Below are 72089 nucleotides of genomic sequence, written 5' to 3' on the forward strand. Positions count from 1 at the left end.
ATTAGATCAAAGTGCAGTAGTGTTTTGATAATCATTAAATTGCCAGTGTGTCGAATCAAGCGAACAACCAATTGACCCTAAAGCGCAGTACAACATATTAGTGAGAATAATGAAGGAGTATTGAAAAGGAACTTTGAGCTTTGCGATTAAACTAATTTCCTTGTTGATTTTGACCCATATTTATTATGATAGTAAGTATTTTAAAAAATCTAATAAAAAACTATTAAAAAAGTGTTTTTACCTAGTCTGTGGACCACTTACAGAAAGAGAAAAGAGGAATCTGGGAGGCTTTTGAATAAGTTGAATTATTTATATTGAAAAAAATAAAACGGAAGTTTCATCTGCGCAATGCTTTTCTACACCCGTGCACTTTTACCATTACGACTGCGTTGAATTCCACAACGCAGACATCGATGTCAACTAATATCGTCACACAAACGGTTGCGCTCGACGTAAGTGCGTAAATTTCCAATGGTCAAATTAATTTTGATTTCAGTCTTATTTTTTCACTTCGCATTAAGTTTTCATGACTGTCTAATTGTTGCAACTTCACTAGCTTTAAATGATATTCTACTTGGAGTATTTCTTATGCCTATTGGGAATTTTTCCTTGTTAGCAACAAATGTCCATGAATTAACTGTTAAAGTCAGTTCAGGTACCACTGACGGCGAATCCCTTCCTTAGCTTAGTAATCCTAAATGTACAAATGGTTTAAAAAACAAACCGCTTCATAACAACCAATCATTCTAATTTATAAAACAACTAGGGAGGCAAGTGTGGTCTTTGATATCCGTAGTTAGACAATGGGTCAAAGCCATTTCAATAAAAGCTTGTTCTTAAAATAATCGGCATGACAATCAAAAATCCTATTCCACAAACATACCAGCTAGCTACAAATTCCGTCTATGTCTCACATAAACTCTCCGATCATCTATTCTACCACAAGTCATTGTCTAATCACTGCTTGCATGGAGTAGAATACGGCTATGAGAGCAGTTTTCTTCCAACCCACCCCAAGGCGCAAATCTCCGCATGGACAAGTCATGCATTAGGAAGTATTAGAAAATATGGCGTCTTTAAGAAAAAGGAACAGACTAAATAGTGGAATGGCTTTGGTGGGAAGTAGAGAGACTGATGACAACCGGTGATATGCTTATTTGTTAAACAGGGCCTAGGACAGAAATACCTTTTCTTATCAGAGGTCGATCAGCCAGCCAGTCAGTCAGCAAAAACACTGACATTGGTGTCCTTTTGATCTACGAAAGGAATAGAAGGGCAAATAGGCTAATGCTTATACTTCTCACCATCCATTAATACACGACACGTAAATCTAATCCGTATGCTTGATAGCTCTTGCAATCGTGGAGTAAGTGTGGGCGTAATCCATTTGTTTCATCCCTCACATAAAATATGAGCAGAAGCCATCCCACACACGTGCAACTCATACTAAATCACCTGATATTTTACGCATTTACCCATTTTAAGAGGGAAGAGTTCCTCTTTCCTAACTTAAAGCATCGATCTTTGAGTAATCCATCACTGGAATTACGCTACTTACTTAAACCATTTGTGAGGCAAACTGGATGGTCCACCTCCTCCAAATTCTATGCCACAGATGTCTGGTCAATCAAGAAGGAGCAGCTGGAATCCCACGAGATGCAAACGACTTTGAATGATGTAAAAGGCTGGAATAACACGAGAGATAATAGAAGGTACAGTATGGAAAAGTGGCGGGTTTCCGTCATTTAAACAGATTAATAAAATTTATAAACGTCTAAAAATTAATGAGTTGGTACCTAACAGTGAAGGTAATATAAGGAAAGCACCCACAATAATCATACAAGTGATGTTATGAAAAGTTTGTTCCGTTGCCAGAAAACTAATTTAAATTTATCACGAATCGTTCCAAGTAAGCTTAAGGTGACTCCATTACCACAGGCAGTTATGTTTTGGTACCACTACAGGGTACTACAGGGTGCTATTTATAAGAGTAAGCCTCTTTGATTTTTTGAAATGATTGTTTTACATTGTAAATGAAGTGCAATTCCGATTTACCACCACCGTGAAAGAAATTAAATAGAGATGGTTGATGGCACGATGAAATCTTTTACTGTTTGGTATCCATCCTCAGTTGAGTTGGCGTACTACCCTTAAATAAGTCGGTTTAATAGAAGAGGAACTTTTTAAATGAGTAGTTACTAAGAGTTAATTTTTAATGTTCATATCCGGCAGCGAATGTTAATTTTCACTGAATGAAAGGAGTGCCATTCACCATAAAGTGGAATTGGCAGTTGGATTTTCTAAGATTGAGTCGCCTGTAAAGAAAGTAGCACAATACTCATGGTGGACATTCAATTGCGTCATTCCTCAGGCAGATTTTAAACCCATCTGCCACTTTATTTCATTCATTCCTTTTTGAACTCTCCCAATTTGGGTGAGAAAGTACGCTATAATAAAATATTTGACTCCCTTTTATAAGTGAACCAGTCGTACTTTCAACGGATTTTTTTCTTCAGGGGAACAAGTAGTCTCGGAGCGCTCACAGGAATAATTGTACTCACAAAAGTATAAATATAGGCCAAAGGTGTTTTGTCAACCCTAAAAGCATTTAAAGTTCGCTACAAATGAGAATTTTAGGGACAAGATACCAGTTCCTCCTCCTAGAATAAGATGGGTACTTTTCAGACAGCTACTAGTGCGTTTTATAGACAGTCTCAATAATGACGCATCAAAATATAAAGTCCTACTTCCAAATGTTGAACAAGCCAGGTGGAAGGCGTCATTGGATAGACAAACACTTGAGGTAGCATCTAGTCGCACTGCATTTGTATCCTCACAATTGGCTTCACTTAAACGTGGCGCCTCAAATCATTCATTTAATCCCTTTTTTATGAATGTGTAACAATTGAATGGATCTGGTCTTTAAGAAGTCGTTGAATTGATCATTGCGGTGGTGGTGCTGTTAGTAAAAACAGGATAATAAACCACCTGGGGTGTGTTGTCAACCTCTGTTCTGAGTCAGATTTTGACACCAAGCCTGTTTAAATAGAATGTTTGACATCCACACTAACGCATGCGAGACAGACGTCTACAAAATTCTTTGTGCCTTTGAGAATTGGATGCTGAATGCTTTAGACACTGTTATTATTTTCTGGTCCCTAACAGGGTTCACAAATATAGCATTTGCTATTCTATCAAGACCTTCAATATTTCCTATAACCTCGTCTAAACTAACGCTATTTGTTGCACAATCTTACAAAAAATTACTCAGAGATACTAATGATGAAGTTGCACAACTAATACGCACCGTAGTATGCAAAAAACCGCTCAGATACTTGAAGTTTGCACAAATTATGATGGGATTTTAAGGGTTAAGTAAAAAAAGAGCTCAAAAGTTAAAAAGCGAAACTGTTTTGAATGAATATTTTCATCATCTACAAACGTACTCCCATCTTTTGGCAGGTGATTGACAACGGAGCATCGGAGGCTTTGCTTTGCTTCATCTCAAATTTATCCCCAACCGCCAGCTGACTTGAGACATTTGAGCAAGAAGAGTTGTCTCATTGCTAAGAGTATAGAGTTGAGAAAAAAGAAACACTGATTTATTTGCATTCTGGTTGTCATGACCTTATTATGATAACCATGTAATGAGTATTGCGAAGCATAATTGGACTTGGTTGAGAAGTGAGATTACGGGTACACGTCCCCGACAGAACACAGGCACGCAGTTAATACAATTTGTAGGTCCTATTTCAACCACAAAATCGAGCTAAATTGTGGACAGTGTTTTACTGTTTGAAAAAATCAACCAGTTAAGGTTAGATATCACATGCACACACATCATAAAGCTTTTCCAAACCCACCATAATGGTAAATTAAGTCGCCGCATTGTAATTTTATGTGGAATTAAGTAAGATGATAGCTTTCCAAGAACCGGTGGTACGCTGAGTTCTTAACTACTCCAAATGCAATTGGGATAGATCTATAATCATAATTGAGATTCAGACTCATTAATGTACCGCATCATAAACTAGTTCCCCCACTTACTGTTTTCCCGTTTTCATCTAGACAAGAAAACTTTCAACAGACTAGACATCGTCTTTGATTCGTTGATGGAGCGCGTCATGTTTGCGACAAGACTAAACGGAATTTTAAGATGAATTAAGGCACAACCTATGTAAAATCCACCACCCTCATAGCTCCAGTACCATTAGCAAGGTAATTTAAACAGACAGTAAGATTAATACGACTTTGGCTTTTACTGCACTCAAATCCTTCAGCCCCAACCAAATTGGATCTGCATCCTTCTCCAGAACCTGACCCACAGACAAGCCCAGTCTGCGTATTTTTCGAACAAGGTCCTCAAGGTCGTCTGCAAAACTGGTTAAGTTTTGTAGTGGCAATCGGATTGGCGAAAGCTCATCGATGGAGGACTGGAAGTAGATAAGTTGACATCTGTAAGCACATTCAAAAGGAGACAGTGGGTTGTAGGTAGTCCTACCTGATAGTTAATGTTGTCGAAGTACTGGGTCAGATTCTGCGCCGTGATCACGATTTTATCCAAGTCCTTTGGAATGAGACTAGCCAAATTCAGTTTGATGATCTCATTTTTAATTGTGCTGAAATAGATGCGGTACTTATTACTGCAAGTACCATATCAGCTATCGCAGATAAATCACTCATTGCCAACTGTTTTCATAAGTTTAGCTTATCGTATGTAAGAGTTTGTGAAAATTCTTCGTAGACATCTGTGCTTTAGCAAAAGTTGTAGCATCCCGAGACTCCCTGAAGACGAAAGAAGACACAATACTCGGGCAGAATATATATATAGTGCAGAGGTGTTTGGGCTATTGGCATGGTCCAAAAGGCCAGCCCGCCCAGCGAGGTATAAGGGGGCCAATTCATAGTACAAAAGTGGCGCCTCACCAATACCGAGGGATAAACCACTATCGTATCACAAAGTTGCATGTTTCTGACAAAGAATAATTTACTGGAACATATAGTTGATAGTAATTTCACATTAACATGTCGAGTAATGCGCTATCTTAAACAAACCCTGGTTTTTTTGGTTATATTTTTATTTTAACTTAGTAGACACGCCTGAGGGCTGGTGGATAGTCCTGGCACTTCTATCCCAAAGTCGATTGTGCACACGTTCATGAGCCTAGAAGCAACAAAATCATGAATGACCTTGAACTGACTAACCACAGCTAGAATATCATCACTGACCTTTGATTGATCGAATAATCTTCATGTTGGCCTTGACGTTGTAACTTGTTTCCAATCTGCACAAGCGGTTGAATAGCAAATCGTCTACCGCAATTGCTACACAACGTTTAGGAACGGTCTGGGACACGAAAATTTTATTTATTTCGTGGATTGGCTTGTGGATGTGATGCAAAGGCGCTTAGCAGCATTGGCACCATGGAGTCATTTCCGAATTGACGGCTCATAGATACTATTTGAATACGAGGTAGATGTCAAGGCATAAGAAATAAATTGTTCTAACCAGATTTATGGAGCGTCTGGACGGCAATTTCAGGCACTGATTGCTTAAATACAACTGAGGAGAGTCGGGTAGGTATCCACGATAGAATGGTAATTTGTGCCTTTTCCGAAGGTAAAAGGCTTGCTTGAGTGTAAACCTACAACCAAAATGCGACCACCTATTATGAATGGCAGGACTGAGAGAAATCGCGGAACTGCGAGCCCTCTAACTGTTAAACAACTGTTGAGAGAGCCAACAGTAAAACAATTTTTTCAGACATATGCACCGGAAGTCGAGTTGGCTCGAGACAGGAAATCAGCACTAGAGGCGTTGCCAGAGGCAAAACTGGAAAATCGAGTCTGGACAGGTGCATAGCTTACACAACTGAGTTAGTCAAAGTTGTTAGCATCGAAGGTGACAGGAGTGGGTGTGGTTTGATCCTCTGCCAGAATATCAATGACGAGGTCGCGAATGTCAAAGAGGATGTTAGTCATTATCACGAGAACGAGGAGAAGTGCAAAAGTCCTGACGAAGACTGCCACATGGTAGATACGGCGTTCTTTTCAGTGGCTTTCATCGACTCGAGAGCCTGAGTATTGAATTTCGCCAGGATATTGAGATCTTCGTAGATCTCTTTGTTTTGAGGTGCCGTTAAAGTAAATGTGAAAAGAGCAATTTGTTAAAACCATTCCAGCGTAAACAGGTCTTGTCGCCTTCTTAATTTGACAAATGAAACAGTCAACCGCGTGGGCAATAAGTCTATCAGCCATGTCAGCATCTTAGGTATTGTGGCAAACAGCAACTTATTTGTCAGAGCAGAAAAAGGTCGACTTGGGTAACAGATCGTCTGCGCTTGTACCGCTCCTGGATCCACTGCATAGGGCATACTTTGTACCGAAATCAGTCATTTTTATGCTCTTAGCCAAGGTCAAAGGCTTTGAATCATGTATAGAGCTTTATGATCGAGTCGGTTATGAAACCTCCTGTATTATCAAGCATTGATGGTATTCAAATTGCATGACGAAGGGAAATAAACGGATTTGTTGGCCGAAAGTAATTTTTGTAAAACTCTGTACTGTACGTGCTTAGCAAGTGAGGTCTACTAGATGTAAGGCTTGTCATATCACCCTTAAATTTGGCACTTAAGGCTCCGCCATTATACTTCTCCTTGGCGGAATTGCCTTATGCCCATTCCAGTAGACTCTCGACCCTCCTAAAAGACTCAGGTCACTACAGCAACTTTTGCCTTAAATTACAAGAGATGGGCACTTTTCACGTAACGAAAGAAGGAAAACTCACCTCCTAGGCACTCAGATTAATGCCTAGCCATGGGACCAATCAACTCGGAGAGGCGTTCTAAAGGTCCTCATTAATAATGGGCTTAAAAAACAGGGCTAAACGTGAGTGGACTTCATCACCACACCATTCGGGCTGTAAATTAATACCAAGGAAGAGAGCTTTGGCCCATTAAAAAAGGTTGAGTATTCTTGGGAAATTCTTTAAGATGAATAAGAGAAAATGGCTTTAACAAATTAATTAATTGAAAGATGGAATTGAGGAGATTGAGTCGTTTGAATAGATGTCCCTGACCTTGTCTAGTCTAAATGACCTTGACGCTATCTCCCTTCTTGATGAGGAGGTTGGGTTCAATAAACACCTTAAACAAAGTGGCGTTATGAAATATGTTTAGGAACGTCTTTCCCACTTTTGTTTATACAAGTCCGCTAAAAATAATTGCAATTAGTAAACGCATTTTACCTAAAATAGCGTGTCAACTGACAATCCGACTGAATGAGTTCGTGGACCGGAAAGACAAACTAAGAAAACCTTCTTTGTAAAGGAATGGGGATTGAGTTCATGGATTATGTGGCAGTATAGGTAAGCATAATTATTTCTGCCTTTCAAGCAATCCGTGCTTCCAAATAACAAGTTTAGCTGATTAGCCCTTAAATATGACCTTTGAAGATGGAAGCTCAGACAAATGTATTTCATCTTTTCCATCCCGACATTTTGAAAGCAACAAACAATCCAAGTTACTGGACCTCGCTACCAACATTTCACGAGCATAAATGGTGAGGGATGTTGAGCCTTCAAGCCTATAGAAATCCCGGTGTGCCTTCATTGACCTCTATTTTTCCACCTTTGACGGTTTTTTACTTAAATAACAAAAAGTGTAGGTCAAACAAAGCAGGTTTCAGCTATTTAGCAAACGGGTCTCAACTATGGAACGCTTGAGCCAAAACTTAAACATTGCCCCTATTTGCCTTATGCAAGTAACTGAAAGCTACTGATCAACTTTATTTGAAGGCGTACATAAAATCTTCAATTTTCAATTTTGTACAATTCTGACTGGGCTATCATGATGTCGATAGTAAAAATGTTGGTTTATGAACGACATCAATGCAGCGTCCAACAAATCCGAATGAACGATAACTCGAAAGCATTAAAAATCATGGAGATTGAAGGGAAACAAAACCCCTTACCTTTTTCTGACCTGAAATCAAAGTGGATACCCTTAGCGATTGGCGAACTCTTAGCTCCAGCCTCGTTCCCTCCCCTCAAATATTACTATTTCCTGCAACAGTGCTTCATAATCGTGTTCTAGAGCTAAAACCTTTAGGTCTTTTTATTTTCGAAATTTATCTTGGCACTCAATAAGACATAAACTCATTTCACACCAAGCGCCTTCAGAATCTAATGTGTGGACTGCATCAATTAGGGAAAAAATTTGTTCCTGAGCCATTCTAAAAATGTTAGCACTGGGTTCTATCCCAAACCTGAACTAGTTATTAATGCATTTTTGAAACTAGCTGGAAGCTATTTCCCAAACAGTAAAATAATTCCTAAACTTATCTAAGGTACTTAAAAATCTGACTATTGTATCGGTCTATCAGAATTGGTTATCCTAATTTGACTCTTTTTCTCCCATAGAAGTCTGAAATTAAGAATACATATTAAAAGGAGCCCACTTTAAATTCACTGATCCAATTGCAAATGAAAAAATGGCCATCTCTGTCAAATACCTTTAAAATGCCCTTATCAACTAGTAGGCTTTAAGCTCCTCCCTCGGTCGGTGTGAGGAGAGGGCCTGTGGAGGGCATAAGGACATGGTTATGCAATGTGCGATTAAGAGAATGCGGAGACGAGTAACCTTAGCCCTAGCCCCCAATACTTCATCCTCACCCACATCATAGTGTAATACGATGGTGGTTTATCTCTTGGTACTGGTGAGGCGCCACTTTTGACTTTTGAATTTGCCTTCTTGTACTTCACTGGGTGAGCTGGCCTTCGGGCCATGCCAGTGGCCCAAGCACCTTCTCCATGCTAAATATATATTCTGCTCCAGTATTGTGTCTGCTTTCGTCTTCAGAGAAGTCTCAGAACACCACAATGGGCGCACTTCGTCTGCCCCTTTGCTCACCTTCCTATTTGCCTTAATTTGATTTACTCCACATCACCCATCCCTTCCGTCCCATATTGTTTTCCTTCCCAAATTGTTATCTTTAAAGGTTCTATAAATTGGTGCCAGCAGTCAAATCCTGATTCTTTGAATTACTTTAAAAGTTATAATAGAAATGGACTTTATTTCTACTACTTTGGCTACCATTAGGGTTTTCCTGTGGTGTTCAACAGAATTGAGAATCATAAAGTAGAAAGTATTCAAATAGGCACATTTTGACGTGGCGATTTTGGTCACAAGGTCTCAACAGAATGTAGAAAGATACTGTGCTACTTCATCATGTTGTGTTTCATCATTATTGCACTTATAGGCTACAGTGCGTCCAGTAACCACAATCCGCAACCATCGATAACGTTTATCCTTCCGGCACCAAAAGCATACTGTGAGGTAAAAGAGAGTATTTGCTTATCAAACTGACAAGGTCCTTTATAATTTTCTTAAGAAGAAGTAGCGGTTGAAGCAAACCATTTCATCATACCTTGTATTTTATTTAATTATAACCAACCGCTTAATTCATCATGATTGCTTTAAATGCACGTAAGCAAGTGCAAAAATTTTTGCAAACTTTGAAAGCGATTAAATATTAACAAATACAAAACTTGATGCTAAAAAGATACTTATTTACACCACCCCTGAAGCATTTAATATGTCCCTTAAGTAAGTCATATTTCAAAATCATCGTTCCAGCAAAAATTTTAAATATTTAAACTTAAACCTAGTTATATTTTTAAAAAAGCTGGCTAATTTTACCAAAATTTAATGAGGCAATTTAGTTTAAATGTGTTGCTTTACCAAAAGCTACGCGATGGGGCATTGGGCCGTCATCTACCGGTCGTTTAGAATTGTCTTCACTGGTGAGCTGGTTGGCGGTTTGCGCTAACTTTATCTATAATTTTATTCAGATCTTAATAAGCCATTGCCTTACCCACTTAGGTAAAAATGACGCAGAGATTGCTATCGCCATTCAAAAAGTTGCCACAGCAAATTCAGAACCTGTCAATTTTCCAGAAATTTCAGGATTTGGCAACTGGAAGGCAAACAGGAACTTTGGCCCGTCATTGCGTTTGTATAGCATCTTTTTAATTGTTGTATAGGCTTCTGTTTACGGAATAATGGAGCAACCTATTGCTTTGGCTTACGATCAAGATCTGTGTCTTTTTGCTGTAGCTTACACTCATGGTTACATTGAAGTGTATGCTTTTTCATTGCTAGAAATAATTTTCTTTAGATACGGAATGCCAGGACTTTCCTTTCCAGTCGACCATGTGGTTAAAGGCATAAAGTTTATGGAGTTCCTCCAAAATGAGGGGCGTCTTCTTTTGGTTACCTCATCCAGTCTTACCAGTCTTGAATTGAATGTAACTTCGGGTCACTGGGAAAAGAAGCATTCTGTCTTCCTCCCTCTCGCGTGAGTCATGCGTCCCTTATGCCAACAGTAATTATTTACACTAACTTATGCAAATCTGACTTGTTCTTTTCTATTCAGACCTGATGAAAGCATCACAGCTTTTGCAATCGGAAAGGGCGTCGTTTATGTTGGATCAAGCGCTGGGACCCTGCGACAGGTAGCCATCGAAAATGGGACCATGACAGTTGGGGATGATGATTTGACTTCCTTACCGTGTCTTCTCATCTTGAACAAGTAAGATCCCTTTGTTTATAACCTAATGCGCATTGATTAATTGAAAAATCTTTGGCTGATTTTGTAGTTGATTATGGTGAGTGATCTGCCCTTTGCGTCCCCTTATTTTGGTTATTGTTTGAAAGCTATTGAGGTTGGCTTTTACTTAAGCAATTAACGATTCCAGGCTGCCGGAAGACAAGCGCGAGGTTCTCAAACTGAACACACCCATAGTTTCAATCGAACTGCATCCGAATGGCGAGGGACTGCTTTTGGGGTACGCAGGCGGCACAGCCATCGTAGCTCAGCCGCAAGCCATCCCACTCACTCTACCTGTGCCATCAATCTCCACTGTGGAGAACCCCCGTGATGAAGCTGGGGAAAAGCCAGAGGAGGGTGAAGCTGAAAAGGGGCAGACACAACCATCTATTGAGAGTGTCGAGGCAGAAGCTGAGCCAGCTAAAAAAAGTGAGGGTGATACCGCACCGGAACCGACGTCGCCGAAGAAGAGCAAGACTGGGGAACGACATTCCACAGCCAACTTACAGGCTATCCGTGCTCAAGCTAGCAGGAAGTTCCGCACGCTTTCTAAGTCTATAAAGAGTAAGATTGAGCACACAGCGGAGGAGAAAGTTGAACATCCAGTTCTGCCTGTGCCTCCAAGCCCACGTGTGGTTCGTTTGCTTCCCTACACACAGGTTCTGTGTTGTGCCACATGGCGTATCACTACATCCGTGTTGGCGTCAGAATTAGCGGCCTCTCAGGAGGTCCTCATCGCTTATCATGATGGTGCCTATCTCACCTGGACCATTCCCAAGTGTGAGTCGGAGGTTTTTGATCCAGTGATTGCTGTGAACCAAGAAGTCGCTAGCATCCCCTACGGTAGGCTGAAGCTCTTCCTCACCCCTATTCTTTCACTCGATTAACACGATTTCTACTTATTTTTTCAGGACCCCTGCCCTGCGCTGCAATTCAGCGTATCATCGCAAGACCTTCTGCGAAGTGCGTGTGCCCATTCGTAATACGTAATTCTTTATCTGAAGACTCAACTTGATAGTGCTTCTGTTTTGTTCCAGTGGTGGTGTTATCACTGCATTTGTTGGAGGACTGCCTCGCGCCCAACATGCGCAGAAGCACACAATTAGCGTTCTGGGTGGAGTTGAGGAGCATGTTTGCTTCCAGTTTGGTTCACCTGTCCGAGACTTTGTTGTTCTGCCCAGTAAGCCGCAGAAGCCAGCGTGCAGAAATGAGGAGAATGAAGAATCCAGTAAGCAAAGTGGGTCGACTTCCTGATTGATTGATTGTCTAGTATAGACTGGTCTTCTTTTGGGTTTATATCATGATCTGGATGAGATTTTTGCAGATTACAACACCCGAATGCTAGGCAGAGTGGGGAACTGGGTGAACAGTGAATGTTGGAATGAATTTGCTTTTCTGTTCTCTCATCAACTTTTCTCTAATCGTCCAACCAACTTTGATCTTTAATAGACATGGGTTTATGAGAGTGCATCCCTTCATCACTGTTGCTCCCGTGGGGACGAAGTTAGCCTGTTTATTTGCTGGAACGGAACTGCATTTCCCATTTCGTTAGCTTTGTACATGATTTGTGGGCTAAACACAACAATATCTTTGTTTCACCTTGCTAATGTAGATCACTAAAGCCCATTTTCTTTAATATCCTTATTGTTTCTGACTGCTACGCGACAAAGAATACCACGTGGTTTGTCCAAATCGTGGATACCATTTAGCGTCAAAGGAGAATATACGGGAACAAAGAGAGCATCGGTCAATTTTAGAGAGTCTGTTGAATGTGTCTTATTCCAGTTTCCTTATGTTTTTTTTTGAGATGTGACATAACACTGAGGCCTAGAAATTGCTTGATTATAATTACTTTTAAAGTTGAGACATCCATTAACTGATAGAACGTAAACAGGTAGCTGAACATCCTTGTTTTATCATAACTACTCGAGGTGAATTGCCATCGAGTTCACTCTTCTGCGCCTTTAAATCTCATGGTTTTTTGGCCACTATAAGCCTATTTCCATGCAATGACTCGTCGTGTCATTGACTAGAGACGACACCGTTTCAACCTTTTCATGCTTTCCCTGCTGAATTTATTCTTTTCAGTTTAATAAAGGATGACAGTCACATCATTTGGACCTAGGCAGCGCTTTGTATCTTAACTAATTGGCACAACGCTCACCAATGAAGTGGCCACGTTTACATTAGGTATCTTCAAGACGTAGGCGTAAGGAACTGTTTCTGTCTGTGATTATGCTACCAGATGAGGTTTTTTAGTTTACATGATTTAATAGAAACAAAGTAATTTAGAGCTGCTTTATTCACCTACAGAGATTGAGGGGGACGAGGGGGAGAAATCTTATCAGCACATAACTGAGCCACCCAAACCAACTGACGCTGGCTACCTCCTCGTCCTGACGGACCGTGAACTCGTGGCCATCGATTTGACCCAACCCTCCTGGCCCGTCATCCCCTCGCCTTATCTCAAGCACCTTGACTGTACTGGCATCACCGCTGTTGCTCACATCTCTGTGAGTGTCTAGTTCCGACCTTCAATTTATACAACTTGGAACTTATTAATTTTTACGTATCTTCCTCCCCCAGATCCCAAAGAAACTCATGTCACGTCTGAAGGAGGCGTGTAATGCCAAGGGCTTCGATCACTGGCCTGTGATCGGTGGGCAGAAGACCGAGTCATGCGAGGCAGTTGTGGAGCATGCGGAGTTTCACGACCTGGTTGCAATCGCACACATGGATGCGGATGTCTCCCTGTGGCACGTGGGTCGTGGTGACTGCTTCGAGTCTCTCGGACGCATCCCCAGTCTTGCAATGATGCTCGACGCCGGGGAGTTGGGGTGCAATGTGGAGAATAAAGTATGTGTTGAGTGTGTTTGGTCTCCTAGCGAACGATTTCCGCTATGCATTTTTCACACATCTCCCAAACTGGCGCACCGGAAGTTGTTCTGACGGAATAATTATTAAGGAAGTAGTAATTTGCTTTGACTAAATTGGTTTGTATCCCCTCTCACCGCGTCCTGTGGAAAAAAATATAACGCCTCGATTTTCGTTACACTTCCGCGTGAGAATATTGCTTCCCTGTTTTCAACGCTGTGGATTTTGTGATGACTTATTTCAAGATCTTCACTTAGTATTCAGCGCTCAAAACGGCAAATTATCAGTTTATTTTTCTTGAATTCCAGGCTATGTGTACAGTTAATTCACAACACCTGGAAAGCCACCATTTATTATTTTGGAGGGCATTTAACTGGAAGATTATTGTTTAATACGTTTGGCTTTCCGACACTCATGTTCATCCTGTACGGGTTGAGGCAAGCGTAAGAGGTGTCTTAAAATGAAGCTCACAGACTTGCCAACATCTGAGTCACTTTGTTAGGCACTAGGGTTGAGGCCCCTTGGATTTTGATGATGGTGCGTCTTTGTCAGCCTTACGCGCGCCTTTTGGGTTTCCTAGATGGGACAGAACCTTTGCGATAGTTGCGTGTTACTACTGCTACGGGTCCACTGTGGCGTAGACAGCCCGTAATGTCAGCGAACGAACTTTCTGGCATTTGTAGCTGTGGCCAGCGGTCGCGCCCCAACTCATGGTTTAAGGTGGGATCCCTGGGCCTCCAAACGATTGTATCATTAAAGAAAAATGACCCAAGCTGATATAATGGAGAGTGGCAATGAACTGACGTCTATTTGTAGTAAAAGTGGGCGCATCCATCCTAACACGTGCCCTACCACGATCTCAGGGGGCGATTTACCTCCGCGTTTCAGTTACTAGATTGTTCTCTTTAATTGTGTTGCTTAAAGACAAAATATACATAATTTCCCTTAGAATGGAAGCATCTTGGACTTATTTTGCTTTAAGCCCGATTACTCTGCGACACGATCTTATGCAACCAGTTGTCACAATCTGATAAGGAACACGTGCCGTGTATCTGCGTACAGAGAAAACCGGAGCGTCTCATATGCGGCACTGGTAATGGGTGTGTTAAGCCATCCTTGAAGTAATAATTTCGCTTATTTTTCTTCTCCATCAACACTGGATTATTTTTGATGAATTGTCAGGGCAGAGACTGGGTGAATTAATCAAACGACCCTCGACAACCCGAGTCTTTTTGGCAAGGTCAATCATTCAGCTGAAGTCTGTCTCATCAAAAGACCAGTCATTCTTATGGGAAAAACACGTTGGATATGACCTGTGACTTATTTTCGTCTCTTGTCACTGGTAATTTTGATAGATTGCTTCAATCTACTATCAGTACGCCGTCGTTTTGCTTTTTAACACTATACACGTCCAAGTCGCCCATTTTTCACCCGATTCTGGAGTATTTTTCATATGCTAGCTGTTTATAAATTGGGTAAAGAATTTTTAGGTGCCAAGTGGGATTCCATTTTTTATTTTCTTTAATTTAGAAAGTTTAATACATGCCTAAATGGTGCACATTCGTTGTTCATTTTTGACATCTGTCGTGCTTTATAGTTAATTTCCAAATGGATCCATGTTCAAGTGATGAACCACACACTTAAGAGGATCTTATACAGGAGCTTAGCTATTTCCAGACGAGTTATATTCTTTAAAAAATATATGCATGCCAATCCTAAGAATTTGAGTCTTGATTGGTTGAGTTTATCCGACGTTCCGAAGTGATTTCATCTGTATACCGGGAAATTAGACAATTTTGAAGTATCTCAGCTACTTTCGCAAACAAAAAAATACGTGAGGCCACTTTTCCTCGACAATTTACTAGAATGAGGATAGGCATTTGACATCATGAATTAGGCCATAGTCAGAATTGTTCAAATCCTGTGAAAAATTGCTACCTGTATATTCATTCTTACGAAGCAGATAGGGTTCTTCTAATCATACTTTTTTCTGCAGTTTCCATTGACAGCCCCTTCTTATCTTTCGGCTTTGTCTCAGTGCTGTTGCGGGAGAGATACACTCGCTTCCATCTTCCTGCATTGTTTTTTGAGTCGTCCTTTTGTGTTTTAATGCTAAGAAGAAGTCATTTTAACAAATACGGACTTCTGCCGCAGGTTTAAGAGAGAGGGTAGGATGGACTGAGAAACTTGTGGCACTAGCGTTATAGCACTTTACTCCTTGTTGCATCATTTTGTTCGCCCTTTACGACGCTTAGTGAACATAAATTTTTATTGCAATCTTAAGAAAAAGTAGGATGGAAAAGGCCGTTCTCATTGATTTGGCTCATCAATGGGCTGATTTCTTCGTACAGCATTACTGCCTTTGTAAAGAGGATCTTCCTTTTAAATTTAAACTTGGGAAGGTTGTTTGCACTGATTATAAAGCTTCCAATTATGTGGTCCATTGTCTTTGTTTTTTTTTCGTAGCAGAACGAAGAGGAGGCCTGGCCTCCGTTCCGAAAAGTCGGTGATTGTGTCTGCGAAGCTCTCGGAGAAAGGGTCGTCGATGCTCGCTGTGCCGTTCGCACCCTCTCTTTTCAATTGGTTGATGAGGAGGTGCTTTTATTTGTCGGTGGAGAGGCTGGCAACTGCTCCATGTGGTCTTCGGCTAAACAGAAATCCCTTGAACCTGATGTCACCAGGATCTGTGTCGATCTTCTCGAGGGTCTGACTGACAAATTCAGCTGGGAGGGTCATGAGGCTTTCAAAGTGAGATTTTGAGCTAGTCTCTTCCATACTAAAATGACCAGTATGTACGATTGTGTGGTATTCAGCTCAAAAACGGACTTTTGACCATTCCAATAAAATGAAACGAACAAATTTTAAGAAATGGGGAATTGCGCTTATTTGTCGCATTTGTGCACCTATCTCAATGCTTAATTGATATTTGCAGAGCTTCGTTGTATAAATAATTTTAGTTGGCTTGTCTATCTTAAAGCAGTACATTTCATTTTGGCGTCGGTACTTTGGCATGCATTGCGCACTGTTGAAATGATTATGCTGTATTCACTGTTCCTGCAGAAAGACTGGTCTCTTGCCATTTCTCTCCCGCTTATACGTCAATTGTACATTCCACGGGCTGGTTGAATGTTGGCAATGCCGACTAACTTATGTGACGCCTGAGATCCTCACAGACGTATGGCTAGCCGTATTTAGAACCATTACACTCTTCATGCAAATGTCAGAATGTCGAGTGGATGAGTGTACACTTTGGACGCATTGCGCTCCAAATCCTTTATGGGTAATTGCGGCTTTTGCGCCCTAGTGGGTAAGATACTCCTTTTATCAAAAAAATGCTGTTGGGTGCACCCACTCTGCTATTGTAATGGTGTCTGGACTGACCCACGATGTGTGCGCCAAGGGCTAGTAAAAGGATGCGTGAAGGAGCTCCTAATTAATTGAAATATGGCACGCGATGGGACTCCCATCATCGCCAAGTGCACTGAAAGCGATAAGTTTTATGTACATTGAGACTTGAAGATTGTTGCCTCGTCGATTTTACTGGAGTTCATTTACTGCGTCCTTTGCCGATATAAACGCCTTGATTGGGTTTATCGTATGGGTATTGCTAAAGTCTGAAAAAGTAGGGGCCATCTCAACCGTTTTTTGAAAAAAAGTCACTTTTTGGAATTCCATAAATGCGTACTGAGGGAATGGCTAATATTTCAAACTGCGTCTTCATGCTACACGTTGCTGATCATTCACATAGCTGTTAGCCATTCAGGGGTAGCGTCGTTTGTCTACTAATTTTTGCGACTTTCTTATTATTAAAAAAAACCTGTTTCGGATGGAATGACATCACAGTGAGGCAATGTGAATTTCGTGTTCAGTTCGATTTAAAGCAGTGGGTTCTCTCCTAATGTCGTTTCCCTTGTATCTCGTCTTACAAATGTGCGATCTAACTAACGGTTTGAAAATGGGAGACATTAACTTTTGTTTCGCTTTACATCAGCCTATTGAAGGCGCCTTCAAGCCCCACCTCACATCCACTCCAGCATTCGGTCTTTGCGAGCTGATCCAGTTTAACCCACCCTCAGCGATAACTGCCGTGACATTTGAGCCCCATTGGGAGGCACTGGCAATTGGTTCTGCGCATGGCTTCGCCCTCATCGATCTCAAATCTCATGCCGTAGTATACAAACATCTTACGTATGGGCTCCAAGGCACCACTGAAACCTCTGTGCCGTCTGTTGCTCGTAAGTTGGTCTTTACCCCTGAGAAGGAGACACGCCCTCCTATAGTGGTACAACTAATGTGAGTATCTTTGCCTTGAATGAAGCTCTATCCGAGACCTAAGTTCAATTAAGCAATAGAAATCCCTAGATTGACTTATTTCTCGTTACGTCTCGTCTTTTTTGTGCTATCTAGCTATTTGAGTGGGTTATTCGTGCCATAGCGGAGAATATTGGACCTTAGATTTTCGCTCTTTTGACATTCAATAGGTATATTGCACAAGGCTAAATTCAGACCCCTTAGGTGTTGCTTCATTACTATTCATGATCATTGAGTATATGGCCAGAGTGAATTGGAAACTTGCTACACCGCTCAACAAGACAGCAACTAAAAGACTGATCTTTGTTTTATTTTGTTGAGCAGGTGGGGCTGCCACCAAAATTGTGGCCGGCGGCCGTCATTTGAAGGCAACGCTGCGCCAATCTTTTCGTAAAATTCGGAAGAGCCGTTCCCGATCGGCTGCATCAGTAAGTGAGGAAGCTGGTGAAGAGAAAAAAGTTTCTGCCGCTACTGAAACGGCTACTGAAGCAGCACCTGTAAAAGGTACTTCCTTGTCTTCAGATTTAGAACCTACATCTCTGAACGCTTGTCATACTTTGAGGTTTCATTTTTTTTTTCCTTACCTAACCAGCCGAGGAAGTTGGAGCTGCAGCTTCGGGTGTTGTGGACGAAACTCTAGACGCCGCAGTGGAAACCGATGAAACTGCAAAACCAGGAGGTAGTTCAGAGGAAGCACCTACCACGAAATCGGTGGTTGTAATTGAGGAAAAGGACGCGGAACCTTCCACATGTCAGCAACTGAAGCCTAACGACACGACTTCCGGTGTCTCCGCACTCATTCTGGCGGATACCTACGTCATTCCGGGTGTCGTAGCGGCACCCAAAGAGAATCGTCCCGCCAGCTCACCTCCACGTACAGCTGCGCTGATTGTCGGCACGCAAAATGGCGCACTGATTATCCACACCCTCTCCTGGCCAGCTGAGGATGCCTTAATCGAGGTAAAACCAATCAAGGCCGTTTTCTTCCGACACGGCGCTGCGGTTCTTGCAGCCTGCGTTATTGATGCTAAAGCTCACTCCTCTCCTGTTCTCAGTGAGAAATCTCGGTAGGAAAGTAACTTTAACGGTCTCTTGTCAAAATACCCGTTATTTACTTCCCGCTTTTCCGTAAAGCTCCGTGCCTGAAGTGATTCCCGAATCACCAGAACCGGTTAAACAAGAAGCGGAATCCACCAAACACACTAAGGGTGAAGAGAATGGATCAAAGCCTGGGCCCATGGTAGCGGTGGAGACTGCGGTGTTGGAAGAAGTGGAGCAGATGAAGTCTGTGTTAACGTCAAGTCACGAGCTTCTGGTTTGCACAGAGGAGCAAGTTCGTGTGATCGCATTGCCCTCACTGAGAACAAAGCACAAGTACCACTTCTGGGAAAAAACTGCCACAGGTATCCATGGTACTTTTAAACATACTCTCATTCGTCGTCGTAAGTCTGAACCTTCTACAACCGCCACAACTTCGGACGATGTCGCTGTATCTGCAGCTCAAGAAAACACTGAGACTAAGGTTAGTGTTTGTCAGTCTTGGGATAGCAGAGTGCTTAATTCTGACCGCTTAGTCTCTCCATTTTTTCAGGAGACAGATGCCTCTGTAGTTGCTCCAGTTGCAATTTCAGAACCTGATTCTATAGAACAAGGGGAGAAGTCAGAAGAGCTCGTTGCTGCAACAAATTCAGCAGCACCGTGCGTGTCGTTGCGTCGGGTAGTTGCGTTTGGTCTTCAACAATTTCCTCAACCTTCCAGCGCCATGGTGGAGGAATGCCACGCTGTTGTGGCTTTAAGGAATGGTCGTCTTCATGTGCTTACTATTCCTGGGCTTCGCAGAGTTCTCAAAGGTAGTTCGATGCCTAGATTTTTTAATGAGTATTTTGGTGGGTATGTTGCAGCAGGATAGGCTACCTACAATCGCCTGATGTAGAGAAAGAGTAAAAATAAGTATCCACTTTATATAATCCCCCTTGCTTTGAGATTCGATTCCAGTGCTACCGATTTTTTATACTTTCGTTCTAGTAATCAAAGCGGTATGCGGGTGTACTGAGACCTCTCCTAAAGCAGAAAAGGACATGATGTAAAGTTTGGTTGCAGTGAAAGAGGTCTTATTTTTGTTAGTAGTGCCATATCTTGGTCGTCATGCTTGATGCTGGGCAGATCACATCAAAAGCAATTCTGCAGAGGGATAGAGTCAGCTATATTTCAATAACACAACGGTTTAAGAACCAGTGGACTTGGTGGCGAGTTAAGACATTGTAAGGCAAATTGTAATGCCGCCTCATTACTCAATTCTTCCGATTTTTTTCTCTTCTCTGTAGCCACGTTTTGCGACCACCCAGAGTATTGTAGCACAAAACCGATGCCTACTCAGGGCTTCACCAATGTCTGTGTCTCGAACTCCGCTAATCTGACCTTCTGGCCGTTTGCTGGTTGTATGCTGGTGGCAAATGAAATCTCCTACGCATTACCATGCCGACTGGCGTCACTGGTTGGTGTGACCGGTCTCAGAGCTACGGGCGAAGCTGCCTATTGTGTGTGTTTGCCTGAATGGGCTAGACCCAAAACCCCACCAACACCTGTCACTCCCAGCGTTGCCTCTGCGGCACCAGAAGACCCCGGTTCTGCTTTTAATTATATTGAGGTGAGTGTTCGGTGTGCCCCTTGGAGTTTGCAATATCCCAGCTTGGGATATTGGTTTGGCGGATTTATAAAGCACATTTAAGTCAGACCGGGACGGGGAACTTCTATTTAGACAAACATTCCTTGGTTACATCACCAATTTTGATCCTAATTTTGTTTTTTCTTGAAACCTTTTTCTGCTGCTGTTTTCTTGATTAGATTTATTATTTCTGAATTCAGTGCATCCAACTCCCCAATTTCGAGGTCCCATTATTGGTAGAACGCTGCCCATACCAAAATAACCCCTAAGACATCGAAAACCCTTAATTTCGTTTCCAGTTACGATTCCCGGCTTTTTTAATCTTCTCAGAATGGCCATGACAAGACTGGAAAGGGTGGGAAGACTAGAGGATCTGCGACAGATGGAACAATGGAGGCAATGAAGGGTACTATTGCTGATCCCATGGAATCTTCTGACACGGCTAAGGAGGTGGACACCTTCACAAAGGATATCACAAAGGGAATTTTGACTGAGTAAGCCACTGGACTTAGTTCCGTTTTTACCCTGGAAATAACTTTATGAGACTTAGCGTCTGATTAGATTAAAATTTCTCTCCGCGATTTGGAGAGTTTAGAAAGTCCGGCCAATTAATGCCCTCATGGCTTGATTGACATGTGATAAGCTAACAAAAAGATTATGTAAATTTTGAGGGGATTCCTGAAAAAGTCACCTTCACCAGCGTGTATATTTTTAATAGATGAATTCAACTTTTTCTCCGTTTTACTAATTTCTAGGAGCTTTGAAGCGTTTAAACAATTTGTAGCTATCTATTCTTTTAGCTTCTTTGCTAAAAGTGACTACGGCATGCAGTTAGTTTTATTGCTTTTGAATCGCGGCAATTAATAGTTGTCAGTCTGCCCTATTGCGAAAAATTCTCTGCGCGACATTCTTCCACAACTTGTGCTACTTTTTCATGGTGTACATAGGTTCACAGCATCACACGCTGGTCGAGTTTTGGTGGTATTTTTCTCACATTCACATTTTTTCAATGTTGAAGTTTAGTTGTCTCTAAACGGAGCTGTTTTTAACTAAATAACTATTTACCTAAGCCTGGAACAGTAGTGGAAGATGGTAGAGAGGCGTTTTACTTTATACACGTTGTCTTTCTATAGGAAGGCGAATGGGTAAACAAACAGGGAATTGAATGCCATGTGCTTTTTTTCGGTTTCCAGTGGCAGTGGTACTGTGACAGTAAAGACGACTGAGAGTTCTCTGGAGAAACACACCGTTATTGAAGGTGGCAACGTCTTGACAACCGTCCGCGAGACCCAACTTGTCGATGGCGAGATTGTCAAGGATGACATCGTCCAAGTAAAGTCAGATGTCGACGAAAGTGCCCCTGCCACAGTTGGCACTGGAGGTTAGTGAAGTTTGGTACAAAATTTGTAATGGATGCCTCGACCCGTTCTGATAGAAATGTGCTCGTTTCAATTCCTCGATCAGGCTTTACGCAGGTGATCGCCGAAACCGATGTAATTTCATTGTATTGTGTCCTGACGCCCTTTCACCTCATTGTGGCGGTAAAGTTCACCTAACTAGCTCACTCATTTTGTAGAATTCATAACACCTGTCAGAATTAACTAAAATGAAATGATATAGAGCATAAACTCAGGCTTGATAGTTGAGCAAAGCGAGTAGCCGAAACTTATATCACTTGCCCTTTCAGTGACTGGTTAACAGGATTCTGGACGTACAACGAGTCTCCCTCTCTCACCATTTCTCTGTATTTGTGTCCGCTTTTCGTATTTCCATGTACGCACACATCTGCTTTCGGTTTTTTTCACGCTGCTTTTGCAATTGTGACGATTTTGACCACTTGTCGTCGCTTCTCTTTTCTTTTTCCTCCCTCCCTTCTTCATAATTTCTTTGCCTCATCTTTCCTCATCCTTTTCCCGTCACCCTTTCTCTTCCCACCATAACAGATCATAATTTTTCGACACCGGCGAACGGGACAACGGTTGCCGCAATTTTGATTTCATTGACCACCACCGCCACTCGTTTTCCCATTTTTCACCCCTCTCCATCCCGGCTATCCGCACAAAACAGCAAATGGGCTCTTATAAGCAATTGTTTATTTATTTTTGGTTTTCTTAGACTGCGATGCTGTCCTCTCCCCTCTTCTCTTCTCTAATTTTCTAGAGATTCATAGTTTTGTGATGGAGTGGGTTTGGAAAGGAGATGACTTAAAGTAGTTGATGTTGGATGTAACTTACAAGGTCTATTTTTATTGATGGTTTAAATGATTTAAAAATCGGTAAATGCCTTCGTTACCCTTGTCTTTAAATGAAGGAGACATCTTTTAAGTTTAGGACTGATGATCTACGTCGCCTGTTTGGATATTGGTGAAGCAACGAAGTTTGTAATGGTATGGTGCTAGGGAAACGGTTCCTTCTCCGTTGACGAGTAAGGAGACAAAGCGTGGAGTGGATCAGATGAAGAAAAGGCATTTCGTTGTGGGTGTACATGCGTCGAGAGCAAAAATTGTCTTCACTGGTATGTGCACGGTGTGTGGAGGCTGGGCTCTCTTAGGTTGGCATACGAGTGAGTTGAAGTGATCACGGCTGGTCGCCTCGACGCAGTAAATGAGGGGCTCTCCGAACATCCAGTCATTCGTGGATGTAACTTTTATGGGTAAAAAATTTCGGAGCAGCTTAATGGAAGTGAAAACAGGGTAAGTACGAGTGACGAAGACGTTGACTAGGACGAACGCTTAAGCATTGGATGGTTACCGGTGTTCGACTCAAGCTACACTGTAGCACACAGCAAGGCAATTGAAGAAGTAACTTTTATTCTGGTTGTCTTTCAGTACTTCCAGAAGCCTTCTCTTCGTACCTGCCAGGAAAGTGTAACGGAATTTGACATATTTCTGAGGCAAAGAGGAACCCATTCATCCATTTGTGCAGTTGAGGGGAAAAAACCTCTCCAGACACCACATTTATCTTACTTAAAGCCCAAATCTCATCAAATGGGTTTGTGAAATAAAGAAAGGAAGTATTTTAATGTAATAGTGGTGTGATATGGTGGATAAGACACCTTCGGTTCAGTAGCAGAGAACCGTTTTCCAGCAACCGGGTCATAACTGAGTGGCATTGGCAGAAAACGTATCTCGAAAGAAGGTGACCTTCATAATTTGCGGGTGAACGATCACAAATGAGCCGGTATTTTGTAGACTAACAAGCCACCACAAGGAGCACTCTTTTGTCATCACAAAGGTTGGCTGATATCCGTGGTGCTTCAAATTTATATGTTCTCTTAAGCTGCATTCCTTGGAAAAAGAAAGTGGAAGTACTAGCTACTCGTAAACTGATATAAATGTTTTTCTAACCCCTAAAATTATGTAAATAACTAAGTACTTGCCTAATTAAAGGTTAAAATGGCAAACTTTCTAATTGGTACTTTCGAAGAAGACGCTGGTAGTTTCAAAAACTTGCATTAACAAACGTGTGTTTTCAGCTCTCAATATTTCCAAGCTGTAGATTGCGAGTCTGTCGATCACTGTGATGTCTCCTGGTCGCCTGCAGTTGAGCTAATTCAGATTGGATCAATTTATGCCTGATGAAATAGTGCATTCATACACTTGTATTAAATGGGTTTACTCCAGAGAAGCTCGAATTCCCAAATGGGGTGTTTTCAAATCCATTTCTTCTAAATTATATTCTTCCTGGCCCAATGTGCAGCCATAAACTAGGCACCAAGGGAAGTCAATCTGGTCGGAGTAACCGGCACAGCTTCCCTGCTCCTCCCCTCTCCTTCAACCCTGCTACACGTCACAACCAGGTCACGTGTTAATAAACCAATAGCAGGTGCGATTTGGTAATTACTTCCAAAGATGATTTTATGCCACTGCCTCATCCAACTTTTGTTTATCGGTATCGTATGGTTTTTACTCCTTCAAAGCCTGAGGGGCCAGTTTAAGGGTGTTTTTTGGATGAACCTCGGCCCTAACACCTCTGCGCCATAAATAGGCATCTGCAGATTAAGCGCACCCGCAGGTTGTGATCGTTGCGTTTTTCTGGATGCTGGCAAGCAATAATGCGGGCTCAGTTTGTGACCTCTAAGCTATCCATATCTTTCTACCCTGGCTTCTACTGATAACATTTGTGAGTAGTACGAAACCCTCGCTGGTGGGGTTGCCAAGTCTTAAAATGAGAGACATGCAGTTTAGTATGGATACCTGACAGTTGCCGTTTCCACGCTAACTTATTTAGTGGTCTCGAGGTTAAGGAAGTCCGAAGAAGGATACTGGATTAACAGTAAGCAGCACTGAGGAGAAATATCTATCATTTGCACAAGGACACGCGCTGCTTTATTAAAGAATGATCTACTTTCTTTCAATTAGCCAATTTTTTGGAAATGCCTGTCAATAAGTATTCATGTTAAAATTCGCATTCTCAATTGACCAAAAATACTCGTGTGATTTCCGATTGACCTCACTCCTATGGGAACGTGTAAAGTACATACTCATGCCTACAAGCCAGCATTGTTGTGTAGACACGCTTTGGTCTATCTGTGCGGTATATCTTACAGTGCTTGCTTCGAGTTCTTGTATCGCAATATACTAGGAGGATACAGTGAATGTGAGAAATTGAAGAACTCCTGTTTCACAAGTCAATTTAAACTGATTTCAAAAGCTGCAGAAGAGAGTGTGACGTCAAATTTGTTGGGCGGTGTATAATGATAGTTTTGTGGTTGGTGGCAAAACACTCCAGTAATCAATGGAGTCAAGATTGTGAAGAATTTGGAAAGGAGTGATTCAAAGGGAGGTGCGTTACCAGGAGGAAATACTCAAACCTCAGATTGATGAGAATTGACACGTTGACCCCAATCTGGGTGTGGAAAGCATGACTAAGAGGACTGTTTGGCGTGAGTGATGAAACAATTTGCTTGATTCCACATCACGTGGGCAAATCGTAGCCGTGGAAGCTTCCAATCCAATGGGTTTCATCCATGTGCCATGCATAACAATGACAATTATAGTGCTTTGCGAGCCTCCATTCACCATTCAACGCACCTACTCACTCACTATTCGCTTAACCGTTGTCGCTCCTAAGGTTTGTACCACTTCATCCAAATTACTCAATGCTTGTTTAATCTGTACTGTGTGTACGTGAACGGGGCGAAATACAGAAGCAAGTACTTACTAATGTAATTCTTGTTAATAAATCTATCCACTTGATACATCTATGTTGACCTATAAAATACTGTCACTACTGTTTCAGTTCCCAAGTCGACACATCTTTTAATGCCTTCAGAGGAAACATTGACACCAACTAAATGTAGTCTTTCTCTCGCCTCGAGCACCTTTCAACTACACTAGCTTTTACAAATTTTTTGGGCTAAACCATTCCACTCGATGAGAAATCGTGTAGTTTTTTCCCATTACCTCAGACAAGCATTTCACCTCGTGGTCACAGGCTCGAGTTGACTAAGTGCGTGAAGTTCAATTTACTGGAAAATCCGAAAGCGCCTGCATTACAAACGAGTTTTAAACCCGGTTTTAAGACATAAAAATTCCATTTTAATAACAGTGGATGGCTTGCAAAGAATGAACTTCTCACTCACAATACTTCATTTGTCTTTTATCCAATTGTGCAGACACTGATCGCTGTTGTTCAGAATCGAAGAATTGTAAGGTTGGGGCATTCCCTCCCATTGATATCCGCAGGAATTGCAAATCCATAAAGGACAATTTTTTAGGAAATTATTGCATTTCAAGCATTTGCGGACTTGTGAGCATATCCACCAAATGCCTAGAATCCTTTTCCGTTCTGGTTTATAATGACGGTTTAATTTTTATTTTTACTCTCTTTTACGAATCACGTCCAAAAAAGTAATAATTTCCAATGGAAGTTATACTACACTTAACTCTCGGGCACCAAGGACCGCTGACATCTTCAGTTGGACAAAGAGAATACTGCTGACAGCGGCTTGTACTTGCAGTGTGTAATTAACATAAAGATCCTTCTGGTACCTTGCCGTTTTTCCCAAAACTTCCCTAAATGGGAGCTATTTCTAGTACCAGAACGCAATAGCAAATGAGTAACGAGTAATTCGTTTTATTAATCGCCTCCACATTCATGAGGACAAATGTTATCGCGTTGCAGTGGTTCCACAACCATTTCCACGTTATCTGATTGGTCTGGAAGAAACAGGACCAATAGGAAGCCAGGCAGACATCAGGTCATTTGAATAAGTGCCATTGTAATGCAGCCAGTGCATTCCAGACAAGACGAACAAATTCAGTTCGAACCAAAGGGCAGACGAACAATTTTCTAATAATTGGAAGAAAGGTGTAACTAGAACAGGGTGTTAAATGCGTATCCGTAAAAGATGACGATGTTTTAACATGATGTGCACCATAGTATTAAATGGATTGATTCCCGAGGTAAAGCCAACAATTACTTCACCAAAATAACATTTTCAACAGTTGCTCAAAAACTAAAAAAAGGCATTATTCTTAGATTAGGACAATCAAGCACCTTATTTATCATTCTAAACCCAAGCAATTTGCTTTAGGCGTGATTTTGTTTTAACTAGTTTTTATAAAATGTTGAAGAATGCGTGACATATATCTGTAAAGACAAACTTTGATTCAAAAATCGGAGTATCAAGCATGCGTGATACTTGTAGTTAATGTGCTTAATGAAAGTCACAGTTTCGTAATATTTAATCTGGAGCCATTCACCCAAAAACATCAGTCAAACTTATCAAAATGGAATTTCGGTAGATTCACATCCTCTTTGATGCGCTTTTCGACGACTAAGACGCCTCAGCAGGGATTTTAAAGAAGTGTTTTTTTATAAAATGACATTAAAAGGCATTAAAAATAATTTCTCTAATTAACTTTTATGATAATTCTTCATCATATTACTAGGTTTTGGGAATCTTTCCCACTATTTTCCACTTCCAAGGGTATTTTCGGACTTGCAAATTGACATACGGAAAACTCTGTGGATAGGGAATCCGTCGCCAACACAAAGTGCCAATGTGGAAGTGACTTTGTGCCCCCAGCTCACCCTCCCACAGAATGATTGTGGCAGGGAGCCGTTCCACCCTAGAAACGCCTAATAAACTTTCCAGTCACTATCAAGCCGTAATCATGCCAAACTACCAAGATAACCGACTTATTAAATTGCCGGTCTTCCTTTCTCTACCAACCTTTTAATGAGAAAATTTTTGTTTTACCATTTGCAGAAATGGTGAAATAGTAGTGTGTCTGGTGTCAATGTTCTAATTTACTTTACCCTTTTAACTGTTTTGAATAGATTGTAGATAAAATGAAGCATGCTCATCAACTTGAACACATTTTGAATTTCGTGAACCAAATGCGAATTTATTAACAACAAAATCAGCTTTCGTTGACTATTCATTTTTACATATCCCTATCATTGATGCCAAACAATGGTTATTAACCCACTAGGTTTGTCAAAAGCCTAAAACTGTAACCTTTTTCCCTATCTTTATACACTTGTGCTGTAGTGCCTCGAGTCTCTCTTAAAGCCAAAAGAAGTTATGCTAGTAAAACAGAAAATGCATTGCCGACGTAGAGAGGGCCTGAAAGGCTACAGCCATGGCCCCACGATAGCCACACTTGTCAAAAGTACAATCCCTATGCCCTAGGTGCCCGCACAAATTAAATGCACTTAAATAATCAAAGTATTACATAACCGTCCACCGCTATTGAATATCGTACAAAGCCCTCCTCTTAATAAACCCCCTGTATCGGTCATCACACCGTAGTCAGTATCGCAATAAAACCGCTTAAGAACTATAAGCGTCGGTCTTCAAGTTTACATGCATTGAGACGATAGCTGACCACAACGTCACCCATTCCACTTGGGAATTCTACCAGGTTTTGCTCCGTTTGGCAACCACTGCCTGTGGCCAGTCGTAAGAACACTGACCCAAGAGCAATGTGATTTAATAAAGGACGGTATTTAAAATAACTTTTCGAAGATTATGGCTCACGACTGTTACTCCTGGCTAGCTTGTCCTCGCTTTAGTGCTGCCCAACCGTGTCTAGCTAAGGTTTGTCAGGCTAGCAAGGAGGTAGAGGAGGCATCGTGTGTTAACTTAATATCCTTCTATAAATACCGTAGACAACTCCGTAGCGAACACTTGAGATGGTTAACAGCTGGTTTCGCTCGCTTCCTGCAGAACACGGGGCTGAAGTAGTCGGCGAAGGTAGTCGTCATTTTCAACCTATCCGATAAAAGGTACTTCACAGATTACCCCATCCACAGTATAAGCACTTCTTTCCCACATTAATGGGAATTTGGATAGCAGTCTTTTAGGATCAGATTTCCCTTTCAATGCCATCAACGCAGAGCCACGAGTCATTCATAAAGTAGAAAGAAGTCGTAATAGTAGGACTGATTGTGTATTGCTGACGCACAGGAGGTCTGAGGGGCCACTGGAATGGCCCAAAAGTCTTCCCGTCAAGCGCAATTACCATGGCGGAGCCTTGCATACCCGGATAACCAAAACGAAGAGTTTAACAAACAATAGCTGAAATCACTGAATTTTTTGCCTTGTAATGACTTACTCCAATTAATAAAGAGGCGACATCTTCATCACTCCAAAGTAACCTCTTTTGGTAATCGTTGTCATTTAATGCACAAATGCCTCAAAATCACGTGGGCGGCCAAAGGTCGTGAATTGAGGAGTACCTTTCGGACCATTGGCCCTTTGTCGGTATTACTAGCAAACCGCACGTTTATTAAATAATTACATGTGTCACTTGTTTCAAGTAGCCCATTGAATCATCACTTATTCTCATTTGCAACTAAAAATAGTTGGATTATGTGATTTTTGTTTCACTAAACTTACAATTAAAAATCACTTCATTTGTCGTCAAAATGCCTGATGAGTGGGTTCTGAATAATGCCATAATGACAAGGGCACGAAAATGGTTTGGCTGTTCTCTCAAATAGGATAGATGAAATCTACCTCACCTAGTCTACATTTCAAAATATTTTTTCATTCATTATTAAATTGTAACTTGCCTTGTTAAGTGAGCAGCTTAGGTCCGACCAATCATCGGCTCGGAAACACCCTTATCCCGAAATGCCGCTTACATTAATCCCCGCCTAATAGTGTCTGCTTTCCTCTGGGGCTCAAAGAGCAATGCTGTGAATGATTGTTCTTTAAAAAGAAATTCTTGTTATTTTGTCACACAGACAGGTGATCGATACCATTGTCCAATTAAAAGGAGACCATTAACGAGGCGCAGTAGAACGCAACGAATGACCGTCTGGCAAAGCTGTTGACATTGTAACAGATGTCAGAAAAAACTTTATTGGGTGGTGAAGCGTTTTTAATCTTCCTTTTGATAAGCGCAAATTATACTTCTGTCATTAAAATCTACTTTATTCAAGGTTCCTCCAAACTTATAATTAGCTTTCTCGATTGCAACCATACCCATTAAGAGTGATTGCGAAAATTGTAGTCGTGAAATAATCTAGAACAGTCAACTCAACTTTCGTCAGTGGTTTTGAAAACAGAACTGCAACTTCAAAGTGAAGGAGAGAACTTGAGATAAATAAAGAATTAATTGGTGTACTTAGAAGGGAGGCCTGAGCTAGTCGCTGTTATAAAACTGGAACCAAAAAAGGAAGCAGTCTTTACCATTAAATGGGATACAGACCAATCACATCCCAGCTGTTTCACTAAGCTTGACATTTACGAAATAATCCCTTTTTCCGCATCCGCACCAATGTCTAATCATATGGCAAATCTTCAGCACTTCAATGTCAGGAACCAGGATGCTTTCTCTTTGGGCTCAGAGCTTATAAATCAAAATATTTTTCCGATCTGAAAGCTGTAAAGTACAACACTGGTAACATGTCTAGCGTTCATCTCGCATCAATGATTTGTTGGGTTTAGGCTGTCCATATGAACTAGACCTACGAGGACAATCCCAGAGGTGATTTAGGGTCCCTCAACGTAACTCTTCTTCCTTACTGTAACCGTGAGGGCTTACTGTCATATCATCGTCACGGGTAACTTGAATATTACAAGAAAATGGCAAAGTACACACCTTCCAATCGCACTGTTGACTAACGATCGAGTTTAAATAGACGTTGAAATTGCATGTTGAATAAATCGTATAGAAATATGTGGAATTCCTCTGACAACAGTTTGCATGTAAAGGGTGCAAAATTCGTTATTTTAGGTGGGTCTGTCTAAAGAGTGCAACTTTTCGTTACAATTTCTGCTTTGGTATTCAAAGAAATGCGCAAAACCCGTTTACGAAGTCTACTGCCTCAATTTTTTAAAGTTGAATTATAGTGCCACTTTGCACCAACTCGTGGAACCATTATTTGTAACCTTTAGCAAATATTACGAATACTAATTTGGCTCTGCCTCCTTTTATTTCAACCCCAAATCTTGCCCTCTAGGCCAATCAGCGTCACCGGAAGAGACCGATCAACGGTGATTCACGCTCCAACACGGCAATTGGACTCGCTGTTTGGGCGGTAACTACAATGTCGGTCAAATACATGTGCTATTAATATCTCTTCTCATCTTACAATGAGTTGAAAACCACGTAAATTAATTTACATCCCAAAGTGGCGTATCTCTTTGTTCCATCTTTCTGTCTAGTCATCAATTTTAGCCGTCGTTCAGGCGATGGCACACAGCCTTGAGCGCTAACTAATCGTGGCCATGCTTGGCATCCCATAATGTCCCACTCCTATTGGTTAATGCAACCCAAGTCGTAATCAATGGCGCAAGTGATATGAGCATGCGCCAAACCCATACAATTAAATAAAAAAAAACTCTGAATTTTATGTTGGAGGTTATTTTCTTGTAGTCGGCATGAATTTGAGGTAGGCGAGGCTTGATTACTAGTTACCTAGTAGCAACGATCGATTTGGTGTCTGGATTCCATCATCTTCTAAGTTGTTTCAAAATAAAGATAGTACACTATTCTTCCCATAAATTGAGGTCAATAAATTAATACGGACATGCTAGACTGGGCATGGTTTCAGAACTTATATTTAGACTCAGTTCTTAAGTGCCCTTCAAATCGCCAAGTTTGCCCGTCAACCAATCAAAATGCGGTGACCCAATAGCCAACCAATAGAAAATCGATTTGTTATACACTGGCATGACTTTGGAAATGGACTTAAATTGGTCGATTGCCTAAAGCACTAGGCTATATAACATCTTTTCCCTCATTTTAAAATATGGCTGACATACTTTTGCCATGTAACGTTTTGCTATGGGACAGCAATAAACTTGTGCTCGAGAACACCCACCCGAAATTCGCAATGCGTTTTTGAACTTGTTAGAATACCCTAATGGGCGTTTTATGCTGTTACGAATGGGAGGGAAAACATTTAAAAAATATTTTCTTCATTTCATAAAAGGTTGTAAGAGGTGAAAGGAGAGGAATAAACCATTGTTCAAAAGACAGTCTGGTGTTTCTGTAAGGCGTGGTGAATAATCAATGCAGTGACAAATTTACCCCTTGATACCCATTTTCAGACGAATTTAAACATATTTTAGTTAAATTTAATTATCAATATCATAAAAGAGAAATATCTGTTTACATGCAGAAGGTGGTAAGGACAGTGTGATTTTTTTCAGTTTCCATTATGTGACATTCGGGTTTTACATCTAGTTACGTTGTGCACTATAAAATGAAAGAAATTAATTCGTGCGGCATTTGAAATAAAATTAAGTAACTGCGGGGACTGTCATCGTCACAATCGATGATCCTTTCGTGTCAAGTTGAGAGCCGCTGGCAGCTTCTACTCTCATAAACGGTTTCGGCCTTAGAAGCAAAGATAAAATCCAGCCCTGGCCATCTCCGGTTTTGTCCAGTTTCCAGTTCTTCATTGTCCAGCCCGTCTCGCATGCGCGCGTGCCTAATGTCAAGGTAAGGTGGTGGCAAGCACTTGATCCGCGGCGTTAAGAGGTGCTGCCCGCAAGGCACAGCGCATTTTAGAGAAGCTTATCGAATGTTTCTCGCCGCATTATGCTAATTGTTTTGTGCCATTTTCAGAGATGAGCTGCATCTTTACCTACTAGCTGATGGAATGCCAAAAATGATATTAGTTATGCGCAAAAATTCATTACTTCGATCACAAGGCCTTATGATCTTCTAGGATAAGTTAAGAGTCAACAAACTCCTGGTATTTTCCTTCTAACTTCGATTGAGATGGGTATCCCATTTCGCTTTTCCAGGTAAGTATATTCTGCGTCATTTCATTAATGGGAATGGTAGAAGATTAATTATCTGCGTCAGCGTAAGAGTAATTACTCCAATAGATTTGCCTACTCTTCTTTGAAAGAGATTGGCAACCACGTAGTCCCCGCTCAATGATCAATTTCAAAAGATAGGAGCTAAAAGCCAGTCGCTTTAGACAGAGGTAAAGTAAATAATTTTGGATCAGACGAATTAGAAATGATTAAAAATGACCAATTGCCAAAAGTTTTCACTGTTTGCGAGATACTTGGCAAATCTTAAGCGTAACAAGTTTAATGGTTGGATAAGTTACCTTAACATGATGATCCACATTGTTGATGGAGGTGACAGGACGATGTGCTCCCGCCGTTGCCAAAGCGAGGGAGGCGAACTTTAATTAAGTGTGTACCAAAATGAGTTGTTTTTGAAGGACCAATTTAGCTCGCCAGATTTTGAACACTAATTCAAGTTTGTGGAGATGGTATAAAGGTAAAAATGTGAGGAGGAAGTCCAATTTAGGGTGTATCTACAGCCATGGTGCGAAAATCCACGGTAGTAAGTTTGTCGAAGAATCAAAAAATGACTTCAGTTTGTAATTTCCCTATATTTCATAGTTACACAACCAACTCACCATCATAGCTTCATAAAGGGAAGCAACTTTACGTATTATTAAGCACCAAGACCGAATAAACCTGTATGGCGATTTAAAGCACCTGGGTTTCGGAAGTGTTTCAAGAATGATACCTACGTGGTTGAAATGAAGGGGTTGTGAGTCGTAGTGATGTTAAGCCCTACCTAGGGCAAGAACAAAGGCAGGCGCGGCTTTAAAGTAGGGTGGCAGGGCCAGGGGGCCTGGGAGAGGGAGGGGCTGACGGCGCGCCTGTTTTTAATCCGAGTGTCCCAGGCCAAGCGCTTGCATGGGCCTGGATGACTCATTCTGGAGGATTTTTGCATCGCTCATCCCCATGGCTGTGGCCTCACCTCCTCTGCCATCCCCTCCCTTCCCCCCTTCCCACCCTTACACTAACTGAGGGCGGGACCTAAGACCAACCAATGTGTTGTAGGGTTTGCCGCGGATATTCACGTTTATTTTCCATTTGTATGGGTTTCAAATTTTTTCCATCGTGTCACCTCTCCTTGAGGTTACTTGGATGGCTTCCAGCTGCCATTTGCTGAAACGACAGACCGGTATGGAAGCTAAAATTCTGAAGCCATTATTCGCTTAGATCGGCAAATTTAGCGTCACATTCATTGTTTGAGAATACAAATTTATGTGATGATGAGACACAACCAAATGGTGGTGTCTGAAAGACTTCAAAATTGCAGTTTTCACATACTACGCAACCATTTAGAATCTGATTGTACCTATTGAGAAATACATATTTGGGACTATTCGATCTACCGCGGATTTATGATTCTTCGGAGGATAGCCTTAAGTGGCTTCTTTAGAGATCATACTAATACTTTTAAGGGAAAAGAGAAAAGGCTACCAAATGCTTCTGTGTACAGATGGTCATTTTGAAATGCGTAGGAGAGTGACAGATTTACAAAGTACAACTGCACGAAAAATCTAAAAATACCTACCTGTCCATCTAGTGTCCATTTAAGTTAAAGTCACACTTAATTTTTCCCTTCTCGCCTGTTTACTCGATTAGTTGGTTGGCTGTAGCCTAATTACACAGAAGTACAATTCGACAGACCTTTCAATCCGTAAACCTTTAATGATTGGTAGTTTAAAAAACTGTTGATATAAGATTTCTACGCACAATCTTCACCGAATTATTGCGTCTATCTGTAAATGAGGAAACCGATTGTGCAGGCATTATTTTCAAGGAATTTCAACCCAAATAAGTAATTAAATAGGAACCTACAAACTAATGAAGCCAATCCGATTCCAGGGAAGGTGAGAAAACTGGGTCGCTTATTAGTAATTGGCTGTGTGATATCAAAGTTGGATGCCTTAGTCAAGACTTTTCAGTCTTTTTTACAAGATCTCCCCTCCCACAGTTGCTACTTTTAAAGTTAAATGAGTTCCACAAAAGTGGCCAATATCAGGACAGGTTCCCGACAATCGTCCTTAAGACTTGCCAAAGTTGCCTCTTGACATTTACTAAATCATGGTCATCATGGGTAGGGCATGCCTTCAGGCGAGGACCGAGGTCCTTTGGTAACGCTGGCATTAATATAATTTCCATCGCTGCTTTCCCTTTTTTTATTTACAAGGATACGCTCGTCTCCCTAGATGATTAATTCATGGAAAAGGAGCAAAAAATAGGCAGGTGAAGCGGTGATAAAATCACTAGGTCTCGCTCTAGATTTTTCTCTTGACAGTCGTAGATCGCTGGAAAAGTCACAGCGATGTAAGCGCAGTAATAGCTAAATCCTCTTATTTAGTCTCACATCCGCTGTTCGCCGATTTTAAAGCAGCGAACCAGACTAAGACAACTGTCGAAGGAAAAGAGACTAATCTGATAATTTGAAAACACTTATGATATTAAAAATGCTCAACTTATTTATCATAAAAGATAGACAACGCATATTTGCGCATTTATAAACTAGTGATTTGGAAGATCTACTAATAATTACGTTAGGATTGCAAGACGTTAATAGTTTGATGAACTCTCGGACATGCTAAGAGGCCACTTAAGAGCTCAGCCCTTGTACCTTCGCTGGGCGGTCTGACCTCAGGGCCAAGCTAGTAGCTTCCAAATCCTTCCGTAGGTCGACAATACATATTCTGCAAAAAAATTTGTCACAGTAACAAATCCCTTTAAGGGTTAGAGGAAGAATGTGAACAGTTAATGTGAAAACAAAACATCTGACTGAATGTTGAGTTTGGCTGACCCTCGACTAGGTCACAGCTGTCTTTAGCGTTATTAAAGTGACATTTGCAATTTAGTAATTCCTCCAAATAGAAACATTTAATAAATCGGAAGCTATTCACTACCTTGAAAATACACAAACTGCTTAAATATGCTACCGAAATGTGGGAAGACCGGGCTCATCCAGTCTCTAAAATCGCTTGATTATTACGGGAAACGGCTACATGGGCGGTACAATCCTAGATACGGGATATGGAAAACGACAATCAGTTGGACTGCCCGGTTTTGCGTTTTGCCTGGACACACTCAGTCCGGGTGTATTTTGAGAATTGTCAACTCATTTACGACTACGGGTAGGCACGTTCCAAAATTGTCGCAATAAAAACACCAACCCATAGCTCGTTAGAGAAAGAAAACCTAGTATTTAAAAAGTGTAAGCAAAGGACTCCCCTACACACAATGAAAAAAGGGATTTTGTGCTAAGGTTTATAATAATGCCGCCGGTGGTGAAGGTTAACTCCCAAATCTCACTCCAATACTAACAACGGTTTCAGCCAACTCTCATATGGCAGAAGCAAGGAATCAACAAGATGCCCCACCAAAAAAGCAAAACATTAAAAAACGGTTGAACCATACCCACCTATCTCAAGTACTACTCTATTAGGTTCACAATCGAATCACAAGGCTTCGTCTAGGGGGAGTCGCAAACTTGCTTACACGCAACTCCGTGCAGGATTCACCCAAACTACCGGTTCTTGTATTAAATCAGTAAAAACAACATGAACAACTCCCTACTAGGGCGACTAATTTTGCACGCACCGTATGACGCATATCCGCACATCAGGCCTTCGCCCACCGTAGCACACGCGCTGGCGCTCGGCCATTGGCTGGCGTCCGACCAATTACATGCCGATTACATTGATTGCTAGGCCTCCCATGTACCCATTGGTGGCCTCATGCCTGCGCATCGTTCTATTCCCTACCAGGGGTGTGAGCGATTTTCGTCAACTGCGAATAGGAGTCTCGTGCTTTGATGAATAAAAAAAGCTTTGGGACAGAAAAAGGGAGGCCGGCTACTGTTTCAGTATCCGCATTTTTTATAAGATCGGTCCATCATGACTGTTAGGCGAGTGTCCGCATCGCTCATCAGACGGTCGAAGTTGGCTTTTATGGACTGGATTATTGGAAATCTGAAAATTTTAATTTTTTTAGAATAATCCAAGAATTGGAATGAGAGATGCAGATGCATTACGATGCACTGTCAATAGGAAATCTGATAGACTGCAAAGAATTCGGCAATCTTAGTATCGAAAGCAGCACCAAATGTAACTTGACTACGCGACTAGAGAAGGAGTAGGATGCTGGAAATGAAGACGCCCCGATAGGGAGGACTGTAATTAACAGCCTGAATAGCTGTAACACAGTAGACTGGGTACCTGTGTAGCATTGTGTTTATGCAGAACAAAAATGGACTTGATCCCTAGCTCCTGACTTTCATTGAGTGTTGTTAATGACTTTTCCAACCACTACATTTTTACAAGAGAAACAAATACAGGACCAAAAATCGAAACATTAGTGATATCATTGGGATTCCTTTGTTTATCCACCCTTTTGGGGAAATCTTTGTAAAGAGAGGGAGCCTGATATTTCACATGAGTCTTATCGCGCAAGAGAATTCGCCTAAAAGTCATCTTTCCTTACTGTATTTAGCAGTATATTTATGTTTAAGAATATTCACATTCCGAAAAATGTCGGATTGCTAAAACCACTCCTTTCCTACATTTCAGCAACAACGTCGGCGGCAGAAATTTTTGAATTTGTTACATTTTAATCCATCAAATCCGGATCACACTCCGTTATAAGGGATAAGGCGATGATTCTTCTAAGAGCACTTTTTACTTTCAAATTAATAATCCGCTTTTCAGACTATCATTTCTCTCCAATGCCAGGTTCGTTCATTAATGAAATGATAACTAAAGTAGCAATACAGTACGCATTGAAAGGTGGAGTCCAATTAAATTGTTTTGCCGCCATTATTTTGCATGTAATACGACGTCTAGGAGATCGGCAACTAGATGTTGTGCCATGACTTGAAATAAGTTAAAACCCCGCAAACCTAATCATATCGCTGCATGAATAACACAGGACCACTGTGGGAGTGAGTTGAAACTCTCAGTGAAGTTTGGGTGGAGTGTGCTAAAGAATGGGACACGGCACTTAACGGATGTAAGCACGTCATGAGAAGTTAAAAAACTATTTTCTGGCATGTCAATACACCACTGATTATGAAAAGTATTTGATGTTAGTCGGCCCAGACAGGACAATGTTACATGCCTTAGCGTTTATAACAGAAAGTCTTACCCTTAGTTGCGGTTGGCCAATAGAAACGTATCCCTTAAACTTAATGACGCTAGCTACGTAAGTAAAAAGGTCTGTTTTTTGTGCGGTGAATTTCATGATGCAGATTAGTCCTTAGATTTTGTAAAGAGACGTGTTCGTTCCATGAGAGTTTTATGCAAATACCAAAATAATCAAGTCCACCGTTTTCCAGAAGTTCATCGAATGCTTAGTCATCGTATTTGCATAGAGAGCTTTGGTCCGAATTAGGGTCCACTTCTTGTGGTGATTGACATTGAATATCTTTTTTCAGAGATTAGAAAGGCATTCACATGCGCACCGTAAATGATGCTCCGAAAAGTTCCAATGCCATCTAAAGCCAATCGGCTAACAAGGTGTGAAAAGCATTGTGCAGAAAACAATTGCTCTGCCTAATCCCCTCTACCCTAGCTTAACGGAAATGATAAAACTATTACGCCTTATTTACTCAACACAGAGAACCAGTAGCAATTTTATTTTGGTTAAAATGCCGTGTTACTGCAATTTTTAAGTAGTAAGTTCGTGATAGCGGGATTTTTTTTATGTGAAGCATAATGGCATTTCAAAGTCGATTTAAAGTGTAAAGCGGTTGTTACCAACCGCAGCTGGAAGTGATGGCGACCAGAGGGTTCAAAAAACGAAATTTATCTGCGTGGATCAATTACAATATTGAGAAGTCATTGTAATACTTTTTTTCTGCCTTAACTTTTTTCAAAATGTATTTCAAATTTCTCATCGCAAAACGGGATTATTGAATAGTATGCGATTCAGTTAATCTGACACTTTTACTGGATAATTCAGCTGTTAAATATCTTCTTAGGCAACGTTTTTCATGCCCATAAACACAGATTGAAAGAGGACAAGAGAAGATACCAGTCGAGTTAAAAAGAAAAACTGGTTTAACATAGTGTCCCATTTAAACCTACTACTCAATTAAAACAAAAGGGCGAAATTTTAGTACATTCTAATGCAGAAACTTCCGAGTTAGCTTTCATTCCGAAAGTATTGCCGGTATTACAAGATGGGATGATCTCCCGGAGGTCAGTTTGGTTGTCAATATATCTGAAGAAACTGTTGATAGGACAAGTTCAAATCATAGGGTGAACATGCCAACACAAATCGGTTAAGCTGAGAAACAGTGTTGTGCTGACCTGAAAGATAACAGTCGGAGCGAAGCACTTGGTTGTACCAGGCAAATCGTTTAATTGCAGTTAATTTAACAGAGTCATATAGAAACGCTGCGGCTAAACAGAAAGTACTCAAAATTTGCGTGATGCGTTCTCAAAGAGACAGTACTTTTTACCGACGAATGAAAATCTGAGCTAGGAGGAGGAAGCAGGAGATAGGTTAACATCACACAACTGCAAAGAAAAAAAACAGGTTGGAAAGTTACCTTTAGTACACTTTGTAGTAAAAATGATGCCTAATAAATGCACGAAAACCGCGGTGCTAAATGGTGTCGGATTTCCATCATTGCATTTTAAAATACATTATTTGGTTGTGGAGTTGCCTTATTAAACATTGCATTTATCTGATAGTTCCTGCAGACCTGATGATACTCTACTACAAGTCAGTGGGCAATGCAAACAAGAGTGTAAATGCGTTTTTTTGCTGCATACATGAACACAGACTCATAATTTTACTCTTTTGAACGGTGGTATTAAGCTCTACCCATGCTCATCTGATCCATCTGTATGTTTTGAGTAAATCCGGTACCCCGCTCTTATGCTTTCTCTGTTCTCAGGAATAACATTGGTGCTCCACCCAGAGAATGCAAAAGCTTCCGGCGGTAAATGTACTGATTAGTTACTAAGTTCAAAAGACAGATCAGGAGAATTTCTAACTAGAGAGATGCTATAAAATTCACGGAATTAGGTCATGCCCCATACTAGGTAAAGGATGGAGACCAAAGATAGGACCTTTGATAAGGGCTTAAGACGGGTTGGCTTACACTCAAGTCTTAAAAATTACAGGTTACTCATGTGGGATGGGAACACAATACCCTTTCATTTAGCCAAAGGTTAAAATTAGTACGGGCTACCCTAAGTTTATGGCAGACAATTAGTCTTGAACGCCTTACAATGTCTTCAGAGGTAGTAAGGCCACTATAAAAACCTTCGAAATAGAGTCAGACGAAAATAACGAATTTTTAGCGAGAAAAGGAATTAAATCTAATTTCGCTTACATCATCGGGTTCTCAAGTGTTTTACATTTGAACTGCTTGACTTAAATAATAAGAAGCATTTACAGGAAATTTTTGCATGAGTGTGGCTCAAAATAGAGAATGTTTAAGATATTCTGGAAGCCTAATCAAAACAACTACTTTGCTTGTCAGTATTTCATTTCAAGTCAAAAAATTTGCAAGGTTGTTGACATATAACACCGTATTTCCCTAAATGTTGGGAAAAACTTCCAGTAGAAGGTCAAAACCAATCTCCCATAGGCTACCCGTCTTATCAAGTGCTTTTATCACATTGCCTGCGGAGCCTAAAGTTAGGTGAATTTTCAGTAAAAAGAAAGGGTTACGGGCCTGAGAAAACGATCGCAATTTATTTTTGCATTGGCATAAAAGTCTGCCTAACCTTTGGACGATAGGGCTTTAGAGGTATCGACAGTTCTAATGGTCGTGTGGCTCTGCGAATGTTTTTAAAGAAATTCGCAACATATGTATCATTTCGTTTTGATTTCAAGGTCAAATAACGCTTCCCTTTTGTACTTTCTCTGGGCGGTATGGTCTCCGGGCTACGTCAGTAGCCTCTCCACCTCTTTCCTACATTGATAATGAATATTCCTTCCTGGTACTAAGGGTTATGTTTGTGGGGAGTCTTGGGGTGCCACACTGGTGGCAGAGGAAAGCGAATCTGGTCCTGAAGGACATCTACACTTATTTCTATTCCTGAGCACTAAATCTAAACGTGATGGAAGATAAGTGTATGCTGTAGATGGGAGAATCTGTGGTGACCCTTTAACAAAAGTGTTGAAAAGTGTCTGCTTTTGGCAATTGTCACAGTCCCATATTCTGCAGAAACGCTGCCAACAACTGAAGTTCTACTAGCTGTGGGCCGTCTGGAAAAGTTCGCTACGGATCTGCCTCCGTTTGCTGTATGAAGGTGTCAACTAAATGAACACGCGATATCACCTCCATTGGTCTACTAGCCAGATAGAACTAAGATTGGCGTGGCTGGGCAGTTAAGCGAAATAGACGCGAGACCCTTATTCCAACGAAATTATTTTAAACACCCTCCTTTAATAAATGACTGTTTTTGGGCGAGTGTTCTTAAGACTACCGATGGACATCCGAAAAGGCCAGCACACTCCCCTTCCCCCAATGAGGGGCCTAAACGGGACGAAACGTCTGATCCAACAGGATTGTCAAGAGACATCATTAACGCAAACAAATTCGATGACTGGAGGGAATGGTCCCTAAGGCTTATCTTACAGTAGCGAATAGGCTGTGATGACCGACGCGGTTGCTTAAAAAAGAAGCGCTGGGGGCAAAGCTTAAAGGGAGAGGAGGGCTATGTGATGTTTTGATTGTTTGTTTAGCTCTCCGTTATGGTTTTAAGGACATTTGGACCTCCTCTCCAGTACTTCCACCGGGAGGCGTGACCACCGGACCATGTCAGTGGACCCCATCGTATCAGTACGGTGTGATACACATTCCGCTTTGGTACTGTCTTCTTCCATCTTCAGAGAAGTCCTGGGGCGCTATATGTATTTGAAATTGTCAAGTATAATGAACGCATTACCATTAATCACAAAATTCCAAATTTTGCCATTATTACAATGCTTTAGAGAAACTGATTCAGTAGACCTTTGCATAAAGATTCAAGTTTTCATTTTGATCCGTTGATGGCAACTTTGCATTAATTTTTCTACGACTGACACAAATTTCTTAGTTAATGCGACTTCCGCAGATGTGTTTCAGACAAATCAAATCGAGTTGGGTTTGCTAAGATAGCAGTTTACAATACAAGGGCTCAAAATGAAGTTGAAATTGTACAGATCATGATAGAGAGCGCCTCATAGACAGACATTCAAAAATTTCATGCATAAGAAGTGAAGCATTATGTCTGCCGTCCATTAAATATCTAGACACACAAAACCAGCATAGTTTTGAGGCATGAGATGTTGTGTGATTTAGGGCAGTGCGTTGGGAAGTGGGTTAAGAGAGCATCGGAGACAAGCATTGATGTGTCAGTCAATCAGTCAGCAAACAATCGAAAAGATTAAATTCTGAAGGCATAGGCGGAAGTTGTGGAGAGCTGCAAACTAGTGGTGTGCATACCAAATTGTCAAGTTTGAACACACGAGGTTTGGATGGATACGCTTAATACACATCTCGAATTTGATAACTGATACGGATGTGGTAGAAGTACTTCATCATTCTGGTTAATAACTATCAGGTATCAACTTACTTTAAGCAATGTTATTGCAAAATTCTTTAATGATTGATGGAAGATATCTTCTCCCTTGACATAGTGCGCTTACCTTTGAGTGGTGTATCATATGGATCAATCCATCTGGGACCATTTGTGAGCGGCATGGTGTGCTGACAGATATAGTTGGAACAGAGTCAAATTTAGTTTGCAAACCAGACACGCTCAATGTACATCAGATCTGCCGATTGAAAATAAGTAAAACAAGAACACAAGCTATTGTACAGCGCTGGTTTACTAATGCATATCTTTTTCATAATGGGTGCAAGTATGTAACGTATGTATCTTGAAAGTGTCTACAAGTTATGGGATATTTTATTAAAACTTGCAGAAAACCACACGAATTTTTTGGCCCCTTGATGTACATAGCTTTAAAATGGTAGTGGATGCATGGGTCATGTTATTTATGAAAGTTTATTAGACGATTTTAACGATTTTCACTATTCGAAGGGCAGACAAGATCCATGGACCACGGAATTTGACTGACTTTCAAAATACTACTTAAATGCTAAAAAGTCAAAAAAAATTTATGCATAAATGAGGTATGTCCACGAAACTAAATAAGAGGGAAAATTAATCAATAGCCGGGAAAAATAAAAAAAATTCTTTGGGAATGCTGAAATTGACTGCTTTAAAAATGTCAATTTTTATGTGCCTTAATTTTTCACACTTGTAATGACAGGGGAAAAATCCTTTCGTTTCGGTTTACAGGGCTCAGTGAAGACACCATTTGTCCCTTTGCTTATCGAAATAATTAGGTGTACTTTACTACCGCCGTCATGACACCCTTTTCACAGGTTTTGGAAGTATTTACTATTGCACAAAAGCAACAGTTTAACCAGGAAAAGGCCATAAAAGGTGAACAGAATTTCATTGCCCATAATTTGGCTCCGTATTTAATGTAAGGATGCAATCAAGCGAGTCGATTTTAAAAATGGATATTTCAACCCTGACTTTTTCTACAAAGAATGCTTTCATTCCTCATGGCCTGGTTTCAAAGACCCACTACCTTGTCCGGGTTACAGCGCAAAGATAGTAGTAAATCACTTTTCTTTAGGGCAAAAATAGGTCCTGAAATCTCTCATTGCAGCGCAGGCATCATTAACTATAAGGAAACGAATTGACCTGATGATGAGAGTGTAGCTAATGATGGGCGTTGGTTAATATGTGCATTTCCTTTTAGACAGGTGGTTTAAATCATGCAAATGAGCTAGCCGCGCGGAAACCCTGAGATGGCAAAAGAACTTCATAATTACGTCTTGGGAGGAGCTGAATTGGAAGCATGCACTAATTTATTTGCCTGCAAGTGATCAAAGCAATGAACTTGGATGGCATGATAGTTTTTAAAGCACGAATCAAATAAACTCCGTCTTCGGTTTTTCATTGGTGTAACCTCAGCAAATAATGCTTTTATTCTAATAAAATCTGAAAGTAAAATGATTTAGAGGATTGGCTCCTATAAATCCCAAGTAATTAATCTGGAAAAAACATTTGGCGGTGAAGTTATCTGCGTTAAAAATGGAGTAACTTAATAGACAGAAAAACTAAACTCCAAATTAACTAATTGTTTTATTGCTGCGGTGTTTTCGGATGATTGCAGTCAAGACAGCGCGAAGATATGGAAAGATTGAATCGGACAAGTGACTAAAACTACTTGCCAGCTCTACTGCTGGACGACCATGCGGGGTTTAAGATTGCAGAAAAATTTATGGAGGAAAGTAATTAGAATGATATCATGATGAAAAATATGTTAAAAGCATAAACATTGAAGTGTAAAATGCCCACTGCTTGTGAACTTACGCTATGACAACTTTAGTAAGCGAATAAATGATACTTTTATTAGATAAATTACAACCAGTTGCATCAGTGAAAAGTCGAAGTAATAAAACAGAAAATGTATTGTCGACGCACGGAAGGGCTAAGGAACTCTCGACATAGCTCAAGGCCATGTGGCCCAGTGGAAGTACGGAGGGGGGGGTCTTGGTGCCCACAAAATCAAAATGAAGAGTTAAATAAACAATTAAAGCATTACATAGATCTCCTCTTCTTTTAAGGGTGGTTTTCGGCACTATCTTTGGTCAACCTTCTACATTAGCCATCACAGTGTAGTCGGTGCTATAGGGAACCGCCCGTGAAACATCCGCATCAGCCATCGAAATAGAGTACAGCTTAGAATATGTCTAAGCGCAATATCACTGATCCCTCTTGCCACTCCCACTGGATCTGGAGTTTCGTCCCACATGGGAGCAAAATCGGGGGTTGGAGGTCTATGCTAACTATCTGATATATCCATCAGTAGTAATAAGATCGCTAGCCCATAAGAAGAGTAATTAAATAATGGACAAAGTTAAAAAACCAATTTGTGCTGATCTAGTTTCGTACCTGTTCATCTCTGTCACTTTGTTCTCACCCCACTTGCACCCAGCCTTAGCTAACTAGGATCTCTTTAGCTAGTAGAGAGATAAAGGACCTATCTCATGTGACATTTTTATACTGGTACCAAAGATAGCTCCTAACGAATTCTTCAGAAATTTCGCCGCTAGTGCCGCTGCAGTCATAAATAGCATTTCTGAAGAACGCGGGACTGGAAGAGCTGCCGAAGGTGGGCATCATTTTTAATCATTATTTTAGGAGTCGTCACCAATACGCCTATCCGGAGCATATGCCCATCTTCTGTTACGTCAAGATTTAGCACTCAGGAACCAAAAACAGTGTTTGTTCTTAGGACCGAGTGGCTTTTTGATTCCACCAAGGTAGCGCCTCGAGACATCCCTGCAGAAGGCCTAATACTCGGGAGGAATATGTATTATTGAAGTGCAAAAGATTTGGGGGAGTAACGGGATGGATTGGAGTCCATAACGCCCAGCGAAAATACAGGGGCGGATGCCTCAGTGACCTCTATTCTAAACAAATGGCTGAAGTATTATCCGGTGTGGCAGCCATTGTTGCAAGGCATATCTTAATGTCAAAGTAGTTTTTATGTAACAAAACAGCTTAATTTGCAATGAATTTTTTTTCTTAGCAAAAACATTAAGTTTAGATTATTTTTAAAGAAAAAATGATTGCACAAATCATGAACACAGTCACAATACCCTAAGGAATTCATTCAATCGGGGAGGTTTAATAACCTCATCAAAACACAAGCATTCGCACACCGAGTTCTTCCCGATATGTCTACGCGGCACTGAAGATTAGAAAACTAAGGCCCGTTGGAATCCTAAAAGTTTACTCTTTGCCTGACTGAAACGAGTAGTATCGATCATAGACAAATAGGGATGTACATGCATGGCACTAAAAGAATTTGTGCCTAACCCTTTATAAAATTCCACACCAAAAACTCATCCGATGCAAGGTTATCAAAAAACAGAGATAATTTATGAGTACAAAATCTTAATATATGTTTAATTCATCACGACGGGTTGTAGAAGAAGTAATCATTATAAACTTACCTGAGCATAAAGAAAAAGGCATTTTCCTATTTTGCTGCGGTGACGTTAACGAAAATAGGATCAAAGTGGCAGTACTGCCTTCCTTTGCCATGTTACACTTATATTATTATATATTATTAACAACAATTAAGAAATTCGGAAATTACCTAATTTTGGAGCAATGGCAATGTCTTGGAAAGGTTTGGTTTTCTGAACTCCTAAAACAAGCAAATATTTTAATCACAAAACATGGTGTTCATATTTTAGAAAACAAAGAGCTTGTATTGCTTAAAATTTACAAGAAATCTAAGCGTTCAGTTACAAACAGTCAAATAGAGCTTATCCAGAAATAAATCGTACGGGTTAATGAACTTGAGGGGATACAATGCGTTTTTTTTTCTGGAAGGTCATGTACCCTAAGTCAGTATTTGAAAAAAAGATACGAAGACTAAATGCTCTTGGATCTCTTTGATGAAAAATGTGCTCGGATTTGATTATGCCGACGTTTTCTATAAATAGGCAAAGGGTGTCTCTTTTTTGTTCCCCCAAAATCCCCAGCAGTCATTGTCGGTAAGAGGCGCAACCTTCGCCTGCCAGGATAACGCCTAATGCGATAACTCCTCCTGTCTGCCTGCCCGACCCAAATGCCTTAAGTTATTCCGTCCGCTGTCGCTGCGCCCGCTATAAAACCAGCATACACAATTGCTACATTTCAAATTCATAGACGCAGACCTAGTAAAACCACGTAGCTCTGTGCGGAGATGGAGGGGGAAATAAGATAAGCCAACAATTTTTTCAAGAAAAGAAACTTGGTAACGGTCTTTGCTAGCATAACCGTCAAAGCTCAACAGATAAACAACTCAAGGGCAAAGAAGTAAAGAGTAATTGCTCCGCATATCGGCGTTGAAACGCCTTAGTGTAACTAAAAATAGTCAAGATCAAGATTTATGTATAATTACAGTCAAAATAACAGTCATAATTAAAAAGTAGCCCTACCAAATTAAAATAAGAAGATCACTGAATTTGAGAATCCATTTCACAGAGTTTAAACAACTCCATGTTTCTAAAAGACATTCTGAATTATAAAACAGAAAAAAAAGGAACTATATTTAGAATAAAATCCCAAAAACTGGAAAAAAATTGGAGTAAACAAATGTACCTCGATTTAATAATTAAAATATGCAACCCTAAAATGAAAAGAGTTTATAGAATCAAACAGAGAAGGTGTCCTGGCCTTACCTACGCTACAGTGTGTGTAGCCTATATATTCTGTTACTTCTCACAATGTCTGGATTAGTCCAGTCCAAACACCAGTAATCAAGATAGAAGGCACCGTTGGCAGTGGGTGATTGAGTGGAAAAACAAGCGGTGGTAGACAGATCCGCAACGAACATTTTCAGTGATTTACGGCTAGTACCTATTCAGTTGTTGATAGCATTCCTGTAAAGCACGGAACTGAAGTGGCTACCGAAGGTAGACCTTACTTTCAACCCTTTTGTTAGGGGTGCATCACAAATTCTCCTCTCCGCAGCAAATGCTATTCCACCATCACGTTTGTTATTCCTTAATAGAAATTAGGGAAATTGCACTTTAGAATCCAGTTTGCTTTCCGCCACCACCTCGGATTCTTTCTGAAGTCAAAAGAAGTCATAATACTGGGACCGAATATGTATTGCTGATATATAGAATGGCTGCGGGATGCTAGGAAAGTCCAAAGGGCCTCATTTGTGAAGCAGTATTTGTAATACTTTAGGCAACTTCAAGTTAAACATTGTGCTATTAACCAGGAAGAGACTTCAACAAAATTGTGTATGTAAATTATTAACAGTAATTTTATGCTGTTTCGCGCTCCTTTTCCACTTCTAATTTTTCTGAGATTTTTGCTAACACTATTGCGTCTGTTGCTTGAGGATATTCACATACTTTGACTTGCGGATTACTAGATGATCATTCTTTTTGACATCGCTGGTGTTACTGCTGTCAACAGTATGAATAGCAGCTGATTCGGTGGTGTATCTGGCATTTGCTTATGTAGCTTTTGCGTGGTTACAATCATGACAGATACGCAAGTAAAGTTAAAACGGTTTTCCACTTGAATTTTTTTCATATACTTTCGTGTTTCACATTTATCTTGTCTCGAGGCTAGGGAGAATAAATTACTGACGCTGAACCATGCGCTCCACGAGTTACAACAGGGACTCAACACACAGCGTGTTACACTACGCAATATTTTGAAGATGGCTAGTCGGACGTTTGTACGTCAGCATTGACGGCAGATGTCGTGATTCAGTTCCCAGCCTACAGAACTGCGGTTATTCAATGCCGCAAAAATTCAGCAGGAATGTGGAACTCCCTGTGACAATATTGCACAAAAGTCAAATTTCCATTTAAAAACGGTGACACAGGATAGTCATTCACGAGATTTTGCGATTGCTAAAATTTGGTGAACACCGAATTTTAGCAACTTCTCCCTCGGGCCCACATTGCTCACCTTACTGTGTACACACTACAGTGACCTAAATGATAGGTCCATCATCAAATGACAAAACCGAGGATGTAAAAACTGCATTTGCCTTTTGTAGTGATCCTTTTTGGTACACATTTTATCCTCTTCAGTAATCAAATGCTGACTAAAAGTTGCAGCAGTGGGCTTTACTATCCTAGTACAGCCTGCGGTTCATAGAAAGGCTCCGACAGTAACTTTATTTACTGGCTTGTTTGAGCAAGCAGAGAAATACGGCATGTGCGTACATGCTAACTAACTGGTTAATAAAAAAAACTGAAGATTCAGAATAGTTTTAGTCTGGAGGATTTATGATGTCTGGTTGGCACTCTTACTGGCACTCTTAAAGCACATCTTTCCTTGAGTTTGGCCAATCGGGAGGGGAGAAAACTAGCGCGGCACTCCAGAAGTTTTGGGAAAAAGGCATGCAAAAGCAAGCCGCCGAAAGACCAAAAGGCAGCGTCGCTTAATCGCATTTGTTTGTTTTGCGTGCGAAAGTGAAATCTCTTTTAATGGATGAATTTGTCACTTTAGCTCCCACTTAATCATATTAAAATCAGGTTAACTGTGTCAAGGTTGAAATGACCCCATAAATGCTAACGATATCGTTTTTAGACATTTATATTCTATTAATGTTTAGCACAGCTATTTCGTTTGACATTAATAGCCTATTTGTTCTAGCCGTGAGGGCCATCCATGTCATGCACTGTGAGGAGCGCTAGATTTACATTTCACGAAGCATCAAATGACACACAAGTCTTTTTAGAGCTACAAATTTAGCCCCACCAAGCATAGAGCTGACTTGTAGGAGAAAAGCAACACATACTTGTGGGGTAATTGCTTGCAATTTAAACGTATGAAGTGTGGGCTCACCACAGGAACCGCCCTTTCCATCCAAAAATTGCTTTGGTTGAGGTGTTGGATCAAATTTTAAAATTTAGTGCATTAATGGCATGATGATCTAAAGCAATGTTGGCAAAAGGTGGTCGGAGGAGTACGTAAAGTACAGGTTATAATTGGACCACTAGGTATGTATGAAGTAATTGTCGATCGCAATCAACAGGAGATAGTATTTAAAAAATGATTTTTTTGAAAATACGGGAATTTTTCTAGTGAAGTAAACACTTCTTCCCCAGTGAACAACAAAATGCGCTTAATTCTAAACTGCAAATCCGTAGTACAAACCTTTTGAGCCTTCATACGCTAATTTTATGTTTAACCAACTGTTTCGGTAACGAGCCAGTTAGGGGCTTTGTCTTTGTACCCTAGCCTGGCGACCTGGCCCCTGCACCGTGCCAACGGACACCAAAACCTTCTGTTCGTCGGCAGTATATGTTCCGTCCGGGTGTTATGCCCACTTTGTACTCATTGGAGTCTTGGGATGAGGGAGGAAGAGCCTAATTAAGTACTTTGACTTAATACATAAAGATTACCGATTCTACATTAGGCATCATTCAGGCAGATTCAATGATTAACAGACTATTAGTTTTTTACGGACAAAGTAGTCACATTAACAAACATGTATATGTAAAAGAAGCAGTGATCCATAAAATCGTTTACAAAGACTTCTAGCTTGTGCCTGGGAGTAGGGTTTTAGAGATTTACAAGCCTTCAGAGAAATGGAATGCCAACATTACCGGATTCATAAAGGAGGCTTAGTTATCTGAGACTTCAAACCACCGATTAAAAAGAATCAAGTTGTTTTTTATGAAAACAGTGCAACGCTATGAGACTTCCCTAAGGACGCATGAAGGCATAATATGTAGGCAGAATATGTATGGTTGATGTGCAGTGGGACTAGGGGCTATAGACATAGCGTGGAGTCTAGGCCATCCAGAACATCTCAGGACAATCAACACTGAAGCCGATGATACTTTTCGCATTGGCTGTAAGATTGCAAATCCCACTTTTCACACCACTCTCCAAAAGGAACGAATCTAATTTTAGTCACATCCAATATTATCTCAAGGCTATTTCTCAACTGCCTATTCGGAGCTGCATGTTTGTCCAGTGCCAAGAAAAGGCCAAGATCAACTAGAGGTCTATCAAGGGAATACAAAAGTTGAGAGTGAGGCTAAAGCGTCAGTTTCCTCACGAGTGATTTTTGCTGCGAGAGGACCATTTTGTCTTGTTAGAAGTGGACAATTCTCGGATTGATAGGCAAATCCCAGATTTTTTTCTCAATCAGCGGTCAAGGAAGAGAAACCCGAAGTCGTAGAAGAAGTTTGTCTTGCACGATGTGTGACATCAACTGGTATTGAGTAGATAAATCTCAGCTGGAATCGCTCAACATTCAGCTGTTTAACAGCTTGAAGGGAAACATTCTGTCTGCAGTCCACACACAAATACATGCATATATGTGGAAACAAGCAGAGTTCTGTGGGATGAAGCAATGTGTGAATTAGTACATTGAACTAAGAGATAGTTTGGAGACAGATAGTGAGGTAATTGTTCTCTTTGCTCGGTCAATCTGTCAGCCAGTGAGTCAGCGAACAGTTAAAAAGAGCAAGTTCTAGAGATGAAACGGCAATAGATTTAGCTTATTTTCACATGTTAATGCATTTTTTCTCCACGAACTTGTTTGACACCCATCCTAAACTTGACTATTGATGTGGATGTAAAGGAGTTGTTACACCATTTCTGTTAAACGCTATCAGGAGTTGACTTTACTACGTTAATCTTGAGTTGCTTTAAAGAATGGCGGCACCCAATTCTTTAGCAGAAAAATTGGCAGTTTTCTCCCCCTAACGTGATATCTTAATCCTAAAGTAATCCTTTACAGTCGAAATCTGTCGAACATAGGCAGTTAGTGACTGGTGCGGTCTGCTACTACAGATCCCTGCCTTTTTAAAATGCTAGCCATCAAGTTTAACGAGAACTTAGCTTCTGCACCATTAAAACCGAATTAAGTATAATTTATTAGACAGGCGATTTAAAATCACATCATTTGCTAGCATGAGGGTACAGCATAAGAGAAAGTTAATCTAAGGTACAACAAAACGACCTCTAAGAGTGGTGCATATTTGAGTCTTATGCAAAGGACCCAACCCAAGCCTTCTACAAATCAACAGGTGACCAAATGTGCCATTGCAAGGTCTTTTTGATCACCTGATGCTTTTATGTGAAGAGAGGTCAATATCAGGAGGATATGCCAGTTTCTTTATTTGTAGTTGCCTAAATTTGGCCCATCGCACTACACATATACCAGAGTCAGACTCTAAGTAAACTTCATAAAAATAAACTGCTACGCACCTCACCTGCAGCCTTTAAATTACCACAAAAACTCATAGAATTCAGGTAATAAAAAGAATGCCTTCTAGTTGTACCTCAAATTGAATACTTCAAAACCTTAATCAGGCGATTAGAAGTGGCTTTCTCTTAAAAAATGTTGCTATAAAATTGTCAGAGCGTGAAGCTTTGCAAAACCTTGCCATTTGTCTAAAGAAGGTATGTCGATGTAGACTTAAAAGAATGTGCAGTGGAGCATAATGCATGTACACAGGTAAACGGATGACTGCACAACTTATGACTTAATTGCGCGCCTATCCGATGGACATAATTCTTCTTAATTTCTGCAAACGATGTCTCCATGTATACGTAAATGTTCCTTTGACCTATAAAAGATTTCTTTGGGAGAAGGGTTTCCGGTAAGCGTACATGGCTAAGATAATTTTGATTTTCCCTTTCAAAAAATTGTCGAATGTTTTTGTCAAAATCGTAAATTTCCTATGCAGTAGATGATTTTGGGTCTTTAAATTAGCGACATTCTTTGTACTTCGTCCCATTGCAGAACCAGGAGCTACATTTCAAAACAAATTAAGGTACCAATGGGAATGTAAAGAAGTAAGTTTGACCAAGGTCTACAAACGTAGTCCAGAAGACTACATCAGCTGTGCAGAAAATCTGAGCCGAGTTTAAGAAAAAAAGAAGCAAAAGACCTTAATTCATAGAAAATTGGAATCGCCTATCCGTCCATCTAATCGTCCATCCATCTGTCCATCACTCCATGCCACTGTAAAGTGACAACTTACACAAGAACTTTTTGCCTCAAATACTCCATTATGCGACTGAGTTTTCCCAACTGTGTTAATTTATAAGAACAGAGATTAATTTTCAGATTTGGCATGCAGACAACATTATTGATAAAGAAAAAACCTAACAAAAGTATCATCTACAAGCATGAAAGAAAGCATCGAGAGGAATGTGCTCGTGAATTGGTTGCTTTTAGATTTCTTAGTTTTACAATCTGTTTCTCAGTTGTGCTCTTGAATCTCCTGAAGAGTATGCCATTGTGCAATCGGTCGGCGCGGATTGGCTAGCATATCGGACCAATGACGCAGCGCGGCACCGGTTGAGCTGCAGCCGAGAACTATTCGACCGATGGGATCGGAGGAGCCCACTCGGTCATAATCCACAACGGTTACGATCAGATTTACTTTCTACAAAATTACATTCAAGTAAAAAATCTACTCACTTCCTTTTATCAAAATACTAATTTATCTGATGTATTTACATGAGAAAAAAGAAGGTTTTGAAGAAAGCAGTAAGAAGCAGTCTTATGCAAGAATTTGAGTTAATTTAGAAATATTAATACCGAGTTTCGATAACAGACAACGGAAGTCAAAGTGGTGCCAAAATTCACCGGTTTTCTTGAACGATTTATTAATTCCTATCAATGACATACGTACAAAATAAATTTAAACATATTATTAAAGCAAAGAACTAAAAGTTAACATACGCAAAATTCCCTGTTTCTATAGCTACAAAAATTATGTGTTTATGGAAAGGGATTCCAAAATTACCGGTTCCCTGATTCGGTATAATCATACCTCAACATGAATTTAAATAATGATTCTGAAATAAAATAATGAATTTTGAGTTTGCAGCTATGAGACGAACTTTTTACGGTGGGGTAGATTGTATCTCCATTCACAGCATATTAAAAGGAAAGTAGAGAAGTGAAAGTGCCTCACCTGAATAAGATCAAAAGGAACGTCGAATGAGAAGGACTCATTGTAGTAGGGGTTGAGGGTACACTTTTTAATTGTTGTCTTCTTCTTCTTTATTCGTCTGCCTTGAAGCATCAAGGAGAGCTTTACGTAGGGATCTGGCAACATAAAATTGTATTGTAAGAAGCTATTTACATAGTCACACAAAGCATTTAAGTTAATCATTTCTTAAAGTGACTAAAAACTTGGTGCTTAAACTAAAAGTCAAATAGGTAATGAACACATTTGTAGTGTTTCCCTGTGATCATTCCAATGCCTGTTTTAGTACAAATTACCGTTGTCAAAGTACCGAAGAACATACCTGAGAGGCCACCTACATCCATCTTTTTTAGATTTTTGGCTTCCAAGATATTAACTGTCAATTTTCCTGAGGTGGGAACATAGCGAAGCGAAAAACAAATGTCACCGAGTCGATTTTCCTGTTAATTTTTTGAAAAAAGGATGAAACTTTAAGTTATTTTTGAAATGGGGTATTAACAGTAATGAAGAAAGCAAATTTATTTGTTCCACATTAGGCGCGATCGTTTGTTTGAACCCTCGGTTTCGGTGATGGGTCACCTAGGGCTCCACCTTTTCACATTTACCAGTCGGCATGGCCTCCGGGTCATGTCAGTAGCCCCAGGCTCTAAAGTACGTCGACAATGTATATTTTGACTGAACTCGATGTCTCCTCTTGGCTTTGGGAGGTTCTTGGGGCGAAATATTGATAATAGCAGAAAGCAAACCCATTTCCAAGAACAACTACACAGATTAATGCTAATGCGTTAAAAACCTTAAAGTGATGGGAAAAATACGTGTGTGACGACCCCTTTAAAAGGCTGAAAATGACATCTACGTTTGGCAACCAACAGAAAAGCCATTAACAACTAAAGTGACACCAGTTGTGGCCACCAGCCATCTGCAAAAGTTCGTTAAGGAGCTGTCGACCTTATCTATATGACGATACCAATTATGTAGACCGACGATAATTCCTCCACTTCTGTACCGTCTGGATGGAATCCAGCTAGATACGGCTAAGCTATACTGAAGTAAGAACAAAGTGACACGGAGGAATGGACACGAAATCTCATTCCCATGGCATTGGTTCGGACACCTTTCTTTACTTATGACAGTGCTTTTAGGACGGTACTCCTAAGACGAGCGATGAACATGTGTGAGTAGTGTAGCCAAAGAGGACGGAACTCCAGATCCACTGGATTTCCTGAGCGAATTTAGTGATGCGACGATCAGCGGTCTTATCAGATGCATAAGAATTCGATGAATGATGCGGTTGTTTGACGGGGGTTTCCTTTTAGCGCTGACGTGGGAGGCTGTCCGAGGGGAGCTCTGAGAATGACACTCAAAGGAGGAGAGGACCCATAAAATACTATGATTGCTTGTTCAACTCTCAGTTTTGGTAACGGTCGGCTTATGACCCCGCCATCCAACCTCCGCTGGGCAGTTTGGTAGCCAGGCCATGTCCTTACTTCCAAACCATGCTGTACGTCGACAGTACATGTTCTAGTCAAGTATTATGGCTTCTCTAGACTTTGAGAAATTCTCAGGGCGCTACACAAAGGCCTCCTATTTACACTAAATAATTAATAACTGGTTACTTGAACATAAAATATTTAGGTGTTTGACACTTATTACATCATTCACAGCTTTAAGTCATTCGAAATTTATGTCACATATTAAAGATATGTTCATGAGGTATGCCGTGCAATATGAAATGTCTTAATATCCTTAATTCAGTGGTAGCTAAGGTAGGCTTCAAATAGTAGGACTTTATTAGCCATGTATTTTTAAGTGAATAATCCGTAATCGTTGGAAATTTTTAGCCGCCTTAAATGATCCTTTAAGTGCCTAATTGCTGGCGAATTAAAGAATGCGAAAAAAGAAGCATGCATTCCATTTCCATTTATCGTATACATTAGTGTCGCAGTGCTATCAAAGTAAAAATTTCAAATGGCTATTATTTAGAGTTACACAAAATTCTATTAACAATAGTAAATAATTTTCCGGAAGTCACTTCTAAACCTAGTCTTCGCCTTTGCAATACGTTTTATCTGTTGCCGTTTTTCTGTCCTTAAATTTCAACTTAAAGCTATTACACGAAACTATCTTAGCGAAGGCTTTAAGTTCTTCTTGACTTCTGATTAAAAGTTCAAACTAAAAGCCGCTAACTTTAGCCACGAAAATGGAACAGGATTAAGAAACGGCTTAAGTAATATGCCGTTAATTTTTTAGTATGCTACCATGAGAGACAGCTTCCGAGGTCAACAGATTCATCACCTTAGTAAAAGCATCCTGGGAGGATTGCATAAGGACCGCGACTGCAAGCTTTCCAGTGTGGAATATTTAGAGCACTTTTTGGGCCATTGTGGGTTGCCATGACTGTGGTGAGAACATAAGTGTCATCTTGCAAGAAAGCTTCTCAGAAAACACATTCATTAAAATTGTGGAATATTACTGGTTTAGATAACCTTTGAGAATATTTCAACGAGATTATTTTAGGTATGAGCTTAAGAAAAATAGAATCATAGCACGCGAATTTTCTGATTATTGCGGAGTGGATTGGATTTTAGTAGATCGCAAACAATCATTCGGTACCAATTCATCGGTATGCAAAGAATAACAAACCGATTTGTGTTCTAAAAGGATTCCATTATATATAAAGGCTATTTTAAGAAACTTTATTTAAGTGGCACTCAAAAGAGCAGAATTAGTTGTAATCACATTCAACATTAGGAGAGAATAAAATTCGTAGGAGTAATGGAGGAGGGGGAAAGGCGGGAGAGAGGAGAGAGGAGGGAACTGGACGCTTTGATTTACTGCCAACTCATAAAAACGCCCTAGCATTTTGGCAGAGGAAAGGATGCGTGACTCAATTTCAAAAAAGTTACCTTTTAATGCCCGTCTCTCTGCCTTTTAGTCTGCACGCCTTAGAGACTGGTGAAGCAATAAAATTCTATACAGAATCCTGAGTCATTTTCTACATTTCGTATAACGAGAGACCAGAGAATTATAGAATCTGCTTTCAATCAAATTTGGTTTTCAGAAAAAACGATTGAAGTGAACCAGCCCAATACACTAAAAAGGCCTTTTCACAGGCTCAATCACCATTAACTCAGTGAAATAGCTTCCCTTTTGAAGGGTATCCGTGGTAAAATTACGCAAATGTCGCAACTGAAAAGCACTAAATTTCAACACAATCCAATTTAAAATCATAACTCCATTTCAATTAATTTCATTTTAGGATGCTAAAACAATGAGGAGGTAACTAGTATACATTTCAAAATATACCTTTTCATTCTCCGAATCAGTTGGTTCAATAGGACGCCATTCTTCAAGAGTTTGGCAGAGATCAATGGAACCCAGTGGAATTTTCAGTTGGCCAATTTGATCGTGTTTGGAAAACCGATCAAAATCGTAGACGTAGAGCACCAGCGTAGTTCCCGAGATCTCCGCATAGGGCAACTAAACATAAAAACGGACTTCTAAAACGGATCAAATGTGTTGGTTTTGCGCCACGACTGGCACAAAACTCCCCATAAGTGGTAGGCAAAAAAAAGTAAAAAAATTATGCTAGAGAATGGTCCAAACATATCCTGAGTGCTTAAAAGTTTGAAAAAATACAACTATTTCTTAAACAATGTTAAAGGGTTAATTAGGATACAATTTTGATGGTAATCGGCTGAATTAAAATAATTTTATGAGAAAGGAATGCGTAACAAGAGTAAAAAACAATGGCACAAGAAAGGTGTGTTATTTTGGTCAATTCCTAATTACATTGTGGCCTTAGAAGTAGAGAAAAAGTGTCAAAACATCAGAATGTCCAGCCGNTTCAGAGCCACTTAAAGTGATTAGACGGCTACCGTAGCATAGCGCAAAGGAAACCGCCATTCTGTTGATGGAATGAAGGAGACTGACTTCACAGAGGTGACCGCCTTTCGACAAATCTCAGTGCATTAATCATCTAATTAGTCTCGATTTCTTCAGATGAAATAATGAATTTCAGGAAGGATGGCCAATTTCATTCCGCCAACTAGTTTCACTCAATCTGGCAATCATCGTCAATTATAGTCAGTTGCATATAACTGTAATTAGTAGACAATTCCCGATCAGGGATACCTCTAATAAATGCACAATTAACACAACAGTGTCGTTGAGAACCTTACTGGCAATCAGATTTCTACAGTGTCGGAAGAATACGTTTTTAAAATTGTTTAGCCTACATTTGTAAGGCTTTAATAATAGTTTTTACACCTTAATTTTTGACTCCACGGAATAATAAATTACCGAGTGCGCAAAAAATTTACGGCTCACCAAAATTAAAACGACTTTTCTAGCAAAATAGAAGCACCTCACCAAGTAGAATGAAAGTGAAATTAGTTCAAATTGGATTTTTTACTAGTCTAGAAATGTCATGAATTGGGTTGATAAATGAAAACAAAAATAAATTTGCTCTATGTAGGGAAATTATACCCATTACCATGCCGCAAAAGTCTTTCATAGAAGTCTTTTCCGGTGGTAGCTTGATCTTTTCCCAATTAGTTAGGAGAAAATAAGTAGACTTTAAGAGTTATTTCTTGCAATCGTGGTTTGGCTTTCAAAAACAACGAAGGTTGAGGAAGCTAAAAGATGGAAGAAAATTAGGTGAAGAACAAATTTGCCATATTTAAAGCACACTTTATGCGTAGAAAGAGACACTATCCTCCATTTGACTAGGAACATTGATCAAAATTTTTAAAGGTTATTTAAACAAGTGCCAATAATTCCATCCTTACCATCAATGTACACACTCGCTTCTCCGTATTAGAAGATGATACTTTCAATATCTACTCCACTCCTTGTCTGAGAGGCTAACACAATTAGTCCAGATTTTATATTATCAGGCGCCTACACTTAGACCTAATACATATTCACTATTTACTGAATTAAAGGGTCACAAACAACAACTGCAAACAGTTATCTTACTGTTGTATAAACTGTTACACCGTTTTCCTCATTGCCATGGTTGCTACCACACGCTTAGCTATTCTAAAGCCGTCGTATTATTGCATGAATTTCAGACTCTTTGGTTCATTCAAAATAAGAATTGGGAGAGAATGATGTGTTGCTACAATGGACACGCATCTTTTACTTGTAGCATTTCTTATATCTATAAAAAAGGCATGGGGAAAGTGCTGCTTCACCCAAAATTTGCCCTCCAAAGTGACAAGCATTGCAGAGAACTGCAGGAGTTTTAGATTTGTCAGGCAACCAAACTGACGAGTCAATAAAAAATCGGCAATTTTGGTTGTCTGTTGCGAAGTTTCCGAAGCCAAAAACAGAGTGGATGATTCTATTTAATACAATGCGTAAAGGAGTTAGCTATAAGGTCAAACCTCACAAATAATTTCCAAAACCCCAAGAAACAGAGGTATCATTTGATCTGCCCATGTGCTGAAGTATCCTTTGCAATCAGTCATTAAAAATGACTTAAAAGAAATCAAATGAAAACCTGAAATCTTAACCTAATCATAAGAAGTAGATGGTTTTGATGTCAGTGTATAGAATAATGCAAAAGTAGGTTGAGTTTGCCCCACAAAGTGCATAAAGTCATTATTCAGGCTTGTGAAAGTTTCAAAACAAATGCTAAATACCAGAAAAAGGTTTCGTAAAGTCCTTTACCCTCTAAAAATCACCAATCCATCCCATAATTTTTCCTAATTGAGAAATAAGCTTAAGAATTTCATTTTTAAAGCACTTTTCAGTGGTACCTATCCTGCTGTCTGCCTTGCTTTTACCTCTCAGCTGTCTTTCCAATTTCGCGTTTGATTATATGGTACCGGAAAAAAGAAGAAAACATGAGGGAAGTTCAGTGATTGAGGGTGAGAAAGTAACCACTTCTCATTCTATCAAAAGTGAAAACTTTTATACGGCTGATTTCCTCCGTACGAGGTATGGCTCTTTTCAGCAAGAATAGGCCTTTCCTCTGAGGAATTGACCATTGTTAGATTTTTGAGAAAGAAGAAGGGGTTTTCTTTCACAACCTCAGGTTTTGGTGATTTGTATCCAGTAGGCGGAATCCAGTTATACGTGCTTGACCTTTAGTAGGTGAACAGTTTCTTCTCATATACAGGTTGATTAATAGAGTAGCGGATCATTTTGAAATACTCATTGATGCGTTCATTCGCACAGACATTTTTAACTAAGGGGACCATCTCTTTTCATAAATAAGTCAATGCACGGTCTAAAATAGGGCACTGTGATAAACCAGATGAAAGAAACAAAAAGAATCTTGTTAATTTTGCCCATCTTCATCTCAAACAGCATGTAAGTTTAGCCAATTTTCTTAGTTCCCACCACTGCTTCAAAAGCTGTTGCAAGTGCAGGTGAATTGTTTCAACATTCACTTCAAATATGCTAAAAATAGGTCTGGACACGCAATTTTCAAATTTACAAATTTACAAATTTACATAGTTTCTCTTTTTGGGAGGATAAAGAAACTATTTTTAGCAGTTGGGCACACATCTTTGGGTGATTTACCACCAAAAATAAGTAAACTTCAACTACCGGATGTAGCACCCTCAGTAAACACTGAAAGAGAGGATGCTGTGGCATCTTTGGATCCATGTCCGTCTCCGTTCGCGGATCAAAGAAACCCAACTCACACTAGGCCCATCCAAAATTCTACTCATACGAGTGGTTGACACAAGAGGAAAAACGTCACAAATGAAAGACAGAGTATGGGCTGATTGATGCATATCCATGCATTACAATGTAGGCATCCTAAAACCCGTATTCACAGACCACTTAATGTACCAACAAGTCACTTTAGCAAGCTATTTCGAAATCTAAACGGACTTTTTGCTTGTTTGTTGTAGTTGTTAAAAAACTGTGCTCTTTATCATGCAGATTACTTGTTGCCAACCGACCATAAAGGCGTTAAATTGCCTCATTATGAAAATGGGGTCCATCCTTTATAGCCAACATACATCTGGCGCCTGCCAACAAAAAGAGTTTGGCAAGGCAAGTGCGAATTTGCTTCATCTAAAAGGATGCAAACTACATCACGAATTTGGGAAATTTATTTTCAAACCTTTTTCCTCGTGGAGAATCACTCCCAGAGTTCACCAGAAAAAAAACAGGCTACCGAGGCTTCAGATTTCCATGAATGCAAATTCTCCCAAGGCTTTATGCGGAATATCAAAATTTGCACAGAAGAGACTTTTCACGATGAATTTTCGCCATTTTGAGCATGTGCGTGGCATTTCGGAGTCAAGTCCCAGTTGACGATGCCGCTTTCAGTGCCTTAACTGTCAATTAGGGCCATTATTTAGCTTGGACTGTTTAAAAAGATTTTTTTTTGTTGAAATCTCAGCAAGCAAACCAATTAGCTGTAAATAGAACAACTTTAATCATCCAAAACTTTGAGATAAATTAATGAAATTTTACCTCAAATAGGTAGCTACTTCTACTCTACTGTAGCCAGAACATCCGCAAGGCAACTTGTTTATTTTCGTCCCAACTCACTTCTGGGCGATTTTATTGTTGAACATTGGGAGGAGTTAATAATTATTCAAATTTCACAACTCCCCAAATTTGGAAGCCCCCCTACAGGCGACCATGAGCCAAATCCTATTTATTACTTAAGCCATATGTAAGCTACCAAAATTGTTTATTCGTAAATAAGAATTGACTTGCAAACTAGGTGCTTCACAGACAAAATGCAATGAAGTAAATGAAATCAAAGCATCGTAAGTGAAATGTTCATGCTAAATTCATCAACTAAAACGTGTGAAGCGCTGAAACTGTCGCCGTCCAGAACAAATTTACATTTAAATCCACTATATTCCCGATGGAGGGATAGGAAGGAAAAATTTAGCAAACCTGCATATGAGGCAATTTTGTGACTTTTCATCGATATGAATAAGCAATTAGAAAGAAGGGGGGTTTTTTCCTTCATACCCGTGGCAGACAAGCTGAGCTAAACTGACCACAGCAATGGCCACACCATTTACGAACCCTGTAAATATTTACTGCAAGCCCAGAAGATGAAAAATTATGCAGGGCGCTCCGTTCTAATGATAAATTAGAAATGTTGTCTAGATGCTTTTTGTAAGCCTATCCCAAGGCGTTATGCTGCCTTAAAACAAGTTCTTCTACCCGATCATCTCGACCTGTGATAATTGCCAACCTTACACAGATTTAGGCGAAGGGGTGTAAAGCTGTCAGATTTTCCAAGTTTTTACGTACAGTGTATTACTTTTTTGTTTTAAATTTGGTTCCGAGGTTAGTAGCCCTCATGACAGAGAAACAAGTCCCACTTTTTGGACGAAAAAGTTGTTTACGGCTTAAAATACCATTTTGTAAAGTCCATCACAGCTTAATTGAAAAGCAACTGATCAAGCCATAATAAATAACTAAGAAGTAGTCCCAGTTTACACGATCACATTTTAAACGATGAATATCCCAGATAGTGGAAGAGATAAAATCGCATTATTGGAGCAACAGATAAATTTCTTTGTGCTCAAGTAAGCGTCAGATGAAGATGAAGGCATAGAAACTACGAGTGATGCAAAATAGCTGGGGACTGCATTAATCAAGGATTTGGAAAATATCAATGAAGTAACAATACCCACCACACACTTTTATGGGGCTTCTCTAGATAAAATAAGACTGGAATGATTTCACAAATGAAATCCCAACCCTTTGGGGGTCGAACGCATGGGTGCAGAAGCTTAAAGACAAAATTGCATTATCTATTCGAGGGTCAAGCATTTGCCTGCTAATACCTGAGGTCACGTGAATTGTGATTATTAATGATAAGTTGTTCGGTACGATAAGTTCCTCATCTTTGTTATAACTTAGACTACTTACATTACTACCTAGCAAATAAATAGCTGATTTGCCTTTTTTATTTTTCCCACAGTCAAACTAGACCCACTGCCATCTGATATTTGCTTCTAAATGAACTTAGAATAAGCCATTGAATTAAACACTTACCTTAAATACGAAGGTTTCGTTGAAAACGGGATTTAGGGTTTTGCGATGCACCTTCGTTTCAAATTTCTTCTTTTTATTTGGAAGAAGAAATACCTTTACATAGGGGTCCGAAGTTCCACACATATCCATTGCGGGAAGATCACGAGCTTGGATAATTCCAACAGTCAGCTAGACAAAAAGAGACAGCTAGATTTATACAGGGGAGAGATGTGTCAGAATGCTGTTTTGTTTTAGCTAGAGGGTACGAAAGGTCCTTTCAGTGTAACGCAATCCTCTCAAGTATTGTAACAAAGACATAAAACAATTAATAAAAACATTTATGGCTTACGCTCAATAAATAACTTTATTTAAAGTTCATACAAAAAATGAATATACTTTGGTGTCTTATGGAAGCTGCCTTGGACGGTAGTGGTAATTCGCATGATGGTAGATGGTAGCGAAAACCATATGGTTTTTAGAGCTGTGCACTACACATTAAAATTTTGATTTTAAGATTTTTATTGAATAAAAGTATTTATGGGTACCTAAAGTAGTCTCGTTCAAGAACAAGAGCGAGGGTGGAAAAATTCCGCCAAAATATGGTCAAATACTTTCAGGATAGATGATTTAAACACAATCTTTAAAATTAAATAAAATAAGGTCGAAATGGAATTAGGGCAGGGTCTTGCCTCATTCTTTTGAAAATCGAACTCCACGGAGTACTGCAACGAGCCTAAAGAGACCTTTTCCTTTACATCCGCTGCTTTTTCGTTTACTTCCATATTTTCTGTCAGGCCTTGAGTGTCTTCCTTAAGAAGAAGAAACAGTAAATTTTGCTTTCCTTGCTGCTGATGATATCGTTACTTCCGATTAGTCACTACAAAACGTTCAGAACAAGACTTCATTTTAGTGAGGAAAGGGTAAAACAAAATCTTATTGCCAGCGACCAAGTGTATTGGAGTAGTTAATTCCGAATGAATCCTCTTCAACTTCATCTTGAATATTTTCGGCAAGCCTTTGTTTTGCTGTAGACAGAATTCCCCAGTTTTCTGTCAAAAAAACACCCCAAGCGTTGTCACATCAAATGGGATTGAAAAATGGCCGCAACAAATGACATCGGAAAGGAAACGCGGTAAATCGGGCAAACCAATGTGCACCTTTGTCTATCGCTTAGACGGAAGGAAGAAGAAGTAAAGATATTTTACGATTAAATTATTCACTTGAGGGACGATTTTTCTCCACTTAATCCCCAACTTATCATTCCCTACATAGTTCTTACCTATTGACCCACTTTTTGAGAATAACCAGACAAAATAGGACCAGGATGCCCCCCTATGAATTAGCTTTTTATACAAACAGTTTAATAGGCCTTCTAAAGTTTACGTGGAACTTCAACCTCGTGCCTACTTATGCATTTCTAAAAACTCGGACTTGGCTGCTTTTTCGAAGTGTCCGATGTTTCTCATGTCTAGTGTTAAAACCTTCAGTTAGGTAATTGGAGAGAATACACTAGAGGTTATGAAACAGCAGATTCTTAAAAGGTCTTCTTTACAGATGACTCTGTTATTAGAACGGAATGGCAAAAAGGGATGGTGCCATTTTAGTCGTCTATTAATAGGGTTTGGCAAATTATAGAGTCCTACTTATGAATAGCCAAAAGTTTAGACACTTCCATCTTTTGTAATTACAAAAAATAATAGATCTCTCGTCCCGATCTTAAAATCAACTATGCTCCAGAACATCTCCATTTGGTGAATAATAACTGAATTAATTGATAGTTATTATTATTAATTAATTAATAATTGGTTATATATACCCGAGAATACCTACCAGTTGTTTGTTCAGTGAAGAAACGAATTTGATAACCTTGCTGTCATCAGCATCAACATTGACTCCCTTCTTCGTCCTTTTTTTGCGTTTCGGAAGGCATTTTTTGCACATCCAAAACGAGAAAACCAGACCGAAACACACGGCCAGGGCTATCATCAAAGCTTGTGAGGTGCTCGCGTCTTAGTGGTATAAAAAGGGAACAAAAATAATGCTTTAAATTTACAAAAAAGGAAGTGTTTGAGAATCTTATAGCTACTTATTTTGACTTATTGAGCGAGGCGAAATTTCTCGATTTATCACATAACAGCGGTACCCACTTTATACACCTATCATTTCAGGTGTTGTTTCAAGTGAGAGAGATACTGCATTAATTTGGTCTTAACTGTAATTTATAATACGTAAGTGAGAGGAATTACCGCAAGGCACTAGCCCAGACATTAGTCAGTCATTATTTTTACTTTAGGCGGTTGTACCGACACAAAATCATCACAACTTGATTGGTGAATGACAGAGAAGTTTCTATTTCAGCTGCCGCAATCATCTGGAAAATATGGTTTTTATCATTATCCCCTCTGGCAACTAGCTCAACATCACTTCATCCACACAGACTAGTAATGTTTTTCTTCACTAAAAGCACAAGCTTATTGTGCATTAATGACTTAAGGCACATTGCCACCACTCCCAGTTCGTTTTTTCCCTGTAGAACAAACCTTATTTAAAGGTGTGTAAGAAGTGTAGCATAAACACGACACTTTGAAGGGCTTTCGCAATTGCCATTACAGCAACGGACGTATGACATTATGCACAAAGCTGGTTCGCCTAAGCACAGTAATGGAGGAATCGAGTGGAGACGATAAAAAATAGTAGGAGTAAACACACTTTAAAGAAGAGGATACATTATTTTTGTTGGTTAGGACAGTGCGCATTTATAGTGTTGGAGCACAATAAATGCGCTGTTTTTTAAATGTTCAGAACTCAATTTATTAGAGCTCTACGAGTTTCAGATCTACGCCTTTTATGTTGAAAGAGTCGTATAAGCAGACAGTTAAGTAGAATCTATACCTTATTAAGCAAATATTTTTTGCTGTAAAATATAAAACTTGTACTGGTTTGATAAACGTGCTAGTTTGAGGGCATAGTCATGAATTCCAAGACATCATATCCGACTTCAGGAGCGATATGAAACACCGATTTTTTTACATAAGCTCAGCGTCACAAGTGCGTGATGTGCGCTTTTTATCTGCCCATGATAAATGAGTGCATCGAATTTTGGCGAAAAAGATTGTTTAAGCTTGAAATACATCAGAAAATGTAGGCTATTCTTAGTTTGTGAATGACCGTATATGTTTTTGATTTTTTAAGTCGCAATTGTGTTAGTATCACATAAGAAAAAAATTTGGGTCGTGGGAGTGTATGTAAATTGAAACCTCGGCAAGGGACCAGCTTAAAGCCTCTTAAGTGTAAAAGGCCATTATAGCGAGTCAAAGAGCTATAACACTGATTTGAGTAAAAGTTAAGCGAGGAAATTATCACTATTTTGTTTAAAATGCAATAATACTGATTTGGGATTTCACATAAACGTTAGATGCATACTAGATTTGTTGATCTCAATTTTTCTAAACCAAGTATTTGAAGAACAAATTCAACGAAAAAAATTGGTAAAAAAGTAAAGCATCAATTTTTCAAAAAGAATATGGCAGTTCATTTTTCTTGTGGTTTACTGACAAAGCTGGACCGATTTTGAACCTAAGTCCTCGCCCCTCGCAAAGGTCAAACTCGATCCCACTCAAATTCTTTTGATTGACTGTTGCCCTAATTAATCTTAATTAGAAGCCTTAAGATAATTCCAGATTTACTTATTCCATAATTGTATAAAGGAAAAGTGCTTTTAAATGACCTCTACCCTGCGCAGTTGAACGGTCGCAACTAAAATTGAGAGAGATAACTGGGTGCGGAATCAAAACCTCGTAACCTAAAGCGCCAATTCCGTATAATGGACATGATACTTGAACAGCTTTAGAGATCGCGTACAATGACGTAGTTAAAAAAAGGACAACCTGCCAAACGGACTTAAATAAAAGGGCATTCAGCCACCTTTCTTTACGGCTTTTCTTATTAATTAGAAGATCACAAGCTCCAGAAACTTAACTTGGCAATATATAATTGTCTGTTGCTGAAAACTAGCTTCTTAGTCACCTCAAAGCTGGCTAGAAACCGACCAAATGCAACAAAAGTTGACTTTTTGCGTGTCTGGATAGCCTTTTTTGCTTTGACTCCCTCCAAACCCTGGAATATGCTCAAGTTGTATTAAGCATATTTTGAGGTTTGTGAAAGTCACCTGGCGTATAATCATAGATTGACATAACTGGTATTAACTTGATGACAAAGCGCCAAACAAAATTGTGTTTCCTAGGTACAAAAAATATGGCAGAGGAAAAATCTTAACCGAAGAGAACAAGAAACGTTAAATCTTTGCTTGTGGGTTATGATAGCATCCTGTGAGTCAATTGGTATACATTAATAATCAAATACCATTAAATGAATTTCGCCATAGGAGTAACGCTGGAAGCTTCTGAGTCCAGACTTGTCTTCTCACGAAAGGTAAAAAGCCAAACTTTTTAAGCTCATGTTAAATACCGCGACTCATTATAATTGATGAGTTGGCGGTGGTCACGCTTCGATTTCATGTCATAAAATATAACCTTCGTTTGATTACAGGAAACATATATCTGCTAAAATAATTTTTTTGGATCAGATCAGGGCCGATGAATTTTCTTATGGAACTTCAACTGCATAATTAAATTCTTGTTGCACAAAGAGTGGTACTCAATTTAAAGACTAGAAGTGGATCCAGAGATTACCAATTCGACACCGGTGTCAACAAGGCATAATACAACGTCAAGCAATTTTTTCGCGCTTTGAAAAGCTCATGCGAAGGCTACTTTTTTCAACTATTAGCATGTTGTTTAGCCTTTCACAACGCAATTGCTTGCTCCTTATCCACTATTAATGTTACAGCCGCCACTGTGTGATAGCGGAAAAAAGTTTGCTCTTATTATAAAAGTGTATCCTATCATCACTAAGGTTACCTGTAACAGTACATGTTAACATCCCTTATTGTCTATTTTATGGCCCAATAAACTACCATTTTGTTAGCTTTTTATGAAGATTAGGGCGCCAATGAGATTTACTCACGTTTTGACGGCGGTGCTGGAGTAGAGCCCAGTGCAGCGAAAAATGGATGTTGATCAACTGAGGGTGTCGTGGGAATTCTGTAGGCCGGCAAACTGAGGTGTTCGCGTTCTTCATCGGAAACAATGGATCCTAGAATTTTCGGTGCCTCAGTTGTGCTGTTATCATTATGCCCAACAAGCTCGTTTGTCGCAGAAAGTATTAGAGGAGCCATTCCCTAGGTGACGAAAGGACAACTTTCACTATGAATGGTTTTGGTGGCGCCATGCTAGGAGTGCAGGTGGTTTTTTGATTCCACAGTTTTGGACCATGCAAGAATACGGGGATTAGAAAAAAAAAATTTACAACGAGCACACATTTCTAGTTTTAACTCGGATGGTTTCCTACAAATAATAATAGAGATGTATTGGAAAATAAGGAAGGAAATCAATCTAAAACAAAATGACATGTTTTGTTTTTGAGTAAAAATTGCCAACTCCAGTAGGCTTCAAAATATAGATTAGCTAAATGAATCCACGACTTCTTCCAAAAGGAAATACTTGTATGCAATCTCACTTTTATCAAACCTCATGCCTACAAAGGAAGGGAAAAGCCTAGTCTTGTCCTCCGCTTTCAAATAAATTTCATTTTTTACAGATAAATGTCTTAAATTTAAAAAGATGTAATCACTTGCAGAAAAATAATCAAAACAACAAAACATGAGGCAGTATATTTCACTATCTCAACCAAAGTGGAGGTGAGGTCATGCTCCGTCTTGAAAGAATGGCAATTTCATTCGATAGTTTAACCACTTCTAGCTAATTCCAAAGAAGGATTTTCTGGCATATATTTAGAACTTATTGCACCAAGCAGAGAAAAGTTAATTAAAACTGTCTCAACTTCATCTAAAGAAAACCTAAATTTACGCGACACACCAGCACAAATTAAGCATAGCCTCTGACACTAAAGTGGCGCGTGCATCAGAAATGTGGGTTGAATAGTGGAGGAACGGGAAGTTCAGGATAAGCAATGGTATTTTAGTCGCATAACGAATTTGAAGGCAAATCCACTTCCCATTTTGCACTCAGTCAGTCACACAGTCAGCCAGTCAGCAAATCATCCACAATCCTCAGTTTTCACAATGTCTTTGAAAGGAGTGAAGACTACCACATTGGTGGTCTCTGAAACCTGCTGTCACCTGTCAGTGCATGCGGGTGGGATTCAACTCCCATTCTCCCGCGCCTTTCCCTGCTGATGTAGGTGCAAGTGATTTGTCTAAATCACTCAAGTTAAACAGTGCTGCCGGTTTTCCTTCATTCACGAATCTGGTCAGATCTAGAGGAAGAGGGACTTGACATTCTTCCCTATGCAAAATAGTACATCCCATCTACGTGTGATGAATCATTCTCTAAGTGATTTTATGCACTATAACAACTGTGACGAGGTGCTATTCTCTGCAGTTCTGGAATTATTTTTTAATTTGGTTTTGCTGAGAAGACAAACTCTAATCACTTCTACCTTGTGCAGTCGGCAATAGATGAGATAAGGGTTTAACGTGGCAGTGGAACAAAGGAGAGGATATTAATAAGCACAGGAAATGAAGTGGTAAGAATAAGGGTCTTTTTATGTTTACAAACAAACATTTGCCTTTATGTGCTCCTAGGACGCACAATAAACCATTGTGGAGGGTTGCACAGGAATGTTCACGAACTTTTTGGTCTAATGTTATTAAGTCTCCTACATCCATACGAAAGATTGCCAGTTAAACTTTGAAAATGTGCAACATGGTGACATAATTCATCGTCTTACTATTTATGATATTTAAACAAACCGTAAACTTAACGTTTTACAGTAAATTTCTGTTAATTTTTGTTAATGCACAGCTAACATTGTACTAGACAAAGCTGAAGATCATCGTTCACCGGAGGAAGTGGTTCTCTCTTATTATATAAAAGATAGTGTAACCATTTAATTTAGGGTCATGCACGGTAATTCTTCTTTGCGAGTTTACTTTTCAGCACTATCAAGTGAGTGAAAGAGGTACGACCTTTCTCTATCAAGAAAACCTTAATGCGAAACTGTATTTCTTTCTTTCCGGCACAAATATTTGGGTTACTGAGCAACTATGTGTGTCAGTGTGCCTTGTTGTTTTCCTGTTGTCAAGACCTCAAATCTACCTCTTTCGACAAAATAAAGCGTTTCCATCAAACAAATCACTTTAACAGGTAGAAAAATTTTAAAATAAGGTGAAGGTCTGTTTATTCATGAAAACAGGTCTACTACGTTTGTTCAACCAAAACGCAGAGTAAATAACATTAAAAGTGGGTCTGGTTAGGGCTACAAGTTAGTCTTTTTTAAAAGGAAATGGGTAACGGACTAAGAATTTATACTTAGACTTGGAAACTTTATTTGCATTTGAATAATTCGCCTTTGTTTACCGCTCGGTTGTACTAAATGGCAGTTTGGTATAATATCAAAAGCTAATTTCTAATTATGAAGGAAAGAAGACCGTTACCAGGACATTTAAAACAGGTAATTTTTTTCCTTCTGAGAGTGTCGCCTTTTTTATCGCAGTGGAATCTGGGGAAAAAGTGTGAGCTTCTCAGTGCAAATTATGTGCAGACGTGGGAGAAGTTAAACTTTAAAAGAAATGTCGCCCTTTACTAGGTAATAATAAAACATCTTCCTCCAAGCACCTTTGTGTAACTGACTGCAACTAGTAAATTGGAATGGGCGGACAGAATTTTTCCTTCTTAGCAAAAGCTACTATCTTCCAGTCAAAATAAAGTTTTCACCTATTCCTGATTGCTGAATCACTGAAGGCAAAATACTCGCAAATTTAAAAATAAAGTGAAAAATTGGTCACCAATGACTGAACTTAACGCAGTTTTATTCATCAAAAACAAAAAAATAAGGCAGCAACTTGTTCTCATCTAACCTGAACAAATCTTGTGGCACGAAATTTTATGCTTTATAATATAATCAACAAAGAGGCACAAAAAGGAGATGTAGCAATGAAAATAGTGGAATGTAGACCTCCATACCAATAGTTCATGAAAGTTTAAAAAGCTGTAGTTCTAGATTCTATGCGTATTCGAAGTTAAAACAGGTTGTTAAATTAGCAGGTAGCGGAAAAATCATTTGCATAACCAAATAATACATACCTTCTTAAGGAAAGCTGTAAAATTACTTACGTTTGCGTTCCAACGTGTGACCGCTTGAGTTCGTTTCCTCTACCATCCTCAACCAATAGGAGTTCGAGATCCATCCCCACAAGCTCATTGGCTGGCTCTCCCATTCTATGGCTAATCTACTCACTCCGGAAGTTGTCTACGAGGTTGAGAATGTACATCAAGGAGCCCGTCGGGCTTTGAGAGTAGCGAAGCTATCGACTACCGCATGTACACACACGGCTACATTGTTATCATAGACCGTGGGACAATTGTCAAGTCCTAGTGGGGCTTCATATAACAGAGCTATCCAGAATTTGTTGAGCTCTTGTCAGAAGGTGATTTAAGGTTTAAAAATACATAATTTGTGCAAATTATCCACTCAGTGATGACTAAAACAAGGGTTGTAAAAGAAGGGCTGTATTCGAGAACCCTATAACATTAATGGAAAATGTGACAGTAACAAATAAAGAAGAAAAGACCAACTAGAAAACTCATTTAACGAGCGTAATTGGAATTTCTCTGAAGTTTGCCGGAACATTATTTAAGACTATTAGGCGCCTATCGTCAACTAAAGGAAAAGTCTTCATCTAGTAAAATGATTTTCTAAAGCATTTTGAGATGCAGGATGATCATACTATAAATGATCTATTATAGAAATCTCGTGCTATCATTTCGGGGATTTAGTAGCATGCTTTTATAGCTGAGTTTTAAAAGGAAACAAAAGATATTTTAAATTTGTTGTTTTGATAAGTTTCTCTTATGCAATAAGGTTCTCTGTATTACTTTCCCTAGAAGGGTATTTCATCCAGCTGCCAAGAAGTGGTCATGAAACCCAAAGATGCAATAAATTAATGTTATTAAGTGGCAGCACTAGCTTGCCCTTTCAAAGTGCTAAGATAATCTTTGTTTTATGAGGGTGACTATTGCTATGAAAACCTTTTTAAAAGTGTTTTTACTTAAAATATCTAAGAACCACGCCTATTATAAATTTTGGTTATTTAACCGAAGCTCTATTGGGAGGTTAAGCCACATCGACATGTAAGTGGTCAAGGAAATGAAAAGAAAGGGAATCGCGCCTTGTTAAATTCTGCTTTGCTGTTAAAATAGGATTACTAAAATTAAAGTGCCTGCCACATAATCCAACAGAATGATAATAGATGGAAATGGAGATATGGCACTGTTTTAAGGTCATATCAAATGAAGTACAGACTTAATGCATTCATTTGCATCCTAGAAGTACAAAAATGTGGTTAGTTTTAACCATAGATTTGGGAGATTCGCGTAGTAATGCCCGGTATAACATAATGAGGTGTTCTTGAACCATAACCGGGGAACAAAATCTTAGGAGTAAACAAATACAGCGGTTCACTTTCTTCTCCTTGGAATAATCATCTCTACAATTTAAAAGTCTTTTAAATCAAAGCCCATATTACCCGACCATTCCACTTTTCCCAAAGTTTTTCGGAGAAATCAGTAAAAAACTTAGCTCTATCTGTTACCATTACTCTCTTTCATTTTCCAAGTACCTCTTTTGCTCTGCCTTATGCACCGAAAGAGTAATAATGATGTAATGAAAAATGAGCATCAGGACTACAGGAGGATGCGAATGAAGATAAGAAAAGGTTGAGAATGAGGGAGTATCTCTCCCTGTCCTTACAACTGTAAAAATCTTCTCTAAGATGAGTTTTATGGTGACATGAGGTCCTACTCT

General features: G+C 39.8%; 5 protein-coding genes across 5 annotated transcripts; 2 read left to right on the forward strand and 3 right to left on the reverse strand. All coding sequences in view use genetic code 11, as the record gives it.

The window, feature by feature from the left end:
• Positions 1-10060: 10060 nt before the first annotated feature.
• Positions 10061-16242, forward strand: EGR_08894 (Lethal(2) giant larvae protein; the record flags this gene model as incomplete). Its single annotated transcript, XM_024498143.1, has 8 exons — positions 10061-10356; positions 10435-10590; positions 10757-11451; positions 11520-11571; positions 11646-11845; positions 12901-13121; positions 13195-13464; positions 15949-16242. 8 exons carry the CDS (start codon positions 10061-10063, stop codon positions 16240-16242), a joined length of 2184 nt encoding a protein of 727 aa, XP_024347428.1.
• Positions 16243-17437: 1195 nt separating this feature from the next.
• Positions 17438-23338, forward strand: EGR_08895 (Lethal(2) giant larvae protein; the record flags this gene model as incomplete). The annotated part of the gene is made up of 9 exons (XM_024498144.1): positions 17438-17717; positions 18115-18297; positions 18386-18860; positions 18928-19315; positions 19385-19643; positions 20118-20440; positions 20789-20952; positions 21652-21839; positions 23286-23338. 9 exons carry the CDS (start codon positions 17438-17440, stop codon positions 23336-23338), a joined length of 2313 nt encoding a protein of 770 aa, XP_024347429.1.
• Positions 23339-27727: 4389 nt separating this feature from the next.
• On the reverse strand, positions 27728-31088 carry EGR_08896 (hypothetical protein; the record flags this gene model as incomplete). The annotated part of the gene is made up of 4 exons (XM_024498145.1): positions 27728-27831; positions 29309-29355; positions 29900-30010; positions 31012-31088. 4 exons carry the CDS (start codon positions 31086-31088, stop codon positions 27728-27730), a joined length of 339 nt encoding a protein of 112 aa, XP_024347430.1.
• Positions 31089-46732: 15644 nt separating this feature from the next.
• EGR_08897 (hypothetical protein) lies at positions 46733-52414 on the reverse strand (the record flags this gene model as incomplete). Its single annotated transcript, XM_024498146.1, has 6 exons — positions 46733-46843; positions 47225-47303; positions 50151-50285; positions 51352-51460; positions 51501-51559; positions 52275-52414. The coding sequence occupies 6 exons, from the start codon at positions 52412-52414 to the stop codon at positions 46733-46735; spliced, it is 633 nt and encodes a 210-aa protein (XP_024347431.1).
• An 82-nt stretch (positions 52415-52496) lies between these two features.
• Positions 52497-67440, reverse strand: EGR_08898 (Synaptotagmin-1; the record flags this gene model as incomplete). Its single annotated transcript, XM_024498147.1, has 8 exons — positions 52497-52682; positions 53217-53350; positions 53554-53671; positions 56538-56711; positions 62226-62393; positions 62921-63013; positions 64035-64213; positions 67230-67440. The coding sequence occupies 8 exons, from the start codon at positions 67438-67440 to the stop codon at positions 52497-52499; spliced, it is 1263 nt and encodes a 420-aa protein (XP_024347432.1).
• Positions 67441-72089: the final 4649 nt, after the last annotated feature.

The sequence above is a fragment of the Echinococcus granulosus genome (genome assembly GCF_000524195.1).
Source record: "Echinococcus granulosus chromosome Unknown EG_S00123, whole genome shotgun sequence".
Lineage (NCBI taxonomy): Eukaryota > Metazoa > Platyhelminthes > Cestoda > Cyclophyllidea > Taeniidae > Echinococcus > Echinococcus granulosus.